Raw genomic sequence first — 72,089 nt, 5'->3', positions numbered from 1 at the left:
TTTTCTAAGGAAAGTGTCTAAATTTCCACTGTGTTGAGACTTTTTTCAGTGTCTAATATTCTTGACCTCACACCCCAAGCAGTCACTGGGAGTTTAAACAATTAAATAGAAACTTTCCCACAAAAACACTAACATGCAGATTTATTCCAATTTAGTTCTGCAAATGACTGGGAGAATATCTATGAGAAAGTGCTAAATAAGTTCATCTTGTGGGCTCCAAATTAAGTCAGTTTTCAGGTTCTGCAATTTACAAAATAAAAGTATGGATAGTCAACAACTGGACAATCAATGGTCAACAATGACCAGAGTCAGATAATTCTGTCTAATTGTGATTATTTAGCATCTACGTCACTCGTCTCCTGGAACAAAGAAAAAATAATGTCAGAGCTCTTTCATGTGATCAAAAGTCTGCACTAGCCAGCAAAGGCAGAATACTTGGATTGTATGAACTTCTGAATTGCCAAAGGGGCCCACATGGAAACAAAACCCCCAATATATATAGGAATTACTATGAGAAAATGGTCACTGGGAGAAAGGGGTGAATAGAGAGGGTAAGAAGGAGTAAAAGAGGAAGAGGAAGGGAGGAGGAAGAGAAGAATAATTATTATCTACATCTCAGAGTGTAGAATCGGAAATTTTCATTCAGGTAACAACAGGACAACGATTGAGAATGGGAGTGGGAGGGTGATATTGGACAGAGGGAAGATGCTACTGAGTTCAAGAGTCATGATTTATTCAAGCACCTCTCACTGAGTCAGATAATTTCACTATAGGGAGTTCTAGGAGCTGACTCTTAATATACCAATTTAACGATACTTAACAATACCATTTGCTGAAATAGGGCTCTTCAGTGGGAGGTGAAAATGGTAGAGGAAGGGACGTTTGACCGTAAGCAGATGAAGCTGTGACATAATCAACAATGGCAAATATCTCTGCATCTAGAGGGAAGCCCACAGCAAGAGCCACATTTAACACATCACATCCTTCTCTCTCAGTAAGAGGATACCAGGGGTTATTAGTTCAAGTGCTAGGAGTCTATGCCATGATGATAGTACATGGGTAATCTTACACCCACCTTTACACCTTCAGAAAGCTTCATACATTCACACACCCAGGCAGAAGAGAGCTCTCAAGTCAAGTGAAGGAATTCCAATAGTGTTCATAAGTATTTTGTATGATCCAGACTTTCAAACTCTGCTTTTTCCTTGATCATATAAATAAATTGAGGCAGGAATAGAGGGCTGTCTAAAACCTAAATTATCAGGATAATTGTCAGTTTGTTGACCTGGCAACTAGTGTTTGCACAGGAGCTTAGGTGAGTGCATGAATGTTTGCTCTGCTGCACTTGTGCATCAATTCTCCACACCCAGAAAGGTAAAGAGATAGACAATCTAACTTTGGCCATTTACTGCAGCTTGACCTTAGTATGCACTAAACCCTCTGAGCCTCGGTTTCCTAATTTGTAAAGGAAGAGGCTAGACTAATTGATCTCTAAAGTCTCTTCTAGCTCTAAATCTGTGATTCTCATGAACACTTGCTTCTCCCACCTACCTCATCACTCACGTTAATTAGGTCCAAATTCATCACGTGACTTTACTAGCGCAACAACTGTAAGTCCTATCAGATTGTGAATCTCTCCTTAAAGTCCAGTACCCAAAGGAGTTAGTAGAATGGGAAAGATGTCAGGATACTTCCTACTCTTCCTTAAAATGCCTTCTAATGAGTTAATGTATGTAAAGTGTTTTGCAAATCTCAGAGTAGTATCTGTTATTATGGTGATTTGCATACTCACCAAGAGCCAGTTATGATGAACAGAATAGAGCCTTAGACCTAATATCTTTGGTTCATTTGACACTCCTCGGTATTTAACTATCTCTCATCGTTTGGTGGGGAAGCCCTTTCCTAGGATAGGTTCTGTTGCAAAACTGGCCTTGCAAAATGATGTGTGCAGTGATCTATTTTGTTGCTTCGGATGATTTGGCCCCACTGTTGCAGCTAAACACCATAGGAGCAGGAGTCAGTAGTCACCTCTTTATTGTCTGCCTAATGGTGTGATTTTCAACCCTCTTTAACTGCTTAAGGATTATAGGATTGGACCCCATTTCAAAAGAGAGAAAGAGAAAACCTACCCGGTTGTTTTAATTCACCTAGAGCACTGGGGAAGAGAATAACATCATTTTAAAGTGAATGAAAAAAAGAATTCTGAGTCATTCCCTGGATAATTATTTAGGTGTTAGTTTCAGGAGCCATCCCAGAGTGCCTCAGCGTTCATACAACACGCCGCGAAAAGCAAATAAAAAAATTGAATCTTGTCACAAGAGATGTTAGAAGGAAAGTTAAAATATTTGGTTTCGAAGGCCGCGCAGGCAGCCAAAGCGATCTTTATTAAAATTAGCGTCGGGGCTGCTTTTAGTGTGGGTAATAAGCCCAGAGTGACTCATCGGGTTGGGGTGGCTTTCTCTCTGGTCATAGCAGAGCTGGCTATTGATTAGACTGTGAAGTAATACAGCAGCAGCTGAAGCCAGATAGCAAATATGTGTCGAATTGATCTCCACTCGCTCTCTCTCCCACCCTCTCTCCCTCCCCTACAAAACCCCGCCTCCAACCGGGGATTATTTATAGGAGAAGGGTTGCATTTGGAAAATAACTCCGAGGGCTTGTTTAAGCGATGGTTAGGGGACCTCTCCCTAGCTGGTTAACTTTAAGTATTGGAAATGGAATTGATGCTCACATAATAATATTATGATTCATACAAACCACTTTTCAGTCAACTCAATATATTTCATTACCTCCTTTCCAGCAGATGTATTGATTTTTGTTTTGTGGTTTTATAACACAATTTCAAGGCTGTTGTGGCTTAATGAGCCGTGTTCTTATGATGTTTAAAAAGATTTGAAGCAGTTGTTGAAATAAATATTATGGATCACCCATCTCTCGGGGCTGTGGCTGGCTCGCTCTCTCTCTCTCTCTCTCTCTCTCTCTCTCTCTCTCTCTCTCTCTCTCTCTCTCTCTCTCTCTCTCTCTCTCTCTCTCTCGCCCCCTTTCCCTCTCTCTACCCGCCCTCCTCCAGTCCTTTCGGATTCCCTTCCCCTCCCTCTTCCCCCCCGGCCCCCATCCCTTGCCTGCGTGAATTCAGAATAAAAATGAACCGGGGATCCAGCTAAGCGGCTTTTTGTGCCTGAGATCAAAGTGCCAGCGAAGAACAATAGAGGCCACACTTATGTGTTCAGGGCCACACACAGCAACACCTGCAGGGCCGTAAAATGTCATTGTTGCTTCTGCAGCGTGAGCACAGGGGAAGCACCTCTGAGGAGGCAGATGATTCTAATAATACTTGATGTGAATTGATGGGGAAGGAGGAACATAATTCACAGGGCTTTTTATTAGAAGCCTTGACTTTCCAAGCTGTGAACAACAGAACGCTGCACCTGTGGACTTTCTTCAAATCAGCCATTATGGAAGCTGACAGATTTTATTAACTTTAAGGAAGAACTTTTCAGCGTGGGGACATTCATAGTTTATTTTGTATTCATGTGAAACGGAAACAGAAGAGCCACGTTTACATATTTGTTGCCCCCCTTCCACCTTTTTCTCATCTGGGGCTCTATAAGTAATATTTACGATCCAGTCTATCATAAAAACGAATGACAATATTAAGAGAATTTTGATTTTTTTTTAAAGGAAGAAATGTTTTTAGTATGATGTTAGTGAGATGTGGATTTTGTCATCTGGAAGTTCTTCTGGTCCCCTGTTAATAAATGTCCCCTGTTATTTAGCTCAAGAGATCCAAAACACCAAGGCTACAGGACCAAAGACCAGTTAAATACATAGAAGTCTGCACACACACACCACTTCCATCCCCCCCACTCCCGCTCTGGAATATAGAATTCAATAGAACTTAAGCTCCTGGAAGGCAGGAACTGTTTGATCTTGGTTATCTCAAGCACCTTAGCACTGTATAGTGCCTTGCCCATTCATACAGATTTAGAGCAGGAAGGGTCATCTTCTATTCAAACTTTCTCATTTTACAAATGAAGAAACTAAAAGCCATAAAGATGAAGTGACTTGACTAAAGTCACAGACATCATTTGAACTCAGCTCCGACTCAAAACTGACTAGTAATCATGCTGCCTCTATTTGAAAGGAGAACATTCCATTCGTTGAAATAAGAATTTACCTTCTAAGCGTCAGGCACAGTGAGTGCTTCGTGCTGGGGCTACAGAAACAAAAAGGAAACAAGAATTTCCTCAATACCAACTAAGGTAGCCCGCCGTCCTAGCCAGATTTCAACAATCTTCTGGAGTGATGGAAGGAGTGATGGCCGAGGCTGAAAGCATGTTCAGGCTCTGATTCTGTGGCAAAGACAGGGAACTGGGAGATACCTTTGCAGAGTGTTTACATGTATATTGTAGACAGGCTTTGGAAGCTAATCCCCGGAGAGGAGGCATTTCAAAGAACAAAGCATAATTAAGGTTCATTTAGTAGAATGGCATGCTTGCTGGAGAAAATATTGTTACATAATCCACAGAACATCCCTGCCTGTCTTCTTAGAGACATCTGAAACAGAAATAGGAAAAGATACTAAGGTTTTGCTTGTATTCTTAGACATAAACATATCCCATATGGAATGTTTTTGGTTCTGCTTCTTCTGGCAAGAGGATGCCTATGACCACAATTCCTGTTACTTTAATCGGAAAATGATGAAAACCAAGACTGGAGTCCGTGGGACCCTGATTATGGACTCCAAAGCATAAAGGTTTCTAGATATTCCTTTTGTTCTTCTAAACAAACCTCCAATGAATTGGGGTTGATTTGCAGGAAACTCTTCAGAAAAGTGGTAATAGAAAGTAAAATATTGCTCTTTTCACTTGCACAAACAGATGGGATGCCTGGTTTTAGATTTAATCAGGAACTGAAGACAGGTAGGACTTCTGCATATTTCAGTCGGAGTCTCTTTCTTTTCAGGAAAGAATGAAGCTACTTAATATTCAGTATCCTCTCCCCCAGCAAGCATACACCACCCCCTGCCTCCCTTCTCCATTGCCTGGCTCTGCTTCACTACTAAGGACAAGACAAAGTGCAAAGGTTATTTAACTGCAGGTTAGTCTGTTAATTGCCAAACCTGCCTGGATTCCTACCCTGGAAAAAAATAAAATAAAAGAGAAGGCGTACAGGCATCATCCAGAGCACGCACAAATACCCTTCAGACAAATGCAGACATAAATGATTGAACAATTTGAGAGTCATGCGTCTCTGACCTCATGCTTTCTCAGCTAATCTTTTAAAAAGATTTTGATATCAATTGTTTCCCTCCTCCCCCCACCTCCCCAAAGCATAATACCTGGTAACCTAAGCGTGCACAATATGTTTGTACAGAGGAATACAGACAAGTGCAGCCAATGGCGCATTTTAATGTCACGGCAGAGATTATATTACCTTTCTAGAAACAAAATCTTTTTTTCCCCCTTCAAATGGAAGTCCCATGATACCCCCATTGGAGATCAGTTGTTATGCAGAGTTTTGTGAAGTAATCAAAATTAATTCACAGTGATCTTTTCACCCAGAGACTCCGGCTCCTAATAATGGTCTATCTCAACAGGTGCTCATTGTGGCAGTTTGACTTCAAATTGCCAGACTAAAGGTTTTATTCTTTAGTCATTTTTTTTTAATCCCGAACTTGTAATTTACTAATCTTCAGCAGCTGCCAAGAAAGGGCCAGCTGCTTTCCACAAGAACTTCACTTACCTCCTTCAAGGCTGAGAGCAGGGGAAGGGTCTCAGCTTCAGGGACGCAGACGAAAGAGCTAAGCTTGGGGTCCTCGAGCAGGCCACGGATTGGGAGGGGTTGGGGGTATTTGCAAATGTTTGAAGGAGACTCCCTCCCATTCATCTCCCCCAGGCAGCCATGTTAAATCCAGGCAAGTGTGAGACAGCACGTGAAACCTATTACATTAAGCCAAAGCTGAGAAGAGCTTTTTAACAAAGAAACTGCCAAACAGAAAGGAGGAACTTTAAAAAAGTAATTTCTCTAAACATTTGGCCAAGTTGGCTAGCCAGTGTTATCTTAAAGTATTTTTTCTGCACTGACAAAAAAAAAAAAAAGCTTTTAAAATTGGCCTAGAGAGGACTTCCCCCCAAGTGTAAATTTTTTGTGATTACAGTGAGAATTCCACCCATATCTATGTCAACGTTGAACGTGCATTTCCCCAGCCTCAGTGATAGCATTGCTAAAATGGATTCTCCAGGAGCTCCACCTCCTTCAGTTCCTAGCTCTCCTATTCCACCCTACCCCTCAAATCTGGCACTACTCTGAAGAAAAAAAAGGTTAGGTAGCAGGTTATTGTGATAGCCCCAGACTTGTTCTCAGGTGAGCAGGTGGGAAGCAGCATTCTCAGAGTTTAGACCTAGTACTGAGCCTAAATACTTCTGAGCTTAGCCTCTGCCTTTTGATATGCCATACTGCTTTTCATTCCTGCCCTTCCTACCCATAACCCTTCTCCTTTACCCTGTGGTACAAATACTATTTGCTTTGGCCTGCTTTTGTAGATGTATTTGCCATTCTAGGGGCCAGAAAGAGCTCACTTTTGCTTGTAGTTTGAAGCTAGACAAATGCATATAAAAGGCTTACTGAGGCCAGCTTTCTGTGTGAACACAGAGGAAACTTTAGGATAAAATCATGAATAGTCAAAAGAAAAGCCCCTGAAATATGCCCCAACCCAAATTCCTACTAGTGATCATGCAATTTTAATTTCTTCTTTTCCTGTTTGCAGACCAGGTTTCCAAGCAGGGTAAGATTAGAGGATACATGAGGCCTCAGCCCTTGTCTGTCCAGCTGCATGTTCCTGTCAGGAAAAGGAATTTGGTCTCTCTATATTTTGTGGAAAGAGAAAAGAGAGCATGCTGACAGAACCCTTTACCGAAACTGAGTAATAGAGGGAAATCAAGACCCAGGGACTTAAACCTGATAAGCAGTGGGGTTTTATTGGAATGTTAAAATTGGAGTACATCTCCATCACCCACTCACCTCATTCCCAGCTCTCCCAACCCAAATTGTAAGTGTATATGAGTGTATGTGTGTGTGTGCATGCATGCTCTCCTGTTTATATAAAGGGGAAGAAGGGAGGGAAAACTGAGTTTAGAAGATGTAGTGTGTTTTCCTCACCACTCTTGCCCTGGAAGCAATTCCTCTTTAGTCCCAAGGCTTTGTGATTTCCTTGTGATAGTTCTTTGGATCTTTTCAAGACTTAATTATGCCCATTGAAATCCTGTGAGGAACTAGCAGTGTTAATGTATGTGTTGAGCCGTGTCTTTTCCTGGCAAATATGTGTACACATGGGGAGGGATGCGGCATCCCTGAGAGTTTGCTTGTATTGATTTTTATACATGAGTGACTTCATTTGACATGCTTTAATGAGCCTCTTTCACATTTGGGGGTGGGGTGGGGTGGGAGAGAGGCTTGAGCTCCCAAACTCTACACAGCCCTTTTGCTTTTGTCAAATGGTTGGGATGGATTGAAACAGCCTTCTTTCCTCTGAATTATTTGAAGCAATCCCGTAAATTTTAGCCAAGTATTCTCCACCAGAAAAAAATGTCTACAGCTCTTTCCATAATAATGTATTGCTTTCCATAAAATAGTGGAAAGAATACTAGATTTGGAGTCAGAGAGCCTAGGCTCATATCCCAAGTATGCCAGTGACTAGCTGTATAACCTTAGTTGAGTTGCTCAATCACCAAGGGCCTCAGTTTCCTCATCTGTAACATGGGAGGAAGGGCAGTGGGGAATCTTCAGCCTCAAGGCTATGGTCCTCTAGGTGCTCAAGTTCAGCCTTTTTACTGAGTCCAGGTTTTACAGAACAAATTCTTTTATTAAGGGGATTTGTTCTTGAAGTTTGGATTCAGCCAAAGGACCACACTTTAGAACCTAGGACATGTGGCCTTGAGGCTGCAGGTTCCCTACCCCTGATAGATAATTTCTAAAATCCTTTCCAGCTCTAAAATCCTAGGCTTTTCTTGGAATATATTTGGTAAGGGGAGGAATTGTTGCTAATGGATTTCCTTATCTTTGGAGGCTTGCCTAATCTTTAAAATTTTACTTGTTACCAGCAGTGTCCTGTCCAAGGTAGTGTTTTGTGTGTACCATATCTATTCTCCTTCCTCTGTGCTGTGGGCATAAAGCCCTTACACACCAACTCTGCTATTCATGTGTCCTCTTCCCCTAGCTGGGCCAGAAGCAGTTTGAGTATAGGGGCTACATTCTCTTCTTATCCCTCCATCACACAATTCTGCCCACAGAATGGGTATTCAAACAGTATTTTATAGATTGCGCTTTTCTAGGATTTTATTGTTTTTCTAATTAATTTTTCCCCCTTTATTCAAAGCCTGATTTTAGATCTACCTCCCCCCCCCCCCATTTCCCCGCTTTTTTAATGATACTTGCATCTATGGTTCAAAGGTGGAGAGGCAGCCTGGTAGAGTAGACTTTATTTACCTGAATCACTCATTTAACCCCGTTAGTGGAGTGGTAGTATTCCTTTATAGGTCCAAGGGACGATGAGGAAATGATGATGATGATGATAATAAAACTGACATTTATATAGCACTTTGAAGTGCTTTACATATATTACCTACCACCTTTGATACAAAGGAAGTTGCCTTTAGGGGAAGGAAATGAAAGAAAGACATCTATTCAACAAATATTTTCTTGTGGCCTACTGTATGCACTGCCTTATGCTAGTTGATGGGGGGGAATAGAAAGTTAAATAGGACATGGTCTGGTCTTAATGTTATTTGCAATCTAGTAGGGAATATAAGAAGTGAATACAAATCACTGTGGTAGAGCCTAATTTGAATTTGTAGAGAAGAGAGAATGATCTCTCCTTGCCTGAACTGAGCTGTGGTGAGGGGTGAGCAGCAGAGTCAGGGAAGGCATGAGATTGGATTCTTAAAAGAAGGATGAGAATTAAACTGGGGGACCTGAGTAAGGAAGGACATTCTAGGCAGGAGGAACACTATTAGTGAAGGTTTAGAGGTAGGAAAGTTCTTCTGGGAAATACCCAATAAGCCAATTTTTTTCTACATCAAGAAACTAGTATTCTTTTTAGTTAGTAGAAACTAAACTATGAGTTTTAGTAGAAAACTAATTTTCTACTAAATTAATAGAAACTAAAATCAGAAAAAAAATAGTTGGGATTGAAGTAGATAGGGCCTTGGATCCAGGTAAAGGATTTTGGACTTTGTTGAATAGGCAACTGGGAGTCACTGGAGTAAAGGAACATGATAAAAATGAAAGATTAGGAAGATGATTCAAGTGTACTGTGGAAGATGGGTGGAGAGTAGATAGTGAAGACCAGTTCAGTATCTACTGCAACAGGCAGGGTTAGAGACCCAAGGACCTAAAGTGGGGAAGCTAACAGTTGAGGGGAAAAGACCATTTACAGTGCAATTTACACTTTACCCATCCTAAAGTAAGTCATTTTGGGTCTCCCCAATTAGTGGTATGGATTGTACCTTAAAGATCTTTGTATCACTCCCCTCTACCCCCAGCTAGTGTTCAAGTAGTATTTATACTTCTTTAAACTTTAAACTTTTAAAGAAGTACCATTGAATATTTTATAAGTGGAGGTTCTAAGTGCTGAGGTATCTGTCTTGCTTTTAATATATTAGTATTTTTCAAAAGACAGGGGCCTATCTTAAGCCTCATTGACCAAAGAAAATTTTGAGAAGGAGCTAATGAAGAACTTTAAAAAGCACTTTGGATTTCTCAGCCATCTTTTCTCAATTAACATACAAAAACATTTTTAAAGGAATAACCCTTAATAATAAAATGTGATAATCTCAATAAGACACTTCAGCGGGGGAATTATTAGATATTAATTCATGCCTAGTTGCACTGACAGCTCTCGGCCTAATAGCACGTTAGGTGAGAGCTAATATGCCACACGTTCTGTCATGCCTTATTGCTTAAATAAGATACATGAAGAATAACCTATTCTGGTGAAATAACTGGGATTCTCAGACTTCTCCTGGCCAAGTTATAAATAGTCATGTTAGGATCCAGAATTTTTTTGTATTACTAAATTTGAAATAAATTGCATACATGTACCCTCAGCTGTAATTACTGTGAACATTTTCTTAAGTACTAACATTAAGTTCAGTCATATTCCATGTTTTAAAATTGAACTTTAGTAAATTCACATAATTTTCTGGAGACCAAAATAGAAATTTTTTTTTCCATATATAATTGTACCTGGCACTATGGTATGATATAACTCATGTGGGTGAAGGGTTTGGAATAACGGTATGTTCATGCCTTAGAAGTTTGCAAAATATAGAATGAGTAAAACCTAGAGGTCATTCTCTCTCTGCTCATGGAACATAGAAAAATTTCGTTGTTTTTTATGTGGGTAAAATATCTGCATATATATTTTATGGATTTTTATGTATTTTTTTTTAGCCCAGGTCATGTGTCTAATATACCCTGGACATTCATTAGAAATATGAAATGTGGTCTGTGCTGTCACTGAGTTTACCTTCTAGATGGAGCAATCAGAAGTGGATGTAGTAGAACTTAAATCACAATATTAGAGGATTATCCTCCACTGGCACCTCTAAACACATAGAGGAGGATGCCCATCCATTACTGAAGGCTAAACCCAGACCTTTGACCAAGTTCCACCAAGCTGAGAAACCTTCAGCTGCAACCGAGTTATAGGCCTTATATTGAACAAGGAAAAGAGATCTCTAAGATCTCCTGTAGCTCTAAGGTCTATCATCCTATTTGAGACTTTATTATCAAAATCTGCACAACAATCCAGCTCTCTATACAAAGGCCTATGGGGAAATACTAAAGGAGCTCTCTTCACAAGAGGATCCCTGATTGGAAAGATACATTTCCAAGCTAGCCAAAGAAAGATGAGGCATATATATTTTTTTTCTATAGAAGCTCTTTAAAGTTCCCCCAGTAATAGTAATAATAATAGCTAACATTTATATAGTGCTTACTATATGCTAGGCACCATACTTAGCACTTTACAATTATTATGCCTTTTTATCCTCACAACAACCCTGGGAGGTTGGTGCTATTATTATCCCCATTTTACAGATGAGGAAACTGAGGAGACAGAAGTTGTGACTTGCACAAGTAGTTACAAGGTCACACAAGTAGTGTCAGTGGTGGGATTTGAACTCAGGACTTCCTGACTAAGCCCTATCCACTCTTAGCTCTGTATACTGGACCAGCTAGCTGCCTCCCAATAGAATATAAGTTCAGTATTGGCAGGGATCATTTCATTTTTGTCTTTGTATCCCTAGCGGGAATATAGTTACTGAGACATAGTATCCACTTAATAAATGCTGAATGATTAAAGACAGTCTATTCAGGGTTGCAATCTGACCTAGCTGAATTTAGAGTTAGAGGTCCTGACTTCAAAGTCTGAATCTGCCATTTTCTTTCTATGTGATTTTTTTGCAAGTCACTTGACCTTTAGAGAACCTTAATTTTGTTGTGTTTAGTCATTCTCAGTCATGCTCAACTCTTGGGAATTTTACTTGGGGTTTTCTTGACAAAGATCCTGGAATGGTTAGCCATTTCCAAATTCTCCAACCCATTGTAGATGAGGAAACTAAGACAAACAGAGTTAAGTGACTTGTCCAGGATCACACAGCTAGTAAGTATCAAAGACTGAATTTGAACTCATGAAGAGGAGTCTTCCTGATTCCAAGCCCAGTGCTTTATCCACTGCACCACCTGGGTGCTTCAAATTGCCTCTCAGATCCCTTTCAACTATTAATATATGATTCCATGAAGCAAATTCGAGCTATAAGCAAAATAAATGCTCATTCAAACATTGAAGTATAAATATTAGACAACTATACAAGAGATCCCCCTTCTGTCTGCTTACTGGAGTGTGACCTCAGACAAGTTGCTTAGATCTCTGAAATCTCTTGCAGGTCTCAGTCTAGGATCTCATGATCTGAAGTCACAAGGCAGCACATAATTAGATTCATAGGAACTACAGTGAGACAGAAACTTTGAGGCTAACTCATTTTCCCATTTTAGGTTGAGGAAAGGGGAAATTTGATGGGGAAGGGGAAAGAAGAGCCTGAGCAGGGTAGGAAGCTTGTGCAGGGTTACAAAGGCATAGCCTAAACTAGAAGAATATGGATGGATTGGTTAGCGTCAGGACCAGGAGGAGACAAGTTGGGCTTCCTGACATCTGGTCCAGTCCTCCTTCCACTACACCGTTGTACGTCCTAAAGGTTCTGAATACAGGGAAGGGAGGACAAGAGTGATCTGGGAAGACTTTGTGGAAGAAAGAGGACTGGACAAATGGGTAGTATTTAAAGAAATGGAGGGGAATGCAGAGGGCATCCCAGAAAGGCAGCAGGAAAGATGAGACTAAACGTATTGTTTAAAATATCCAAAGAACATGGTGCTCTTTTCACTGATCCAAAGAGTTCTCTTTAAAAAAAAAAAATGTCAGAGAAAGAGTTCTTGATTGATGTCAGAATGTCCCTGGTACATATTTGAAAAAAAAAAAAGCCAACAATTTCAGGCTGGAGTAACCTGACCTTGTTTAGGAAAGAAGTGTTTCATCTCTTTCTTCTGTTGGCTTTGCATATACTCTTCTCTCCCTTCTTTTTGACTTCATTCTTTGTGAACTGCTGTCCCTTGATGTCCAGAGATAAAATGAATTTTCCATAATTAAGTGTGCAGTGTGCAGGGGAGTGTGCTAATAAAGACCTGAGTTCAAGTTTGTGTTTGATGTATATTGACTCTGTGACCTTGGGCAAGTCACTCACTCTTAGTGCCCCAGGAAACTCTCTAAGAGTGTAGCTTGTAGAAATGGCTCTGCTCTAGGAGGAAGTAGAGAAAAAAAGAATGAGTGTTGATATACTATCTTCTGTGTGCCAGGTATTGGGCTAATACAATTTCATTTAATGACAACAACCTCACAACTACCCTTCAAGGTAGTTCCTTTTCTTATCTTCATTGTACAGTTGAGAAACTGAGGCAAACAGAAATTAAGTGACTTGACCAGGGTTACAAAGGTACTAAGTGAGTTTACATTTGAATCCAAGTCTTCTTGAGTCCAGGCCAAGTGCTTTATTCACTGTGTCTCATGTGCAGTTTTTTAAACCAATGAAATTCCAGGTCTGAATGCACAAACAAAACTGTTGAAATATAATCATGGATCTTAGAACCAGATAAAGAAGGAAGCATTGGGCTGTGTTTCCAATTCTCATTCACAGATCATTTGCTATTTACATCTCCATGGTAGTTTCCCCACAGCAACCCTGAGAGGCAAGTAGTACAATTCTGATGACCCCATTTTAAAGATGAGGAAAATAAGGTTAAGTACGATGGAATAAACTGCTTAGAGTCACATGCTAATAAATATCAGAGCTGAGATCCAAATTGGGTAGCTAGATGGTGCAATGGAGAAAGTGCCAGACCTCGGGTTGGGAAGATTAATTTTTCTGAGTTCCAATCCAGTCTCAGATACTTACTAGCTGTGTGACCCTGGGCAAGTCATTTCACCCTGTTGGCCTCAGTTTCCTCATCTGTCAAATGAGCTAGAGAAGGAAATGGCAAACTACTACAGTATCTCTACCAAGAAAACTCCAAATGGGGTCATGAAGAGCTGAACACAACTGAAAATGACCGAATAATGAAACTATATGAAGCACAGTGCTAGGCACTGAGGATATATATATAGATATATATATCTATATATATATAGATATAGATAGATATAGATAGATATAGATAGATAGATAGATATAGATATATATACACATATATATGTATATATACATACATACATATATGACACTGACCTTTTTCTTAAAGAGCTATAAATAATCTCATTTGATTCTCACCATAGCTGTGAGAGATGAGTCACAGTGATTAGGGTAAGAAAACTGAACTTGCCATGGGAGAAGTAGGATTTTCCTAAGGTGACAATTTATTTGTGGAGAAATCTGAACCTACAACTCATGTATCCTGATTCCCCTTAAAATGCTTTTTTTCCAATATATTTACAATTGCCTATCCTATGACACTCCCCCTCTCTGTTGTAGAATTCCTTTGGTTCTACAGGAGGACTCTACTTCAGATCATCTGTCAGGTAACTGGTACTTTCTTCATCCTTCCCAGGGTAGAATGGAGTTAGGAATAGTATAATCTCTGGAGGGTTGTCTAATGATGGATTTTCTAGGAAATGGTCTAGTGTGTTTTAGGGGAAGTGGTAACTATCTGCCTAGTCAATTATTCTGAAAAAATTCCAGTCTGGAGAAACTCTTTTGCCTCCAAAACTCCATCTGAAGTTTCAAGTTAATTTTGTTTAATTATTTAATTTTATTTAATGTTTATTCTTGGGTTTTTTTTTTTCTGAATAGCTGAGCAGTGTAGCCTATGGCTACACTAACTAACTAACTCTCAGGGATGGGTGAACTATTCCCATGTATGGTTTTTGAGCTGGATACTTTGGTCCCTGGGCCTTGAGATACATCATTTAGATATAAAGATAAGGGAAGAAAGAGAAACAGGAGAAGGTAAGAGAGAGGAGGGGAAGGGAGGAGAGCAGAGAAGAAGAGAACAGAGGAGAGGAGGGGGAGCAGTTTTGTTGAAGCAATCACTTCCTTTGTGTTATGGCTGTGACTTTGAACCTCACCTAGACTGTGAACATGTAAACTTCAATGGTCAGAGCCAGGTTCCCTTGAAAATCCAGAAAGAGTTCCACCTGGAAACTTCCCCCTTTTCTTAAATTCTTTTTCCTGACCCAGCCTGATGAGAGGAGGAAGCATACAGAAATGTCGATTGTCTCCCAGCTCTGTTACTTTGCTAAACCAATCAATCCATATAAAAAGAATAGATTAAATTGACTGACCCTCATATATTTAATGATCGCTGCTATTTGACCAAGGCACATTTCTCAGGAAGCAGCCTGTCACAACTATCAATATTCTTTTAATCCCACGTTAGTTATTGGTACGCTTTGTTTCTCTCCGAGATGGCCCATCTCAAATCATCTCTCAGCTCACACAGCAAGAAAAGGAGATGCTAAATGACTCTCCCAACTATCAGATGATAGCCTGTAATTCCTGTTCCATGGATTTTTCAACTGGTCCAGCTTCCTTGTTGTTCCGCTTAAGTGATTCCCAAATCTGGTTTTCTAACAGCCAAGAGTGCCTGCGCTTATCTTAAGGGTGATCATGAAATTAAGGAGAAAACTCTCTAAGCAAGATTCATTTAAGTCAGCTTTAATGAAGATTAATTAATTAATATGAACATTAACTAAAGATACCTAAGAGTTTAGAGTTGAAAGGAACCTTAATTGGCATCTATTCCAATACTCTCAATTTACAAATGGGAAAACTGAGGTCTAGAGGGAAGAAATGTTTCATCTAAGGTCACACAAGTAGTAAATGGCAGAGCAAGAACTAAAAGCCCCTAACCTAGACAATCTGGAACAAGTCCAGAAGAGGATTCCCAGGAGCATATATATAAATATATGTGCACAATATATGTATATATATATTATGCATATGTATATATATATGTAATATCAGGTTATAAAGCACCATGCAGCATCCTACTCTGGAAAATATAATGTACAGTGGGACCCCAAATTTTGCAAAGATAAGGCTAAATGTATTGATTGAACAATTCAACAGGGCATGGTAATACACACCTGTAAGGGAGGTTTAAGCTACTGGAGTACTTAAGCTCAGAAGTTCTGAGCTGAAAAGGGCCAGGTCAATTTGGTGTCAGTATTGAATTTGATACCAATATGGTGAAACCTCAGTGGAGTGGGGTGAGGAAAGGACTGGCCCAGATAAAAAATGGAGTAAATTAATGCCTCTTTGCTAATCAGTAGTAAGATCTAGCCATAGAGAGGCCACTGCTCTTCCATCCTGGGAGTGATAGGGAGACCTAGTCTTAAAAAAAAAAATCCAGTAAATGTACCTTTTACATTAATTCAAAGGAATAATCCAGCACTGGGGATTTAGATTAATTAGATGTCCTGGATAACTAAAGACTAGGAAGTGATTCTGTTTCCTCGTTCTTTTGAAATCTTTCTAAATGTCAGGACTTATTTTCTAGTTCTAATGTAAACTAACTATAGAGGTATATAATTAAATTCCATTATGTGCATACCATACTTTCTGGGCTGTCTGAGGCTCTTGTGAACCCTATGAAATGACTGACAAGGAAACAAGTAGAGGCAGAATATGTAAGAGATTTGTCCATTTGCCAACTCTAGGTGATAGCTTAGTAGTTGCTTTTTATTTTTGGAGGCAATCAGGGTTAAATGACTTGCCAAGGATCACCTGTCTAGTAAGAGTCCAGGGTTGGATTTGAACTTAGGTCCTCTTGATTCCAGGTTCAGTGCTCTATCTGTAGCACCACTTAGCTGCCCCAGCAGTTGTGTTTTAAAATAATCTCATACTAAAAACTTGATGTCACTGAGTACTTGACATGTTCTAAAGAGTATGGAGTATAAAGAAACTGTTTTAGGCAGGTGCCATTTCTAGCTACTTGAGGTCTTACTGGATGACCATGGGACAATTTTTCTACCCTCTTTAGACCTTGATTTCATAGCCTCATGGGATTTAGAGTTGGAAGGGATATTAGAAATCATTTCTTCTAGCACTCTCATTTAAAAATGAGGAAACTGAGGTCCAGAGCCAGGAAATATCTTTCCAAAGTCAGCCAGGTAGTAGATAGAACAGCTGGAATTTTTATCTCATACTCTCTGTCTCCAAATTCAATGCCCTTTTTACTATACCATGATGTTGTTATTCAGGAGTACAATGAAGGAGGTGGGACTAGATAATTACCAAGGTCCCTTCTGGCTCCAAATCCTGACCTTTGGCAGCTCTTGGTGCATCTTTTATGGTATTTGTCACATATAGTCTTGTGCTGTAACACTTGGGCATTTGTCTTATTTCTTATTTCTAGACTGTGATCACCCTGAAAGCAAGGGCCACAATTATTTATTTTTTACATCCCCTTACCCCACCCCAGCACTAATTAGTATAGTCCTATACACATAGTAAGTTCTTTATATGACTTTGTTCAAGAGGAATCAGGATTCTTCCTTGGAAAGGACCTGAGATGACTGAATATATCACTTTACAGTCCAGGGAGGAAGCAGGTGAGGTGGTGATTGGTGGTAGTGAGTTGATTGGGGAGAAGACGAAATCACATGTATAACAGTGCAGTATTAAAAGTTGTGAGAGGTTGAGAATCTGTTTTCCAAGGCAGGGTGGCTCACTGACTACTTCTTAAGACTTGAGGTATGGCTAGGAGCTTATTACAGTGCAGGGTACTTGAGTTATTAATTCATTAGTAAATACTGGTTGTCTGATGACTGTCATCTCAGAGACAACTTATCCCGTTTTTCTGGTGTGGGGGGTGGTATTTGGATTAGTCATTGTTATGAAACAGGCTACCACCAGCCACCCAACAGACACCCCATCAGGGTCCTGAGGGATTCAAGCACCTGTTTTGGCCTTTTCTACCATCCTGTGATTCTGGTTCTCAGAGCAAAATCTCCTAGAGAATAATGACTAAGTCTTGCAGTTTCATCCCTTTTTAGTCCCTAGCACAGCACTGAGTACATGATGAATTGACCTGCTAGCTGGACTGCTAGCTATGTCCCGAGTTGTACTTGGTCCCCGCCTGTTTCAAGGCTTGTGTTATAACTCCTCAAATTGGAATACATTCCTTTTTTGTCTTTTCCTGTCAAAATCCTCTTCCTTGATGGTTCAGCTGAGGAGTCACCTTCTCTCTGAAGCTTTCCCTAACCCTATCAGCCAAAAATGTTCTTTCCCTTTTCAAATATTTCAAGAACATTTTACCTAGATCTCTATTTTGGTCCCATTATACCCACCTTATATTATTTGTGTGTGTGTGTGTACAAGTCACATCAGTTTCTTCCTCTGCTCCAATAGAAAATAATGTCCTGGAGGACAAAGGCCACATGTGGCCTTGAGGCTGCAGGTTTCCCAACCCTGGACTACACAATTAATTTTTTTTGTATGTCTAGCACAGGCCTTTGTATGTAGCAGACACTTAATAAACATTGGTTGAGCTGTTTAGCAAACACTTTCCAGATGTGGTTAATGACTATATCCACATTTATTTTTTAAATAATATTTCCCCAATTACATGTTAAGATACTTTTAACATTTATTTTTTTTTAATTTGAGTTCCCAACTTTCTTCTTCCCTATCTCACATCCCCCCTCCCTGAGATGGTGAGCAATTTGATGTAGGTTATACATGTATAATCATGCAAAATATATTTCCATATTAGTCATGTTGTGAAAGAAGACACAGACCAACAGAAAAAAGAAGAAAAAAACTTGCATTCAGACTCCGTCAGTTTTTTCCCTGGAGGTGGATAGCACTTTTCATCAAGAATCCTTTGGAATTGTCTTGGATCATTGTACTGTTAAGAATAGCTAAGTCATTCACAGTCCATCATCGTGTAATAGTGCTGTTACTGTGTATAATATTCTCCTGGTTCTGCTCAGTTCACTTTGCATCAATTCATGTAAGTATTTCTAGTTTTTTTCTGAAGTCAACCTGCTTCTCATTTTCTATAGCACATTAGTATTCCATCACAATCATATACTGCAACTTGTTCAGTCATTCCCCAATTGATGAGCATCCCCTTACTTTCCAATTCTTTGCCACCACAAAAAGAGCTTCTGTACATATTTTTGTACAAATAGATCCTTTCCCCTTTTTTGATCTCTTTGATACCCACCATATATTAAAGAACAATTCCACTGAGCACAGTTTCCATATCATGTATACTTTATTTGTTTTCTCTACTTAGAACAATACTTGGCATACAGTAAGTGCTTAATAGATGTTCCTTTTATTTTTTTCTGTGTCTCTCCTTTTCTGAATCTCTATCTCTGACTCCCTCCCTTCCTCTCTCTTCCATATGTATAAATCTTGTTTCTCCAACTACACTGCATGATCCCTGAGGTAAGGGATCATGTCTTCTCTATAGCACCAAGTACAAGTATAGAGTAAGCTTTCACTTGTTCAATAGATGAATTCTAGTCATGAGGAAGCAACCTATGGCTTACTGTTTCACGCTACAGTATGGACCTGTGTGTTGACCTTGGCTGTTTTACTGAGGACTTTGCTTGTTGTCTGGCTGAGAAAGGACCTAGCAGGAAGATGAGTTGGTAATAGTCCCTGAAATTATCCCCTTGTAGCCAACGAAGCCTGACGTGGTTAGGGGATCCATTCACTGTGGAGCTGGCTTTCTGTACTTTGGCTCCCCCAAAGGGGCCCTGTAGACCAGACTTATTTTTAGCTCTGTTCAGGCTCCTGGTTTGTAAACACACAGCATCAGAGCCTCAGTCACTGAAAAGGTGGAGCCCATTTAAGATTTCACTATTTTTATTGCTTTATTTTTCCCTGGCCTTCCATACATCACTTCTGTCTCTCCCCCACCCCAGTGCATTCCTGTTCTGAGCACTTGATCTATGGTCTATAAGTAGACGTAATGAAATGCCAAGTTGCTTTAAAAAGAAAACCACACACAACCGAAGATTTGGCCCACGTATCGTCCAATAACAAACAATAATACTCTACTTGCTCTCTGCCGTGGCACAGAGACATAAAATTTCTTAAGTCTCCCTGGGGACTGAGCCTTTGAGATGGCTGATTCATAGCTTTGCCAATCAATTTTCTACCAACCCTGATTTATTTATTTTCTTTTTCCTCATATTTAACCACAAATAACTTTCAAACAGTAACATTAATGGCATGAGTTAATGGCTGTTCTTCTCTCCTTCTTTGACCCTCCCTTTCCCTGAACGAGGATAGTCTGAACCAAAGGGAGGAGGCAGGAGTACACTTGTGAGGTCTGTATGTGTATTCACCATCCTGGGAGTAGTCCATTTACATATGTTCTGTTTCTGCACATCTGGGATAAGAAAGAAAGAAGCAACAGGCCCTGAGTGAAATGGTAAAGTCAAATTTTGCTTTTTTGCCTTTCGTTTCTCTATGCCACTCATCACTAAAACTCATTTTGGATGAGGAAGAATCATCTACCCTGCCTGGGCCTTAGTTTCTCCACATATAAAGAAGTAGCCTAGATGATTCTTTCTAATTATGAGTCTGAATCTTTAAAAACATCTGAGATGTAATAATTGGATGCCACCTTTTCCATGAAGCCTTCCAAGATTCTTACCAACCCCCACCAAAAGAGGACCTCTTCTTACTTCTACCATAGTCTATTTTATATCTCATTTATTTACATTCATGTCATATTCCTCTTTCTCTGTTAGACTATAAGGTCCTCAAGGATAGGGACATATCATGTTTCATCTTTACATGATCTTGGGCAATTCACATTCTCCCTTGGTTAAGTCATGTAATATTATCTGTAAAATAAGGGGGCTGGACAGTATAATACCAGGGAAATAGCACTGGCTCTGGAGTCAAAGGAACTGAATTAAGATCCCATGTCTGAAGCTTTGTGACCCTGGACAAATCACTTCATTTCTCTGGACCTCAGTTTCCTTATCTGTAAAATGGGAAATTCTGTTGTTTCTATCTCCACAACAGCCTTCACAAACACCCCCTTATCTTCACTCATGTGGCCACCATGCTAGTTCAGATCCTTATCACCTCTTGCTTTGAATGGGATAGCCTCCTAGATAGTCTCCACCCCAACTCATCATCCATATATCCATCCAACTACTTTCACTGAATTGCAGGCCTGACCATGTCACCCTTCCCATTCGATGCTGTTGTTGTATGATTGTTTTTCAGTCATGTCTGACTCTTTATGACCTCATTTGGGGTTTTCTTGGCAAAGAGAGTAGAATGGCTTGCCATTTCCTTCTCCAGCTCATTTTACAGATGAGGAAACTGAGGCAAACAGAGTTAAGTGTCTTGCCCAAGTTCACACAGCTAGTAAGTATTTGAGACCAGACTCAGACATTCCTGACTCTAGATGCAGTGCACCCTGAGCCACCTAGCTGCCCATTCCTATTCAGTAAGCTCCAGTCATTTCCTGTAACCTCTAGAATCAAATATAAATCCTTTGTTTCATATTTAAAGCTCTTCACCACCTGGCCCAATACTACCTTTCAACATTATTAGTCTTTATGCACTCTTTCAACCAGGCATATTGACTTTCTTGCTGAAGATCCACCTTCCATTTCAGCCTTTCCCCTGGCTAGCCACTGTACTCTCATGTACACCCTCCCCACTTGGATCTCTTAAAAATCACTGCTTTCTTCAAGATGTAGCTCAAGTTCCATACCTTCTGCATGAAGCTTTTCCCAATCTTCCCACCCCCACACCCCAGTTTCTAGTGCCTTGTCCTTCAAAGTGACTTTGTATCTGATGTATCTATATCAATATAGACATCTATCAGGGGCCAGGAATTCCTCGCAGTGGACATGGGGACAGAGGTCATTTGTGAGGAGTAGCAGTGAGGTCAAATGTACACATATGTGTCTGCCTCTCTTAGAAGGTATGCTTCTTGTGGGCAGAGACTGTTTCAATTTAGTATTTGTTTCCCAATGCCCAATCCAGATTGAATGGGGAGAGGGGTTGAGAGGAAGAGGATAAGAGTCAGAGACAATATGGCTCTGAGCTCGCTTTCAGCTCTAGACCTGTGATTTTATGGTTCTATGCTTCCTGTAAAGATGGCCTCTAAGATTCTTTCTAGCTCACCCAGAGCTGAACAGTTTCTTATTCACAATAGGCATTTAATAAATGTTTGTTGAATCAAATAGTGTTTGTTGACTGGAAGAGGGCTAGAGGGCCCCTTCTACATAACTTGTGTGCTTTAACAGCAGCTTTGTGGAAACAATGGGCCAGTCTTTCTTGTATACTCTGTTACTAGCTCTAATGATTAAAATGTTTGAAAGTCAAATGTGAAGGAATGATGGTGTTAGGCAAATGAGTAAAGGATTTTTCTGGCAATGTATTATATTTTGACATTTCTTAGATCCTTATCTATAGCAAGGATTTTTAATGTGGGGTCCATGAACTTGGAAGGGAGAAAATTACATTTTCATTTTCTTTAACCTCTAACTGAAATTTAGTGTTTTCTAAAATTATGATTTAAAAAACCCTGACCCCTTCCCTCCCTATGAACTCCCCAAGGAGTTCATAGACTTTATCAGATTGTCAAAGGGTTGCATGACACCAAACAATTTAGGAACCCCTTCTCTCTAGGTATATATAAGGATTGTTTTGTGTGGCAAGAACATCTCTGATTTTACTTTTATGGACCTCCCCTCTCTATTCTCCACTTACTGTAGATCAGGTGTCCCTTTGTCCCTGATCTAGATTCCCTGTCAATATATTGGGCAAGTTGATGCAGAGATCAAGGAGAATGTAGGTGATGATACTTGAAGGCAATATGCTTCAGTCACTCTCTTTGGGACCATCTGCCACACCAGGGCTGCAGAGAACAACTAGGGTGTGGTGTGGACTGACAGTCTTTACTCCTGTCTATGCCTGTAGGTAGCTGGAGGTATTTAGGGCAGGGAAAGCACAGGAACAGGGCTGGTGTGTCTGAAATATTTAATTTCTTATGTCATAGCAAGAATCAGTATAGTGATGTATCTTTGGTTTGAGGTTTCCTAGGTTGTTTTTTGTCTTACTTATGTTTTCCAGGTGGTGTACATATGCAAACTGTTCTTGAAGGTGTGGGTCCAAAGCCATGTGGTTCTCCAGAGCCCAGACATAGAATACACCAAAAATCTGTGTTCCAGATTCAGCCCAGAGATGTCTACCTGATTGTATTTGCTGAGTTTCCTAACTCTTCCACTGCCTTCCCCCTCCCCTGTTCTCAGAGTGGCTGTCATGAAGATCATAAGAACCTAGATTTAGAATTGAAAGGGATTTCATAAGTTATCTAGTGCATTTTCCAGATGCAGAAAGTGAGGAACAGAGATGAGAAGAGGTTTGCCCAAGTTCACACTGATAATAAGTACATATCTTGGATTTGAAATTAGGTCCTTTGATTCCAAGGGGCAGTGAGGTGGCACAAGGGAGAGAGTGCTGGGCCTGGAGTTAGGAAGACTCATCCTCCTGAGTTCAAATCTAGCCTCCGATCCTTACTACTCATGTAACCCTGGGGAAGTCACTTAACCCTATTTTCCTCAGTTTCCTCATCTGTCAAATGAGCTGAAGGAGAAAATGGCAAACCATTCCAGTATCGTTGCCATCAAGAAGAGGTGGATGCTACTGAAATGACTGAGCAACAACCATCTCCGATTCCAAAGTATGTAGCACTCCTTCAGAAAGACAAGACCGTTCTGAAATAGAATCCTCCCTACATACTTAACAAAATGAAGAAAAGAAATTTCTTTGGATGAGTTTTGTTGCAAAATGAGTTCTGACTTTTAGTCACTGATCTGGGGTGGGAAAGGAAAAACAATACTTATGAAATAGTCTAGGTTCATAGCCTGTTAGGCCTGGAAGGGACCTTGAAGGGCATCTGTCTAGATCTCCCTACATGCGGTCATTTTGGACTTGAAAAAAAAAATCCTCTGCTATTTGTCAACTTTGAAAGTGCTAGCTACCAGATTATGACTGCGGAATATAACCGCAAGCCAGAATCAGGTCTGAAACTTCGTGCCTGTGATGTTCAACTAGGAGACATACACTTAGTTCTGTCCCTTTGAGGAGTATTTTTCCAAAACCAAAAAAAAAAAGTACTTTAAATTTCTCCTTCCCATGCAAATAATGGTGGTCATATAATCACTGAACAATGAAAGGCCTCCACTTCAGACTGAACAAGTGAACCCCATCTACTTCTAGGTGAAAATGCCAACCCCAATGAGGAAATATAGGAGTTTTTCACACAGTGATTTACCTTGCTGATCAAATGCATTCTGTGGATGGCATAGCATTACCATTGTGAGCCAGATAAGCAGACCTCTATTCCTAACCCCCTACCCCCCAGCAGGGGGAGAAAAAAAGCTTAATCATTAAGAACACTAACTTGCGTTTCTAGTGCCTTGAAAATGAGAATTTTGCCCTTTTTTCCCTGGGAGTAAATTGGGTCAGAGTGTTCTCAGAATTTACATTTCAATTAAAAAAACAATAATAACACATTGTGCTAATAGTGAATGATTCCTACTCAGGGAAAGATGATACCGCCGGCTACTTTGTTAATGAAAAGCCCCCTTCATTCAAACAGGCCACACATCAGTGGTAACAAATCTGTCTTGTTCTGTTGTCTTCGCCTGGTTGAAATGTGTAGGATGGGGGGTGAGCCCATGCACTGTGAACACTCGACAGGGCGTTGTGAGAAAAGTTTCCCAAAGTCCCTGGCCCGCGTTTGAGTCCTGTTTCCTTGATCAGTCCTGCTTTGCTGAATTAAGGCGTTTGACCTTTTGCAAGGTTGGTTTTTTTTTCATTCCCTTCAGGAACTTGCTGTTGGGCTCAGAGACTTGCCCAAGAGGGTACAGTTTTTTCCCCCTACTTGTGGATGAATTTAACATAAAATCCCCAATAGCAACAAACTGGGTAGTTGACAGAAGCTTCTGATCTAGGCATTCGTTACAATCTGGTGAAATGGTATTAGCTTTTTATTGAAAGGGGAAACGATCATTTGCATATGAACAGAGTTGGGACTATGAAGTTAGCTGTGATCTGTATGGAGGAGTATTTTTCCTTCTATTTGGAGAGTTACTCCAAAAATTTGCCTAGGCTACTTTATTTCACTGACTCTGTGTAGTATATGGAAAGTGATGTAGAGAGAGTTGAGACAATTACTGAGATCCTTCAAGGGGGAAGAAAAACTAAAAAGGGGGAGGGTTGGTGTTTGGGGTGGGCTTGGAGGTTCCAAGCTGACTGCAAAGAAGAAACTTCACTGGGACTGCTCAGTTGTCCCATTTCTAAATTTTGCCTGAAAAGTTTTACCCACAAATTCATATTATTCAAAAACAAAAGCAAAAACCCCATCCAATTTTCCGCCAACAAACTTTATATAGAGTGGGTTTGTTTTTAAGTGCGAACCAAATAGCCCTACGCTAGATGTGGCAAATGCAAAAACAGATGTGCCAAGAACTATAGAGCACCATTTGGAAGACTGGACAACCATGACTTCAGCTACGGACCTTAGGCTAAGGAGAGTTGCTGGAATCCTGATACACAATGGGTAGGGGGTCCCTGTTTCCATTCAGGTTGGACAGAGTGAAGGTCTATTATGTGTTGCCTCAGAAAGGCCTGGGGCACATTAATTGAGTGCAGTGAATGTCAGGGATTGCCTTCCATTGTTTATTATTGGAAATCTTTTGTCACAGGAGTATTTTTTAATGAAAAGGAAGATGGAATAGCTTGACCACTCAATAGTAAATCCATTCCCCCTACCATAACTACCACCTGTTGCAAAATTCCCCCAGTAAAAAGAAGATCCCTGGTTATTTTGTCTCGTGCCAGCAATAGCAAGAAAAATTTTTTTAAAAATTAAAATGAAATCAGCCAGAATCCTCTACAATAAAAGTGGGTACACTGCTGCCCAGTGGAACATCTTCTAGGGTCATTTGACTATTTGTCGGAATACCCTTCTGGTTGATTGGGCAGTCATGTAGTGACTTGTAATTTGTGGTGGTTTAACTCCTAAAGCACTTTCTATGCCCTCTTCTACCTCCCCATATGCACATATTTTACTTTATTTTTTTAAAACCTTTACACATGATAACAGAAACTAGTTACTCCATTATGCAGATGGAGAAATTGAGGCTTGGAGAACTGATCTAGTTTGGCTCATAAGATATCAAGTAGAAAAGCCAGAGTTAAGACTATCATCCAAGTCTTCAAGCTCTCCCTGCTAGGCCAGTCCAAAAGTGGGTTTCACTTTAGATTGAAACAGTCTCAGAGATTCCTCATTATGACAACTTTTCTCCTTTTTGTCCCCTTATGTGGGAGAGTTGCCCTGAAGTAGAAGTTTGACAAGGAGCCTAATCAGTTTTATTTGGGCAATGTTACTGCTGCTATTAAGGTGAATTGATTCATTTTCAAATATAATGAAGGGAAATAATTCTTGCAGCAGCATGAGGTTGTGGCCAGTGATTTCCTGGGGGTTATTTGCTTATTTAAGTGTACAAAGTAATGGACAGTGGAGTGTCTGGAAATCGCCTGGCTATGTTCTCTTTTTTGCTTACCTATCCCTCTTGGGTGTCATTACTCTCCTACACCTACTGCTTGGGCAGTTTGGGCGATCCATCTCTGTTAGGTTAAATCAATCAGCTCTTCAGCTGGATAATGGGACTGGGGGAAGAATGAGGAGTTTCTGATTCTCAGTGGCAGTAAAAGAAGCCATGCCCACAGCCCATGGCTTGGAGAGAGGAAGACATTTGGTTCCACGAGGGGGTCCAGAACCCTAGTTTCTAGTCTTGGCTCTGCCAAAACTTATTTCTGTGACCTTGAATGGATGACTTTCACTCTTGGGGCTTCAGTTTTCTTATGTATGAAATAAAGGGATTCGATTAGATGATTTCTAAAGTCTGTTCCAGCTGTAAATCCTATGATCTGATAATCTAGTCTACTGTCCTCTAATTTTACTGATGAGGAAACCAAGGCCCAGAGAAATTATATGAATTGTCTAATAGGTAATAAGTAACACAGACTGAATTAGAATTGAGGTATTATCCTGACTCTAAGGCCAGTATTCTATCATTCTAAATGAAAAATTTTAGATTCCACTCTTTTGAAATAATACCCTTCTGTCTCTTTGTTCCCCTTATCACCACTATCACCATCCTATCCCCAGGACATTTGTATGGTCTCTCAGGATAATTGGTGAAGCAGGGGGAAAAACCATAGTTACTAAAAGGAAAAATGGAAGCAAAGGAGATGACTTTTAAAAGCTCACACTAAAATTTGTTCTACTTTTCTATTTCTTCTTTTTAATGATAAGGCTGGAATTGCAAAGTGAATTGTGCAAAAAAAGTGCATACACTTATCTTTATGTAAATGCTTATCTGTTTACATGCCATCTCCCTTAGTGGACTGTGAGTTCCTTGAAGACAGGGGACTCTAGCATGTTTTGTCAGTGACTCCAGCACTTCATCTGTGGTGATAACAACAGTTAGCATTTAGATAGCATTTTAAATTTGCCAAAACACTTTACAAATACTGTCTCCTTTGATCTTTACAACAACTTTGCAAAGTAGGTATTATTGTTACCTGTAGTTAATGAATGAAGAAACTGAGACTGAAGGAGTTTAAGTGACTTGTCCAAGGTCATACACCAATAAACGTCTGAGGTCATATTTTAATTCGGGTCTTCCTGACTCTAGGTCCAGATCTCTATCAAATGGACTACCTAGCCAGCTGACACTTAATAAATGCATTGGAGTATGAAGCTAAATGATGCTGAATAGAATAGATAGAGTGAAAGAATCTGGAATGAAAGAGACAGGATATTGACTACTTCTTTTCCCCAACCAATGTATCATATTTAATGATGAAATCTCAAAATTTTGAACTAACAAGGAGAGAAATAAGTCTGAATTAGTGACAAGCTTAAAACATTTTGAAAGAGATGCCATTTTTATCACTTTCAAATATATCCATGAACTCATTTTATAGATGAAGGAACTGAGGTCCAGAGCATAGAAAAAGTAGGTAATTCAAACACACAGTAAACTGGGGTCATTTCTAAGACAGAGTTTTGAGCTGGAAGACACCTTAGGGATCGATCAATAAGTCTAAACATCTTATTTTATAGATGAGGAAATGGGAGCCCAAGGAGGGTCAGTGACTTTCCCAAGGTCACAGCAGGAGTAATTGTCAAGGCTATGATCTGAACTCAGGTCAGTGAATCCAAATTCATTTCTTGTGGTGTTACACCTTAGTCCAATAACTTGTTAAACCTAGTAACCTCTGAGAGCACTTAATTACAGAATAGGGAACTAATAAATGTTGACTACAGATAAGGATTGGGAGTTGTCTAGAAAGGCTCATATGATCACTATGTTTTGTTTTTAAAAAGTTAAGGCACTATATAATGCCTATAAGAATGTTTCTATCCAAAACGGCTAAAAAGTTTTGATGCTTAAGGGGAAAAGTATCAGTTATTTGGAAAATTCACTTATGTGCACTCATTCCCCAGTGACAGATGAAACATTTATTAAGATCTTACTATGTGATATATGGGCAGCTAGGTGGCGCAGTGGATAAAGTACTGGGCCTGGCATCAGGAAGACCCATCTTACTGAGTTCAAATCTGACCTCAGACACTTACTAGCTTTGTGACCCTGGGTAAGTTACTTAACCCTGTTTGCCTTGGTTGCCACATCTGTCAAATGAGCTGGAGAAGGAAGTGGCAAACCACTCCAGTCTCTTCACCAAGAAAACCCCAAATGGGGTTGGACATGACTTCAATGACTGAACAACTGAACATGATACATGATGTGTTAAGCACATGTTTTGCGTCCTGATAGGTATTACTATCCCTGCCCCCAAGATATTACCTTCTAACAGGAGAAGACAACACATTAAAATAGAACTAGAAAAAGGGAAAGGGGCAAGCAGCATGGCATGGACATGGAAAGTGGTACGAAGGCCTGTTTCCAAGCAAGATGAGATAAATGCTCACCTCTCAGAACCAGGTTCTCTAGGATAAGAATAAAAGGTTTTGCAGTGGAGGGTGGTGGTGAGGATTGAGGATGATGGTCAGAATGGAGACAGAATGATGTGGACATGGCTGGGAAGTACTTACTAAGTAAATGAGATGGGACTTTAAGGGAGATAAAGCCCATGACTTCATTGACATGGGGAACTCGAAGACATGGAAACTCTCTCTACCAATGCAAAATGGCACCTTCTATGTAATTTCTAGATTTAGAGAACTGCCTATGACACTGACTTGTCTGACAAATAGATGTCAGAGGAGGGATATTTCTGTAACAGTAAGTAAATTATTTCTATAATAGTAAATAAAAGGTACGTTCAGAGTTTGAAAACACTGATTTCTGAACTAGGCTGTATAATATCCTCCATCCCATCACTTATTAATTTGTTTGAAATCATTAATTAATAGATGGAAGGGGCCTTATTGACCATCTACTCAAGCCCCTTATTTTACAGATGAAGAAACTGAAGCCTAGATGAGTGAAATGACTTGCTCAGGGTAGAGCACATAGTAAGGTAACAGGCCATGTTATAAACCCATGACTGCTGACTCCAGGTAGCCCTCTTGCCACTACAGCAGGATGACATTTTGTTCATCATTTTTGAATATATTCTTCCACCCTCCTCTACCTGGAGTCATTCTTTATGGCAAAAAATAAAGAAATAAAATAGCAGCTAAGGAAAAAAAAAAGCAGTTAATCCAAAGTAACTCTGAGGTTTCATCTTGTAATTTGGCAAAGATTAAAGAAGATGAGAAAAATAAGTGTCAAAGGGGTTGGGGAAGTGTCAGTAGAGTGAATTGGCCTGACTGTTCTGGAAAACCATTGGGCCTTATGCTAAGAAAGTGACTAAAGTGTCAATACATTTTAATTCAGAGATTCCACAGCTAGGAATATACCCCAAGGAGGTCAGTGGTAAAAAGAAAGGTCTCACGAACATCAAAGCACTTTAAGTCACACTTTTTGTAGTAGCAAAGAATTGACAAATAATTGTCCTCCTTTAGATTAGGAGCTCCTTGAGTGGAGGGACAGTGCTGATTTAGCCCAGTACCTGGAACATAGTAGGTGCTTAATAAATATTGCTTGATTGAGTCTTGTTAATTTTTTTGGCCAAGCAAATTATATGAATTTAACGAAATATCACTATACTATAAGAAATGATGAATATGATGAATACAAAGAATCATGGGAAGACTTGGGAATGGATGCAAAATAATGGTTGTGGAACCGGGCAAACAACCACATGACCAAAATACAACTAAAATAATGTAAATGGAAGGAAAAATAGTAAAGTAAATAAAATCGAATATTGTGAAATTATATTGACCACATTGGGCCACCATGAAAATACCTGAGAATGTACCTCCCTTCATTTTTTGCATAGGCTGGGGAATGAAACACTGCATATAATGTCTGACTTAGTTGATTCATCAGTTTTGCTGAACCATTTTTTTTCTTATTTTAAACTTTTATTATAAGGAATGACCTTCAGGGAAGTAGAGGATGAGGGATAAATTGGGAAATTTAGGTGAATTATAAACAAGAATTTCAACTATTTTTTAAAATCTGTTCAGTAAAAACAAGACACATTAGCAGAGCCTTTTCTTACTGGAGGATCATCATCCTAGAGATGGAAGGGATCTTTGAGTTTATCTTGTCCAGTTCTTCATTTGACAGATGAGTAAACTGAGACTTTACACAGTACATGGCAAAGTCTGCATTTGAACTCAGGTCCCGTGACTCTAAAGTTAGGACTCTTTTCACTGTACTAATCACTATTGTGATTGTTCATCATCTAAAATGAAAACAAAGGTTCATTTCTTCAGTTGGCATTCTCTCCAACCAGTACCTCTGAACATTTGTAGGATTACAATACCTCCCAACAACATAGAACAACAAACATTTATTATAACAGATTCCATGATGATAACCCTGAGACAATACTCCATCCTGAAAGCCAGGGAGCCTACATCTCATGAAGTTGTCCTAGGAAGTATGTTTATTGTACCTTGTTCAACAATAGGTAATCCACACGTGGCTTATGTTGGGACTTAAATAGAGTTTTAACCATGTTGCCCAAGGACAGAGTATTCTTTACTCCAATGACTTCTGGATGGGGGGGGACAGAGAGTCTGAAACAATGAGATTTTACCCTATATCTCTTGTTGGATTTCACTTTTCTAAAATATTGACTATAAGCAAAAAATTAGGGAAGAAAATTCACTAGTGAATTCAATATCTTCTCTAGTTTATTTATGAATATTTGTACATTTTGTAAAACCTAAAATCACAGTTTGGGGGGATTTTGTTGTTGTTAAAAATCATTTAGTCATAGACTCATAGGTTCTGTGCTAGAAAGGTTCTTAGAAATCTTCTAGTCCAAACCCTTGTTTTACAGGTGGGAAAACTGAGGTCTCCAGAGAGATGGGAAGTGACCTGCTCAAGGTCACATAACTAGTGATAGAGTGACAGACAGGAAAAGAACACAGGAGTTGCAATTTGCAGTCTTTCTTTCCCCAGCACATTGTTGTGATGTAATCTATCCCTGAACACAGACCTGTCCTGAGACTCCAAAGGAACAGATCCAGAAAATTCAAAAGCAAATTCAGAGCTGAAATTTCTGGATACTAATAAATCAATTTATTATAATATAATAATAAAATAAATAAGATAATATTTTATATGATATAAAATGATACATTTTTTTAAAAGACTATAGTTTTCTCATGTCATACTTAGACCCAGATTATGCCTAGGGATTTTCTTGCTTCACTGAGGACAGAACTTGATTTGGTTTCTGGGTTATATCTAAGGGTAGGGATAGAGAGAGGAGCCAGAGAAGAAACAAAGAAGACACCACAGCATATATTTTCAGTAATACTCTGAGGTCTTTGCTTCCTAGTAATGTCTCAGCAAGTATTCCCAGCTTAGAGAGCTAAAGGGAAATGTAAGCAAAAAGAAAGAAAGGTACAATCCATTTTGACAAAGTATTTGTCAACTTTAAAGCACTGTATAAACGCAAGCTATTAATGTGTGTATTTGTGTGTATTAGTCTGAGTATACACAGTCTTGCTACTGGCCCAAGACAACAGAGTAATCATAAACGGAGGTATACAGGATATAGAATTAATTTTCAAATTCTATATGGTGTTTGTGTAAGGGGTATGGGGTGGAGGGGCAGAATGTGAAATATATACAAATTAGAATATTACTAGTAAGGAGTGATGGGGTCAAGAAGAGACTAAGACAAATGTACATTAAGAAAATGTAACAAAGAGAAGTCTTATAACTGAGAGGATCAGGGAAGGCTTCGTAGAGGAGGTGACACCTTAGCTTGGCCTTGAGGAAGATGCATATTCTGAAAAGTAGAGGTGAGAAAAGAGTATATTCTAGGCAAAGACAAATGCTTGGACACAGGAGACTGTGTGACAAGTTCAAGGAACATCTAGCTGGGGCAGAATCATCTTCCAGAGTTCAAGTCTGGCCTCAGACACTTTTTAACTATGTGATCCTGGGCAAGTCATTTACCCTTGTTTGCCTCAGTTTCCTCATCTGTCAAATGAACTGGAGAAGGAAATGGTAAACTACTGCAGTATCTTTGCTAAGAAAACCCCAAGTGGGGTCACAAAGAGTCAGACATGCCTGAAAACCACAACCTAACATTTGCTGATTAACACCTACTTTGTTTCAGGGAAAACAAAATGGATATCTCCTGTTAGTTCTCCTTCCTCCCCCTGTCCTCCCTTCTCCTCCTTTCCCTAGCTGGGGCTCCCTATCTTGACCAGGCTGGAAGTCCAAGGGCCACTCACAAACTCAATCCCACTGCAGGCTGGCATGAAAGTTTTAACTTGCCCTGTTTCCAGACTAACCTCTCCATTCTTCAGCAGCCTGGTGACTCTCTTGCTCCCACCATTTTTAGTGCAGAAACTTGACTGACTTTAACCCTACTGCAGTTCACCATTCCCCAGCTTTAGAGATCCATCAGCCTCAGTCTTCTGGGTAACAGAGATCATAGGTATGTGCCAACATATCCAACCTGGCATTCTTTTACAGAAAAAGATTTGTGAATTATGACAGTAGGGAGAATGATAAGATTGAAAAATTTTTATAATGCATATTTCCTAAGCTGGAAGTTTTTTATTTAAGGTTTAGAGCTAAAGAGAACCCTGGAGATCATTAGATCATAGATAGAATCATCAACTTTTAGATGAAAAGGGTCTTAGAAGTGATTTAATCCAACTACCTCATTTTACCAATGAAGAAACTAAAACCCAGGAAAATTAAGTGACCTGCCCAAAGTTACTCCCTTAGTAAAGCAGTAAGAAGTCCCAGCCTAGGTCCTCAGACTGCATAGAACAGTTAGAGTCCGATTGTACTATCTGTACAATTGTAGAATACCTATATAATGATTTATTATATTGTACAAAATATCTGCCTCTGACATTTTACTGCCTATGGATTTGTACATAGCCTCTTATTCCCCTGGGGCCTCAATTTCCTCATTTATGAAGTGAGGGAATTATTTACTAAATGGTCTCTGAAGCCTCTTCTAACTCTAGATCCATGATCTTATACCTCTAAATCCAATGCCTTTTCCATCATACCAGGCTGACTCTTAAGCAATTCCATCTGGATAATGCTAAAAATATTGAGGATAAGGAATTAGGTCTCAGTTTATCTGAGAAATTCCATAACTATACACAAGCTTGGCTAGACCATGGAACCATACATCTAAAGAGAAAAGGGACCCACATTTTACTGATGGATCTCCCCCTCCCCACTTCACAGATGAGAAAACTAAGGGTCTGATAAGTTAAGAGACTAGAAGCAACTAGAAGGTGCAATGGATAGAGTCCTGGGTCTGGAGTTAGGAAGAAATGAATTCAAATCCAGTCTTAGACATTCACTAGCTATGTGGCCTTGGGCAAGTCATTTTACCTTTGTCTTCCTGAACTGTAAAATACAGATAATAATAGCACTTAGCTTACAGGGTAGTTGTGAGGATGGAATGAGAGAATATTTGTAAAGCTCTTAGCACTGTGCTTTGCACATAGTAGGTACTATATAAATACTTATTCCCTTTCTTCACTTCCCAATTTGTAAAGTATTTATTTAGCACAGTGCTTCAGTAGGAGCCTAATAAATGCTTATTCCCTCCTCCTTCCTATAGCTCAAGTTCACATAGGTAATCTATGTCAAAGGTGAGATTTGAACCCAGAACTTGTGATTCCAGAGCCAGTGCTTTATTTCTTCTTCATCTTTATAAATTCTCAGATATGCCTTTCCTTTCAGCATGGTTTTATCATCCTGGAAATATTCCCAGCTTCCCCTGACTTGAGATGGAGAAAGGAGGGAGGGAGCACTGTTCATTGAATCCCCATGGCTTGGTTGAGTGAGTGAGTTTTCCTGCTGTGAGTTATTGGGTTTGTTTGTAGACCTACCACCTAAGTAGGCTAAGAATAGCTCTGGTTGGGCAAACAAATGCCTGATGGGCCCAATAGTAGGAGATCTATTTCTCTGAGATTTACGAGGAGGCAGAGAGAAGGGACTCAGAGCTCACTGATGTCCCCAGTGTCCATAAATCCTTGTGGTGGCCCCAGCTCGTGTGAACCGAAACCAAACAGGCAAGTTTGTACACCATGGAAATGGACCTGTCGTCTTCTTTTATTTATTTACTTGGGTTTTTTTTAAAGTAATAAAAACCTTTCTCTGAAAATATTGGTCCCTTGTTGTGTATGTAATTCAGCCTGGCTCCAGGTCTCAGACGCTAACCATGCAGGGGACAAGAGGGAGCGATGGAGAAGCAGGGATTGCCTGGTTGCAGTAAGAGAGGAGAGGGAGGAGAGGGACAGGGAGAGGAAGTGTGACTCTGGGGACTTACCATGGCCTACACGTGCTAGGTGCTGCTATTCAAAGAAGGGGTATTGGCTTTGATTTGGATTACGTTATAGAAAAGGCATCTCTTTTTTGCTACAAAATGAGTTGCCCAGGAGTCCTGAGGAACTTCAATGTGAACCAGAGCCCAGGGTGTGGAATAGGGCAGAAGTCAATCAACAAAGTAATCATGAAGGTGGAGATTGGAGCATGAACTTAAAGAAAGGGTGGCACTTTGATAGGGGGATGGGGTAGGAGAAGGAATTCCCAGCAGAGAAAATGGTAGGAGTCAAGGACAAGGAGGTTTGTTGTGAATTGACCTCTTCAGCCCTCTAAAGCTAAGGGAATCTGAAGACAGGAAGATATACAATAGATCCCAGGAGACCTGGATGAATAAAGACTCACCACCACTCTGTCCCATAGCATGGGACTATGCTTCTTTCTTCCTGTGTTTCTTACTGACTTTCTGCACCAGACACACTCTCCCACTTGACCCTCGACTCCATCAGTTGGTCAGCTTCATCTTCCACAAGTCCAGCAAATGCCACCAACTCACCTTAGCCCCTCCAAACTCCCCAATATTCCCTGATAGACATTTCTGTTGTCTTAGGTACAACAGAATTGTAATCACCTGTATTTAAAACTAATGGATTTAAAATAACCTACAGGCTTCCACTTTAATGAGAGTTAGATTAATGAAAAAGGACCTTTTGCCTCAGATTGCATGACAACATTTTCAAATTACATTCCTGGAACAGAGAATTCACTGATTCAGAGTAATTGGATGCTGACTTGGGTTAATACGCACAATGTCCTTAAATGAAAATGTTCTATTGTAAGTGGAACTGTATGATACCTGAGGTATTCTCAATAGATTTGCCTGGACTCCGAGTTAATTATACCGCTTGCTATTTTTTGAATGAATTCAAGCATGAATTCTACACAGTAGAGATTGGGATAATTATATTCAATTCTGCTTGGTGCCCTGCTGAAAGAATTGACCTTTTAGATAAAACTAGTCTCTTGAGCAGGAAACCTGAAGAAAGTCTGCACAAAGCAAGCAGATGTAGGGGCATAGAAATCCTTAAGTAAGAGGGAAGAAATGAAGGTGCGGGCCATAGGAGGAGAGAAAAGAAGGGGACATTTTAAGGAATGGTGGCATCGGTAAAATTCATTTTTTTTATTATGGAAAAAATATTTCTGTTTTGTTCCTCATTTGAGGTCCTCAGAACAGAGAAGGATAATTTAAAGCCATTGGTCTGGCTAAATGTTTTCTCATCAGTAACACAGTTCAGGGAGGCAGCACCATGAATGGATAAAAAGCAGACCAAGTTTAGGGGCCTGGTTAGGAACACCTAGTTTCAAGTCCCAACTCTGACGTATAGTGTCTGTGTTACCCTTGGCAAGTTATGTAACCCTTTAGTGCCCCTAGGCAACTCTCTGAGATTATTAATTGCAGGACAGTTGTTGATGAGCATTGTTTGAGAGTTTTCTCACCTGAAGATTTTCTTTTCCTACTACCCCAGCCCCCTCCCCCCCAACAAACTAAAGAGTACCATGCTAAAGAATTAGGAGACAAAATGGTAACTATGACTACTCCTACACCAAAAGCCCAGGTGTCAACTTCTGTTGGAACATTACGTTCTTTGTACAGGCATTGTACCTACACAGATGTCTTGCCTCACGAGAGATGGGTCAATAAGGAAGAGTTCACCAAAGGAAAATTATACCCAACCTCTAAAGAGAGAAGAGGGAGGAAGAGGGGAAAGATAAGAGGAGAGAGAGAAGGAAGAAGAAGAGGAGGAAGAGAAGGAGGAAAACAAACCTGAGGAATAGGAGATTTCTCTCTTGGCTCTTACAGATGAAAAGTCCTTTGAAACATGAAAAGTTTCAGGATTAAACCAATCACTTGTTAACTGACCCACCTCTGCCCATACTGGACATATAGAGGCATCAGATATTCTTAGAGGAATCTGCTCTTACCTTCTAATTCCCCTTTAAAAATTATGTGGAGATAATTTTTAAAAGATATCAAATGGCTTTTTTTAAAGGATAAAACAAGCATTTTAACAATATTTTCATCGGACAAAAGCATTGAGCATTTGGAAGGGCCAATTTTTAAGCACTGGACTTTAATCCTTATTTATTTATGTCCAACTCAGTCATGTTTAAAGACCGTTAGAGGGTTAAGATATCAAAATTACCTTCCGTCACATTTACGTTGCCCCTACTGGGTCTCGGAACTAGAATGGACTTCAGCAGTCATATAGGCTAACTCATAGATAAAACGGAATCTATTCTACAATCAATGTCCCTAACAAGTGATCACATGGCATCCCTCTTGAAGACTTCTCAGCTGCTACTTCCCAAGGAAACCCATTCTCCTTACTTTCGCCAGATCTTTTAGAATACTGAGGCCAAACAATATACTGATCACAATCGTAGAAGTTCTGGTCTGGGGTGGGGGTGGGAGTGCCAAATAATAGAACTGGCATTTTAATGGAATTGACCTGATTCTTGGCATTTTAGTGACCTTTATCTTTAGATATGGGAAATTGTAACTTAATCAAGAGTGGTAAGGCTATTTTTCCTGAAGCCTGATGGTGAACTCTAACAAAACAATTTGGGAGTGAAGATGTCATTTTCCAGTCTTAGTCTGTATCAATCTCTTAATCCCATCCCCGATCCCCCTACCCCGCAATGGTCATAACAGCATCTTCTGAACTCCTCTAAGTAGAAGAGGGACCTAAGCAAAAAGAAAGCTAGAGGTGAAGGCTTAATAGGTTATCTCTCACAGCAAGCCCGAGCCAGGCCACAATACATGCAAGTTTATGAGATTGTTGTTTTCTTAATAGATGGGAGAAGTGATTCCCATAATCCTTTGGGGAATGGAAGGAGGGTAAAATCTAGTGATTAATTCCATTTCACAGTTAATATAATTAGTTGGATTTATGTTCAGGGCCAACATTTGTGACTCAACTTTTTTCAAAAGGTTCCAGTCCCTTAAATTTGTACATTATCTGCCACTGATATATCATTTATCTAGAGAATACAGTTGTCATTCACTTCATTTTAATTAGCTTATGGATGCTAAATTATCTGCTAACATAAAATGTGGTTTTATACTGCAGATTACAAAAGGTTTTTCAGAAATTTAATATACCACTTTTAATTGGTGAAAAGTACCCTAAAGGATTCATAATTTTTTTTACTACCCTTGCATGCAGGCTTACCAGAGAGCTGCCGAGGATGGTTAGTCACAAATAGGATTTGGGTCAGTGAAATAGGCGATGATTTATTTGGTCTCAGCCAGATCTAGGAGGTATAGAGTAGTAAATAGAGTCATCAAAGGCTTGTGTGTGAGCAGCGAGGCCAGTGAGTTGAAAATTGAATATCTTCTGGTTTTCATATCCCAGTTAGTCATTTTGATAGGCTAACTATGTATTTATTGCATATGGTTCAGAGTTTGCAGTGGGGACTAAGAATAGCCTGTTTTCTGCTTTGTTTTTCAATCCATTAAATCCATCATCTTCTGGGTATATGGCCCTACCACACCTTCCTGCATACATTCTTGGCCTTATTTATGTCTGCGTTCAGCTGTACAGCTGTTGGGGCATTTGTTCAGCAACGGTAAATGGTTCCTTTTGATCCTTAGACTATGGAAGTGCAATTCACTGAGAGGTTATGTTCATAATAAATTGGCTGAATTATTGGGAACAACTTCAAGGATTTCTGCAGGCAGAGGGGCTCACGCGGTATTTGGCTCGGCTGTTTTAACATTCTGCAGGCAAAAGTTCATAAAAAAAGGGCCAAATGCATTAAAAAGTCAGGAGTCTTAAAAAGTGAAGGGGTGGGGGTGAAGAGAAAGAGTTAGGATTAGTAAAGTGTAGGAAATATTGTCTAGGCTGCTTGCTCGCCTTTTCCTACCCCTCTTCTCTCTTGAGTAGAGGCACAGAAAATGTCCTTAGGAAGAGGAATCTGGTTTTTTGACCACCGGGAGACTCACTGAATGAATCTCATATAACTGCAGGGCTAATTGTATCTGTAAGTGCAGTGGAGGATTGCATAAATGTTTTTGCTCTGAACATGGATATTGACAGATTCCCCCAACCCCAATTCTTTCCTCCAACCACCCATTAGAGTGCCTGAAACTGCATCATTAGCCCTTCCTTTATGTTAAGGGATTTAACGTCCCTGTTAAAAGTACCACGGTTACCTGTATATGTGTGTGATGTGGTATGGGACATGAACACCACTGCCTCTACCACTCCCACCTCCACCACCAGCTAGTTTTTTTTCTCTCAGAGGATTCATGTATCCTAAACTGTACCCATGCTAGAATGTCTGCAGAGCCACATAACTACACCTTATTCTCAGAATTGCAAGGGAAATGCTGGTGCTGCCATGCATAGCTATAGTTCCTGAGCCCTCACTGGTGTGTTTCATCAAGGTTTCCTTTGGTCTGCTCCTGGAATGCAATGCAATCGGGTGGCAACGCAAGCCTTTGGAGTGTGGAATACCCACCCCAGGTTTGGATTCCTTCTGAATTTAGGTGTGGTTATTCTCCCTTTGTCTACCCTTAGAATCTACCCCCATTCTCTGTGGACTCTATTTCTATGTAAAGATGTCTTAGTAAACTCCTCATCCTTTTTTTTTTTAAAGGCTTACAGAAAATTAGGTCATCCTGGGATTGAACACTGGAGCTCTTTTAATTGTGAAACAGTTATCTGTCCATGAGGGCTGACATAGCACAGTGAAAAGAGCTCTTAAATTAGAAAACCTGGATTCAAATCCTGATTCCATCTATGACCAGCTATACAATCTTGGATATGTCACTTAAATTTTATGGATCTGTTTGTAAAAATAAAAGGACTTCAAACAGGTGACTTCTAAGCTTCCTTTCAGGTCCAAATTTTTGATGCTATGATACCTTATGCCAGACTGTAGGCTCAATAGTAGTTTCACAGGGATTTGGAGGCATCTCAGAAATGCCATTTATATGGGAAATTATTATTTTTATGGTTGTTCATGAAGCTTCAAATCTAGATCATCCACTCCAATCCCCTCATTTTACAGGTAAGGAAACTGAGGCTCTGAGAGGTACATGATTTGGCTGGGGTCACACAGATAGGAATGAGCAAAGCCAGCATTACAAGTCGAATCTTTGGAACCCAGATCTAGGCTCTGGCTACTGTATCATTCTGCTTCTTGTGTTGCAGATGGGTGGATACTTTTTATATGGGTTATTTCAATTTGCCTCATAAGGGAGTTCCAGGTAGCAAAGTTAATGTAGTTTTGAGATTCTTAGAATCTCTTAGAGATTCTAATTCCTTGAATATAAGAAGTATCCTTAGAAGGCTGCTAAAATAAACCTGACTTTGGCTTGATACTAAAGACTGAAAAGGGTAGTTTGTGGGTTTGGTTTATAATGATGAGTAGATAAGTAGCTTTGTCATCAGTGTTGTAGTTGAAAGACTGTTAGACTTAGAATCAGGATATATCTGGGTTGGAAACCTGCCTCTGACACTCATTGGCTGTGTGACCATAGGCAAGTCACTTAACTTCTCTGGGCCTAAACTTCCTCATCTCTGAAATGGAGATAGTGACAATTGCCTATCTCAAAGAGTTACTGAGTAGATCAACTGAGAGGACATAGGTATAATTCTTTGAAAACATTAATATGCTATATAAAAATGAGCTATAATTGTCATCAACAACAATACGTACTTTTTATTACTACTACAACTACCACTATAACTATGACTGCTGCTGCTGTTCCTATTACTACTACTAACCTCAGGGCAGCTAGATAGTGCAGTGACTAGAGCACCAGATCTGAACTCAGGAAAACCCATCTTCCCTCCTTCAAATCTGGCCTCAGATACTTCTTAGCTCTGTGACCCTGAGCAAGTCACTGAACCCTGTTTGCTTCAATATGTCTTCTGTAAAATGAGCTAGAGAAGGAAATGGCCAACCATTCCAGCATCTTTGCCAAGAAAACCCCAAGTGGGGTCATGAAGAGTTGCGTGTGTGTGTGTGTGTTTGTCCTTCGTTGCCGAAGAAGACCATGCCATCAGAGAAACGACGGCATGATTTGCACTTGACTTTGTTTTGAGTGAGGGAGGGCTGTGCAGGTCACCAGCCTCACTTGTCCTCCAGAGCCATCTGAATCCAGTGACCAGATATTCATCATGATGACTGGAGATGACCCAGGATGAGGTAATTGGGGTTAAGTGACTTGCCCAAGGTCACACAGCTAGTGAATGACAAGTGTCTGAGGTGAAATTTGAACTGAGGTCTTGCCGACTCCTGCACTGCTGCTCTATCCACTACACCACCTAGCTGCCCCTCATGAAGAGTTAGACATGACTGAAATGACTGACCAATAACAACAAAAAATATTCCAGTAACTGTGCTAAGCACTGGGGTTACTAAAAAAGGGGAAAAGATAAAGAGAACCCCTGCTCTCAAAGAGTTCATTATCTGATGGAGGAAATAACGTACTCTGATTCCTTTATGTTCAATGGTCTGTGGACTATGGTACAAGTCAGTAAAAAAATTGCTTTCTCTAGACGAACAAAAGTATTAGAATTTTAGTTCATCCTCTTTAGGCTCACCTAAAATATAGTCAATACAAGTCCAGGATTAGACAGGATTATTATAATTATCACTGATAATAATAGTGCCCCCTCAAGTTCTACTCTGATTTATTTATTCCAGACAAGAGCATGGTTCTGGGTTTCTTGAGTCTATACAAGCAGAGTGCAGGCTCTCTCTGACACATCCTGCCACCCTACGGAGGTTTCAAACATGGCTTCCACCAGTAGGTAGTCTACCATTTGAGGACGGATCTAGGTAAGCGTGGGGACACTCATCACCAGGGGGTCAGCTCCTAGATTCTGGGTGTTTTTGAAGAGAGCACCTCATAAAGCCATCTACTGAGGAGGTGTGGACAGTTTGTGAGGTGCGTTGATGTTGGGGTGCTTACAGTGATGGAGTCACAGATTCATTGAAGTATAAAAATGATAAAAACAATACTGCTTTACATCCATATAATCATTCATATTTTCTCCACCTTATTTTCTTTTGGAATGGGTTTCCCTATCTCATCTGGGCTGAAAGTGCAGGAGGCACTTTTAAAAAAAAATAATGTCTCTTATTTGATCTTTACAGTAACCCTATAAAGAAGAGGTGGGAAATATTACCCCATTTAATGGAGGTGGAAATGGCAGTAAAGAAGGTGAAATAACTTGCCTGAGGTCACATGGCTGGTTAGAGACAGAGTCACAACTACAAGCCAGCTTTATTGATTTGGGGCATTTTCTTTTTCTTTTCAATTGTTTGTTTTTTATTATCTATTTAATCATCAACAAACATGTCAATGTACAGAGAGGAATGAAAAAGGGAAGTATGTAAAAAACTGCAAACTTTCATTATGCAGTTTTTAAAAGATATATACATATAGAATATATATAGTTTAACAAGGCAGTAACAAAGTTGTTTATTTGTTTGCTTTTTCTAATAAATCAATCAATGCACATACACACATATTTGCTGATCATCTTCTTTATGTAAGTATTACAAAACATCATATACTCTCATTGGGCAAAGGTATCCATAAAGAAACTTGCTAAATTTTTCTTTAGTAGCCAAAACAAAGAGCTCAACTCAGTATCTCCCTACTATCTTTACTCTCTTGCTACATACTAAGCGATAGCTACTCTCTGCTATTATAAGATTAAACAAAGGACCTTTTGAAAACATGATTTTTTTCATATTTTAATTCCAGGAATTTCCTCTCTTCATGGCACATGGGTGTTTGTTTTGTGATAAGTCAAGTCACATGTGTTAGAATTCTCTAAGTAGATGAGCAACCCCCTGCCATATTTCTAAAACATAACAATTGGAAGGAAGGGACTTTATTTGGTGGCAAGCACCACGTCAAAGATCAAATGAAGGTCAGTACTTTGCCTTTGTCATCCACTGGACTAACCCACAAGTCAAAGCCACCTTACAAGTTGTAGCTGTTAACACAATGATCTAATGTTTTTGGGAAAACACTTTGACATTTTCCCTACTCAGCCTTCCAAAAGTAAACACACACACGCGCGCACACACACACACACACACACACACACACACACACACAAAATTGACAATCCTAAATGAGAAAGCACAGTGCATAGAGCACCAGTCAGAAGTCAGGAAGACTGGAATTTAAATCCAGTCTCCAACACTTGATAGTTATGTGACCCTGGAAAAGTCACTTACCTTGGAAAACTTCCAAAAAAAAAAGAATCTTATAATATACACAAAGGAAGAGTGTCGTCCTTGTGCTTGACTGAAGAACAAGAAATGGCTTGATACAGTCAAGAAGGACCTGAATGGCAGAGCTAGAGAAATATGTAAGGTAGGCAGCCACTTAGGTGCAACAAACAAAGTGGGAAAATGAGGAGTGCTTTTTAATATTCCTTTTTTAAAATAAATACATATAAATTAAAGGTCAAGAAATCTGCCTGTCCATGGCACATATTTATTCTGTTGCAAGTTAAGGTGTATATGTCATAGCAAAGGCTCAAAGCCATCAGTGGAAACACAGAAAAGCAGTTTTCAAATATGGTGTCCATAGAGGATAGTGAGGAAATTGACTTGATTTGTGCTCAGCATATTTGTAAGGGAGTCAGTCATAAAAGATAAGATTACATAGGAAAGCTAGATGTTAACCTCCGGGAAATGGAGAGGCAGTCAAGGAGAAGTGTAGGGAATGAAGAAGGTGCCAGTACTCAGGGATGTGCTGGTAAAAGTTTAACAACTGACTCTCCAGGAAAAGATGTACCCAGGACACAACTTTAGTCTGAATTATTAATATGGTCTCCATTATTTTCTTAAATTTGAAATCTCCAGACAATTAAAAAAACAATAAATCAAACTCTAATTTGGAGCATTTACTGATTTCTTAGGTGTAAATACACTGAAAATTTAACAATCAGCTCTTGCAATCTGGTTCCAGCTTGTTCCTACACACCCCTGCCAGTAGTAAAGTTACCTAATTCCTTAATAAAGCATTTCTCAAGACATTTTCTATGGAGCCTAGATTTTCTGTGCAATATGTATTCCATGAGAGAATTTTGGTGAGAGTGATATTTTCTCATCACGTTTTAAATATGAAATTGCCACAAGACAAGTATTCTTACGTAATTTGTTGATATGGCTAGATACTTTCTTTCCTCTATTTTCCTACAAATTATTGCAACTTTTCTTTATCTGATAGTTACCCATTCTGTAACCTAAGGTATGTGCATTTTTTACAGGCTCTCCCGAAGAACTGCCATCCCAGAATGTTCTGTAGCTAAACTAATTTGGAAAATTCTGCCTTTGCTTATTTTCCATTTTGGTTCATGTTCTAGAAAGAGAATCAGGAGACCTGTTTTATATTCTTGACTCTACTACCAAGTAATGATGTGACCCGAGGCAAATCATTTCCCTTTTGTAAACCTTCATACCTCCTCTATAGGTGAAGAAGGGGCAGAGTATGGTTGGGAAAATGATGTTGAATCTGGAGTCAAAGGACCTGGATTGGAAGCCTGGCTGCCTATGTGACCTTGGATAAGCCAATTTTCCTCTCTGGGTTTTAGCTTTGTCATTTGTGAAATGAGGGGGCTGAATTCAGTGTTCTTTAAGGTCCCGCCCAGGAGCTTAATCCATGATCCCATGAGAGATGTTCCTGAGATCCCTTCTTTCTCAGAGGTTCTATGATTTCAGAAAGCAGAGCAAAACCCAAGTGTGATACCCTGGTAAAGGTGGTACCAGGGAGTCCTGGTCATTCTTTACCTTACAATATCATTCCAAATGCAAAGCTGATTTAATAATGGTGTAGGGGAAAAGGAAACTCCCAGGTCCCTAATGGAATCATAAATTCACATGGGGATTTCAATCTGAGCATTAGAGCATTACAAAAGAAAAGGGAGATTAGTAGGGTGAGGTTAATCAGGGGAGATTCTAATACGGGTTTCTCACCTAAAGAAGGCAGGTGGACCCTGGATGGAATTGCTTTACAACTCTATTGCCTTCTGAGTGTCTCACCTTTGACTAAAAAATGACCTCATGGGAGATTCCAATCTGGGTTTTCTTCTTCCCTGTCCTAAAAAGGAATGAAAAAAAACATATAAACGAAGGGAAGATGTGTTCTTATATAAAAACATATCTCTCTTTTGTTGAAATGGAAATGTTTGAGACTAAGGATTATTTCATTTTTTTGTATTTGGGTCCCTAGGACTTCTCACATGTGGTGCCTGGCATATATTTGGTATTTGTTGATTGATTGATTGAAAAGAGATTCCCTTATAATGGGGACAGGAAGAAGGATATGAAACCACAGAAAGGTCTTGTTTTGGGTAAGGAGTAGGATGTTCAGCCTGCTTTGTAAGCACATGTGAAAGTAAAGGGGACACCCATCTATTAATGGCAAACATCATTTTATGTTATTCCTAAACCTTCTGAAAAAAATTGCTTTGATTTTCCCATTGGTAAGATGAGGATTTGGGCCAAGATTATCTTTAAATTCTCTTCCAGACTGAATATTTTGCATTATAAGCAGATCTGATACTTTATGTCCACTGCTACCTCTTGTCATCCTTAACTTACTTCAGGGCTCAGGTACCACATCCTACATGAAGTCTTTCCCGGTCCTGCTCACTTTTTTTTTCAAATTACTTTATCCATCCATCCACCCATCCGTCCTTCCATCCGTCCGTCTGTCTGTCTTTGTCTATCGGTCTGTGTCTCTGTCTCTTTCTCCCTCTCCAAGTATATGCTGTAGCAAAAAAAAAGCTTGCTGAGGTCAGGTTCTTGTTCATTTTTTACCTTGTATCCCTGTCACTTAGGATAGTACCTTGCACAAAGTAGGTAACTTGCTTAAAAATGCTTTTTGAATGCAATTCTTTTTTAGTACAATTTTTTTTGAATTGCAGAGTTCCAAGGTCTTTCCCAGCTTCTGACACTGTATGTTGCTTCCGCTTTTAACATTCTTTATTCCAAGGTCACTTCCACCTCTGACTTTCTGTGTTCTAAGATCCCTTCCAGCCCTGACATTCTAAAGTCCCTCTTAGCTCTGACATTCTGTTATTCTGTAAATGTAGCCATTATAACCATTTGCTTGAGAGGACTAAACAAGCCCCTGGGAATTACTTTCATAACTACATTTTTGAAAAGGTGGACAAATCTTAAGCTATATTCTTGCTTTTCTGTTTGTTTGTCCGTATCTTCTTCTCTCCTCCCATCCCCCTTTCCCTGTTATGTGCAAATGGATCATTTTGTATGTGAGCTAATAGTCTTCCATTTGAACAGTTCCATAAAAATTTTCTGAAACCAAATCAAATGAAACCCAACCCATAAAATACAGGGGGAAAGTGCTCTTTGGACTTGAAAAGGTTATAGACTACTGCAGGGGTTGCTAGCGACATTCAATAGCATTCGAAGCTGGGTTTTTAATTTAGTTTTTCTATTTACCCCTTAGAAGCTACTCACTGCTCAACGGCTAATGCATTTCCAACTGAAATTTTGTAAATTATATTGGGCAACATTCTCAGCGAGAATAGATTGTGCAAGCACTAGTAATGGCTTCCTGCTGCTGCCTCTGGCAATCTGGGGCTCTTTTCAAAGTTGTGTGTGTGTGTGTCTGTGTGTTGTGTGTGTCTGTGTCTCTGTGAATGTGTGTGTGAGTGAATGTATGTGTATATGTATGTGTGTGAATGTGTGTGTGTGTGCTTGAACACCAGGCACTCACATATTAAAGAAATCTTGTTATCTCTTTGACGATAGGAACTGATCAGAGTCTAGCTACTAATTCATGTCAGCTGTCCCAATTTCCCTAGAAGCTTGGGAGCCTTCATTGCTCCATCACTGTTTCCTCAAGGTATCACCTGTTGTGTGTCCCTTATCCTTTTCCCTCTTGAAAGAGGGAAGGATTCTTGAGACCATTCCCTTTCCTCCTCTCATTGACGGTGCTGCTTTTTTTTCTGAATCATAAATCACAGAGTGGCAGAATCAGAGGAAATCTTAGAGATTATCTAATGTCTTCATTTTCCTGATAAGGCCACTGAGACTGAGGTTATAATGAAATGAATTTCTTAAGGTTACACAGGTGTGAAGTAAATAAAAGAAGCTGAGTTTTGAGCCCAGGGCCTCTGATTCCAAATCTAGTTCTCTTTCCACACATTCCTTTTTTTAAATTACATTTTATTTTTTTTCAGTGAACAGAGATCTATTTTCTTCCCATCCTGCCTCCTCCAATTGGGGAAAAGAAAAAGAAAAACATAACCTTTGCAAGAAATATGCGTAGTTAAGCAAAACAGATTCTTATGTCGGCCATGTCTAAACTATCTATGTCTCAATCCATACACTATGTTCATCATGTCTCTATCAGGGAGATAGGTCACATTAGAATTTTCTCTCCCATTATGGAATAGGGTATGTAGAAGAGCTTGAAGAAAAGGAATGACCTGTTTGTTCATGGTGGGTGATGGGTGGAGATGGAGAATAAAGTGGAGCTATCATTCCTTGTGTTAAGGTTTTGTTCCCATCCTTCTTTCTAACTCTTCCAAACTTCCTCTGGAGATGGGGAGCAGGGAGCAGGGAGGAAGGGTCAGGGCAGCTTTGAGCCCTGTGGGTGTGTGACCACAAAGAAAACATTGCCTCCTCCTTGGTATCTTTGAGCCCAGAGGAATATAACAGAGTGTGGTTTGGGGGCTGACCACAAAAGAAACAGCCTCTCAAGCTGCACTTGGTCTGAACTTGAGGGGATGTGGTGGTATAAACCTCTGTGTGGCCTCTTTCACTTTTCATCTCAGCTGTTTCCTGTAATTCCTCTACGGAGTCCCTTCCAGGGAAAAAGGGAAGGGAAGAAAATTGCTTGATTGTGGAAGTGTGGATTCCTTCCTTCCTTCCTTCCTTCCTTCCTTCCTTCCTTCCTTCCTTCCTTCCTTCCTTCCTTCCTTCCTTCCTTCCTTCCTTCCTTCCCTTCCTTTCCCTTCTCTTCTCTTTTTCCTTTCCTTTCCTTTTCTTTCCCTTTTCTCTTTCCCTCCCTTCCCTTCCTTTGTCTTTTTCCTTCCCTTTTTCCTTCCATTCTCTTCCCTTCTCTTTCCTTCCCTTCCCTTCCTATCATCCTTGGTACCCTCCTCACCAAGATTAGTATTGATGATTATCTTTTGCTAGCAGCTATGCAAGCAGTTGCAGGGGCAAAAGACCAGAATTATTGTTTGAGCAAACTTTTCACTGCCTTAGAGAGTCAGGAGGAATTACTCATAAACACTGGAACTTTTTCAGCTAGGAGAGAAACTTTGGCAGTGTCTTTTGAGACTTTCAAGATGATGTAGAAGGTTAGCCCTACTTGGTCCTGGCTGGCTTCTCCCCAGTTCAGTTGGAATTGAGACAAAGCAGTGTGGTGTCCCAAACATTAGCTTTGACATAAAGGGACCTGGATTCAAATTCCACCTTTGGCATTTTACTACCAGAGTGACTTTGCATACTACTTACCCAGATTAATTTTTTTATTAGATAAAAAGGGCCATTCCTTGGATCATTACTTACCCTGAATCACTTGCCTCAGTCAAAGTGAGAACTCAGAAAGACCTCTGCTTAAAAAGGCCAAGGTCTCCCACTGCATCCAGAGACATCTATAGTCTCCTGATCTATATTTTGCCACTGGACCTAGATGACTTTGGAGGAGAAATGAGGCTGGTAACCTTGCACAGCCCTCCCTCCATTAAATCCAATTCTCTTGCAAGTCATGGCATTGTCTTCCATGTAATGGTCCTCTTCAAGAGTGAAAGACAAACAAGAAAGACAGCAATAACTGCATAAGTCACTTTCTCTCTTTGGACCTCAGTTTCTTCATCTCTTAAATGAAGAAGGCAGGTGCTGGCCTATATGATTTCTAAAGTCTCTCCCAGCTCTAAATCCTGTGAATCCAAGTAGCTACATTTATTGGGTTGGAAAAAAACTAATATTATATGGTTAAAAGACAAAAGGAAGACTTGGGGCTAAAATAAAATATGTCCTAAAACATGGATTGGCATCTACATAGGCATTCCCAGTGAAGGCTTTATTAACCTCCCTGGATAGTAATACAAAGTAAGTGCCAGTCAATCTAGACATATCTTCTCTCATGTGAATAGATGAAACTGCCAGGATATTCCTCTTCATAACAGAATTCTTCCTCTGCTTACTAGGACTTCCTATGTTAGCCAGCTCAGGATTTGGAATTTCTTTTTGAGAAAATACCAGCTCAAAGAACAGATTCAGGTCATTTCTTAGACAAAGAACTGAAACATCATTTGCTAGAGGGACCCACAAGTGAAATCCTCCTTAATAATATCATTATTAGGTTTAAGCCTCATCAAAAGTAATTGGCTTTCCCCCCCTTCTCTTACATTTCTTCTGTATCCCACTGCTGCTTTCTTCCAGAGGCTGAAGTTGGGTTGCTAAGCAATCATTGTATGTAAGTTCAATTCATCCAGTGCTTACTATATATCCCACTGTATTTCCAGTCCTGTAGTAGGCATTCAAGCTGTACAGAAAGATATGCTATCATCCTTGTTCTCAGAAAGCTTATGGTCCATCTGGAAAGCATTAAGACCCTTTACCTTAGTGGTAATATTTTCCCTTAATTTTGTAAAACCTAGAATTCTATGTGCCTATGCCATGGTAGCTAATGTAGTTTCCTACATCTCCCTGGTGAGAATCTTTCTAGCTAATCCTCATTCTGAAGATAAAGTCTCAATTCATGTATTAATGATAGTTTTGTTAGGAAGGGAACAATTTAACCAAACTTTACAAGGAATCATGTGTAGTAATGTGGGGTTGTGGGTTTGGGGTTTTATTGTTGTTGTTTTGTTTGGTTTTGGGAAGGGGAACAGGTTTACCAAGATGATAATTCTTAAATAAACTTGTGTTGGAGACTAAGAGAAGAAGGTCATTGAATTACATATAACCAGGATGATTTTCTGATGACTGATGGCTGTGAGCAGTAGAATGGAGGGGTAATATTCTTGGCAGAAATCCCAGGCTGTCAGATTAAGGGAATTAGAGAATATTGTGGTCTGGTCATGAAGTGGCACTTCAAAGACATCCTTTATCTTCAATATATGTTTCATGATATCTATCTATCTATTATATATCCTTCTACCTACTGTCTATCTTTCTATCTACTACCTACCTATTTGTCTTTCTATTGTCTATCTACTAGTTGTCTCTATTTTTCTAACCACTTGTCTAACATCTCTCTTTCTATATATCTATATTCTACCGGTCCGTCTATGTCATACATTTTCAACAGATACTGGCCTACTTGCTGGTCAGTCCACTTGGCCCTTACACAACATTCCATTCCCTTTCCTCTGTACCTTTGTATTGTCCCTTTTATTTTTCCTCCCTGAATCTCATTAAAGTTCAGTTCAAGTCCCACTCAATTCAAGAGGTCTTTCCTAATTCTCCCAGTTGCTAGTATTTCCTCACTCTAAATCTCTGTGTATTGGTTTTGTGTATATACTGTATTTACTTATCTGTGAACATGGTGTACCCTCTCCCATGGTAAAATATAAACTCCTTGAGGGTAGGGATGATTTCATTTTTGTTTTTATATCCCCAGCACTGATCATAATGCCTTACACTTAGTAAGTGTTTAATAAATGTTTATTGATTGACTAATATAAGGACTAGGAAAGAGGTCAGCAGAGAGTTTGGGCAAGAGAGGTAGATTTGAGAACTGTCAGCAGAGAGATAGTAATTAAACCTATGGGAGCTCATGAGATCACCAAATGAAATAGTATAGAGGGAGAAGAGAAGAGGGACAAAAAAGTTCCAGGCACTAAAACCAGGGAGTGAGAAGTCAAAGAAAAAAAACTGAAGAACAACATTTCTAATTAATATCAATGCAAAAATATTAAATAAATATAAGTAAAAGGTCTATAGAAGCATGTACATTATACAAACGTTTGATCAGGGAGAATTTATACCAGAAATGCAGAGCTGGTTCAATATTAGAAAAACCATAAACACAAAAGACCATCTTAACCACAAATACAATAGAAATAATATCATTCTATCAAAAGATACACAAAAAGTTCTTGACAAAATAGGAGACTTTTTAAAGTAAAAAGTTCTAGAAAACATAGGAATAAATGGATGTTTTCTTAATATTGTAAACTGTATTTATATAAAATTAAGAGCTAGAATTATCTTTAATGGAGAATCAGTAGAGGCCTTTCTAAAAAATAATAAAAGTAGCTAAAACCTATATAGCACTTAATATATTCCAGGCACTGTACTAATCTCTTTACAATTACTATCTCATTTGATCCTCACTCTGTGACAAGTCTGCTGTAACAAAGTAAAACAATTAACTTTGTTAATGAATAATTTAATTTAAATTTACAGTGACCTCATCTGAACATGCCTATTCAAGGGTGGGGAACCTGCAAACTCAAGTCTGTATGTGGTCTCTAGGCCAAAGGCTCCCCACCCATGGTGCATTATTCCACATCTGTAACACTCTTCCCAATATCTCTACTTTTTTTTTTTTAATGAAGAGAAATATATTGTCTCTCCTCATCTCTCATCTCATTGGGGGAAAAGTGAGAAAAACAAATTACTTGTAACAAATACATGTAGTCAAGCAAAGCAGATTTTTGCATTGGCTATGCACAATATGTGTATATATATATGTGGGTGTATAAAGTACATATATACACCCACATATGTATATATGTGAATATATATATGTATAAATACCATTCTGAACCCTAAATCTGTCTCCTTTCTTTCAGGAGGTGGATAATATGTTATATTATTCATCCTTCCAATCATAGTCATCTTATTGGTCATAGTTTTTACAATTTTCAAAGTCATTTGTCTTTACAATAGTGTTACAATCATCCACTTCTGCTGTTAATCCACTTTAGTGTCCACCTGGCACTCCACTCTCACCAGGGGCTTCAAGAAGCAAATAGCATTCACATCAGCCACACCTGGGTAGAACCATCTTGACAGATGACCTAGAACAGGTTAAGGGTAACCAACAGGGCTCAAACCCATCTGTCAGTTAAGTGGATGTCTACCACAAGCATGTGAAGACTTAGGGCAGATGAGAACAATTTGTTCCAATGGCTATGAAAATAGCTGAAACAGGTACTGTGGAGAGCTGAGAGGTTGGTCTGATATTGAAGCCATCAAGGTCATCTCCTGCATCACCAGTCATTTTGACTTTTGCCGGAGGCTGGATTTTGATGACACTGAAAGAAAGAGTGAAACTGACAACTTTGTCCAACTCTGCCTCACTTCAATTCACACACAACTCAAAACATCACCCCATGATGTCATCGGTCCTCTTCAAAAACAAAGGACGAACAACAACAACATTGTTGTTATTGTATAAAAAGTTCTTGGTTCAGCTCAATTCATTCTTTTTACATTTACAAAAGCTTTCAAAACTGTTTGTTTTTATATTGATGTTACAGTACAAATTATTCTTCTGGTTCTGCTTACTTCACTCTGCATCAATTCATGTTTTTTTCTATTTTTTAAAAATAAACTATCTTCTCATTTCTTACAGCATAATAATAATTCATCACATTTACATGCTGCAATTTATTCAACTATTTCTCAGTTGAAAGCTTAGCATTGCCAGATCTCAAACTATACGTATTACAAAGCAGAAATTCTCAGAATAATTTGGAACTAGTTAGGAAAAAATAGAGACATTGATCAGTGGAACAGATTAGCTACAACATACAAATGTAAATATATTTAGTACCCTAGTAGGTCATAAACAGAGCTATTGGAAAATTGTAGATATTTGACAAAATTTTGGTATGAAACTTAGACCAAAATGACAAGAAATAATAATTTCAGTGTATGATAGCATGATATAAATAAATTCAGAATATAATCAGCTTTCTATACATTATCAATAAAATTCAGAAAAAGCTATTAGTAAGGGAGTTCTACTCAAACATCTTCCCAAGTATATAAAATATTTGAGAGTTCATATGCCAAAACATGTACATGAATTATGCGAATACAAAAACTAAATACTCTTCACAGAAATAAAGACAAGTAATTAGAGAGGAATTAATTGTTCATGTTTGGGCCATGTTAATGCAACAAAAATGATGATGCACCTAAATTAATATACTTATTCAGTACTATACCAAACTACTAAATTATTACCTTATGAAACTATATAAAATCATAATAAAATTCATCTGGAGAAATAAAAGCTTAATAATTTTCAGAGAAATAATGAGAAAAATTGGAAGGAAGAAGGCCTAACAGTACCAGATTTCTATTCTAATAATGTTGCTGTTGTTTAGTCATTTCAGGCATGTCTGACTCTTCATGATCCCATTTGGGATTTTCTTGGCAAAGATGCTTGAATGGCTTGCCATTTCCTTCTCCATAATTAATGGTTACATGGTGCTTACTATATGCCAGGCACTGCACTAAGTGCTTTACTATTATCTCATGTGATCCTTTCAACAATCCTAGGAGGTGGGTGCTATTATTATGCTCATTTTACAGATGAGGAAACCTGGGTAAACATAAGTTAAGTGACTTGCCCAGGGTCACACAAATCGTTGGAGTCTGAGGCCAGATGTGAACTCAGGGATTCCTGACTCCAGGCCTGGTTATTCTATAGACTGTGCTACTTAGCCAGCTTGTAGCTAATTCTACAAATCAGTAATCATCAAAACTATTTGATATTGTTCAAAAAAATTGGAAAAGATGATCAGTGGAACAAATTAAGAGTACAAGATCTAGAAGCAAGCACATAATATCTTAATGTTTGATAAAGGCAAGAATACAAGCTCCTAGGGTAAGGAATCACTATTCAACAAAAACTCTTGGGGAAACTGGACAACAATCACAGAGAAATTAGACTTAAATCAACATTTTATATTGTAAAACACAATAAATTTCAAATGAAAACATGATTAAAATATAAAAGGTCATATCACAAATAAGTTAGAGGAGAATTGGAGATACCTTTCATAACTGAAGACTGGAGAAGAGTTCTTACCAAGCAAGAGTTAGAGAAGATGACAGGAGATAAACTGGAATACTAAGTTGAAGGTCTACAGAGCTGTTGTGCTGACCTCATTGTTGTGTGCCTGTGAAACCTGGACAGTCTACCAGCACCATGCCAGGTAACTGCATAGCTTCCATTTTAACTGTCTTAGGAAGATTCTAAAGATCCCCTGGCAAGATAAGGTACCAGACATTGAGGTTCTTACTTGAACTAAACTGCCAAGCATTGAAACTCTGCTTCAGATAGCACAACTCAGATGGTCTGGTCATGTTGTTCGAATGCAAAATGTATGCCTCCCAAAAAGACTATTTTATGGAGAACTTGCATGGGGCAGGTGATCACATGGTGGTCAGAAGAAGTGATACAAGGATACTCTCAAGGTCTCTCTTAAGAACTTTGGGATTGATTATGTGATATGGGAGACACACTGGTACAAGACTGCTCAGCATGATGTGCCTACATCAGAGAAGGTGCTGTACTCTATGAGCAAAGCAGAATTGAAACAGCTCAAAGGAAATGCAGGACATGCAAATTTAGAGAATCCACCTGAAATGTTCACAAGAACTATTTGTGCCCCACCTGTGGTAGAGCCTTCCAAGCTCATATTGGTCTGATCAGCCACAGTTGGACACACTGAAATTGACTCTAGCATAGTGACATCATTTTGGTCCTTTTTGAGAGCAAAGGACAACAAACCAACCAACCAATAAGAGACACTAATTTTCAAAATTCTGTTTTCCCCTCAAACCCATTAGATTAGCAAGATTGACAAATAAGGAAAACTACAACTGTTGGAGAGGCTATTGGAGAAGAGACACACTCATAATAGTCCACAGCATTGTGAATGGGTCCAACCATTCTAGAAAGTAACTTGCAGCCTTTCCCTTCAAAAGTCACTCAACAGTACATACCCTTGAACCCATTGATACTACTATGTGATCTATACCCCAAAGAGTTATGAGAAAGAAAGGACCTATATCTACGCAAATATTCGACATATAGGTAGCACAGTAGATAGAGAAGTAGTCCTGGGGACAGGAAGACTTCAGTTCAAATGCAGCCCTAGACATTTACCAGTTGTGTGACCCTGGCAAATCATTTGATAGCTTTTTTTCTCAGTTTCTTCATCTATAAAATGGGGGTAAAATTGCACCTACCTCTCAGGGTTGTTGTAAGGATCAAATGGGATAATGTATGTAAAGCACCTTTGTAAAACAAAGTGCTATATAAATATTATTATCAAAGCAATATTTTTTGTTGCAGCAAAGAGCTGGAAACAAAGTAAGTGTTCATCAATTATGGAAAAAATGTTACAATTGTGAATTCCTTCTGGTTTTTTTTTTTCTGTCAAGGAGAATGATCTTTGGGTTGAAAATGGCAGAATAAAATGATTAGTAGAGACTTAAAACCTAAGATAAGTGGGGAGACAGCAAAAAAGTGCCAAGCTACAATTAATGATTTCAAAGTCACCACGACTACAAGAGCAAGATCCAAGGATGCTAAGGGAATGAATAAAATTACTTGTGACTTGCTATCAGTGCTCTTTGAATACTCTTAAAGAATAAGAGTAGAGCTGTAGGATCAGAGAAGCATAGAAAGAGACAGAGAGACAAAGACACAGAGAGATTCAGAGACAGAGGAGAGTGCAACCTTCAAGCTGTTATAGACTAATAAGCCTGAATTTGATTCCTGGACAAATTCTAGCATATTATTATAGAAATGGTTAGGGAATCTCTAGAAAATGAAGTGGTGATCACAAAGAACCAGAACAAATCATGCTAGACTAACTTCTTTCCTTTTTTTTGACAAAATGATTCGCCTAGCATATCAGGGAAATGATATGTATAGAAATTATCTAAATTTCAGCAACACTTTTGACAAAATTTCTCATGTTACTCTTATGGACAAGATGGAGAAATGTAGACTGGATAACACTACATTTAAGTGGATTTGGAACTGGTTAAATGGGTGAGCCTAAAGATTAGTCATTAATATATCCACATCAATTGTGTAAGAAGTTCTCTAGTGTAGTGACCCAAGGATTTGTCTTTGATCTTGTTCAGATTAACATTTTTATCAATAATTTGGACAAAGGCATAGGTCTGTCTATTAAACTTCCATATTGCACAAAGATGGGAGGTATAGCATCCATACTGGATGACAAGGTTGGTATCTAAAAAGAGTGCAGTAGGTGAACGCCTTGGGTAAAATATAATAGTATGAACTTTAATAGACATAAATGAAAAGTCTTATACTTGGGTTCAAAATCAATGCCTCAAGTATAAGAGTGAGGAATCCGTGAATCTATTTAGCAATTCACCTGAAAAAATCTGGATATTTTAGTGGACTGCAAGTTCAATGTATCAGCAATGTGATAAAGATGCCACAAAAGTGTGCTTGCTTTGGAAGCACATATAGTAAAACTGGAATGATACCAAGATTAGCATGACTCCTGGACGTGGATGATATACAAATTTGTGAAGTTTCCCATATTTTTTTAATGTGGCAAAGAATTGAAAATGGAGGGAATGCTCATCAGTTGAGGAATGAGTGAACAAGTTGTATATAATTGTAATGGAATTTCATTGTAGTATAAGAAATCACAAGCAGAATAATTTCAGAAAAACTTGAAAAAACTTACATGAACTGATGCAAAGTGAAATGAGCAGAACCAGGGGAACATTATACACAGTAACAGCAATATTGTATGATGATCAGCTGTAAAGAACTTAGCTATTTTCTGTAATACAATGATCCAAGACAAATCCAAAGGGCTCATGATGAAAAATGCTGTCCACCTCCAGAAAAAGAATTGATGGAGTCTGAATGCATACTATTTAACTTTATTTTTTCATGTCTTTTTTGTTCTGTGTTTTCTTTTACAACATGACTAATATAGAAATAATATGATTGCACATGTATAACCTATATCAAACTGCTTACCATATCAGGGAGAGGGCAGGTTAGAGAGGGAAGGAGAGAGAATTTAGAATTCAATTTAAAAAAATTAGTGTAAAAATGTTTTTACATAATGTATGCCAATCAATTTGACAATTTAAGTGAAATGCCTGAATATTTATAGAAAATATAAATTGTCCAGATTCACAGAAGAGGAAATAAAATGTTTCACCCTAATTTCAGAAAGAAAGAAATTGAATAAACTATCAATGAACTCCCAAAGAAAAAATCTCCGGCCAGATGGATTTAAAAATGAACTCTACCAAACATTTAAAGAACAATTAGTTCCAGAACCATGTAAACTATTCTGAAAAATAAACAAAGAAGAAGTCCTGCCAAATTCTTTTTATGATTCACATATGGTGCTGATGCCTAAACTGGGAAAAGCCAAAACAGAGAAAGAAAATTATAGACCAATTTCCTAATGAATATAGATGCAAAAATTTTAAATAAAATATTAGCAAAAAGATTATAGGAACTTATTACAAGGATAACACACTATGGTGGTATTTATACCAGGAATGTAGAGCTGGTTCAATATTAGAAAAACTATCAGCATGATTGACCATATGAATAACAAAATTAAAAGAAATCATATAGTTATCTTGATAGATGCAGAAAAAGCTTTTGACAAAATACAACACCCATTCCTATTAAAAACACTAGAGAGCATATGAATAAATGGAGCTTTCCTTAAAATGATAAGTAGCATCTATCTGAAATTATCCATAAACACTGTATGTAATGAGGATAAGCTAGAAGCATTTCCAATAAAATCAAGGTGAAGCAAGGATGTCCATTCTTACCACTATTATTCAATATTGTACTAAAAAATGTTAGCTTTAGCAACAAAAGAAGAAAAGGAAATTGAAGGAATTAGAAGAGACAAAGAAGAAACAAAGCTATCACTCTTAGCAGATGATATGTTGACATATTCTTAGAGAGTCCTGGAGAATCAACTAAAATTTTACTTGAAATAATTAACAAATTCAGCAAAGTTGCAGGATATAAAATAAATCATGGGTATTTCTATATACTACCAACAAAGCCCAGCAGCAAGAGATAGGAAGAGAAATTCCATTTAAAGGAATTATAGACAATTTGAAATATTTGGGAATTTACCTGCCAAGAGAAGTTCAGGAACTATATGAACACAATTACAAAACACATTTCATACAAATAAAATCATATCTAAATAACTGAAAAAATATCAGTTGCTCATGGATAGCCAAGCTAACATAATAAAAATGACAATTCTACCTAAATTAATTTACTTATTCAGTGCCATACCAATCAAACTACCAAAAATTATTTTATAGAGATAGAAAAAAAATAATGAAATACATCTGGAAGAACAAAAGGTCCAGAATATCAAGAGAATTAATGAAAAGAAATTCAGGGGAAGTTGGCCTAGCCATACCAGATAAGAAACTATATTATAAAGCAGCAATCATCAACACTACTTGATACTACTGGTTAAGAAATAAAATGGTGGATCACTGGAATAGGTTAGATTAGGTATACAACACATAGTTAGTCAATGACTATAATAAGCTACTGTTTGATCAACCCAGAGACTCCAGCTTCTGGGATAAGAGCTCACCATTCAAAAACTGCTGGGTAAACCGACTAGGGATAGACCAACATGTTACACCATACACCAGGATAAGGTCAAAATGGGTATACCCAATTTAGACATAAAAGGTGATACTTTAAGCACATTAGGAGAGCAAGGAATAAAGATATAAATACATACTTATATGTAATAAATATACATTTATATAATACATATATATATATATACATATATATAGTTTAACCTGTCAGATATATGGAGAGAGGAAGAATTTGTGACTAAATAAGAGATAGAAATCATTATGAAATGCAAAATGGATAGTTTTGATTTTATTAAATTAAAAAAGGTTTTGCACAAACAAAACCAATGCAACCAAGATTAGAAGGTAAACAGAGTCATATGAAAAAATGCCCTAAATCACTATTGATTAGAGAAATGCAAATCAAAACAACTCTGAGGTACCACATCATGTTTATCAAATTGGCTAACCTGACAAAACAGGAAGATGATAAATGTTGGAGGAGATGTGGGAAAACTGGAATGCTAATGCATTATTGGTAGAGTCATGAACTGATCCAACCATTCTGGAGAGCAATCTGGAACTACGTATGGACAAAGGACTATAGCATACCCTTTGATTCAACAATACCTCTTCTAGGTCTGTATCCCAAAGATGTCATAAAAATTGGAAAAACACCCACATGTACAAAAATATTTAAAGCAGTTCTTTTTGTGATGGCCAGGAATTGGGGGTATGCCCATTAATTCAGAAAAACCTGGACTTACATGAACTGATGCTGAGTGAAGTGAAAAGAACCAAGAGAACACTGTACACAGTAACAGCAACATTGTGCAATGACCAACTTTGATAGACAGCTTTTCTGAGCAATACAAAACAATTCCAAAAGACTCAAGATGGAAAATGCTATCCACATCCAGAGAAAGAACTGTGGAGTTTGAATACATATCAAAGCATACTATTTTGTCTTTTTTTAAATTTGTTTTTTTTTTCTTTCTTGTGGTTTTTCCTTTTTGTTCTGATTCTTCTTTCACACATAACTAATGTGGAAATATGTTTATCATACATGTATAGCTTATATCAGATTGGATGCCATCTTGGGGAAGAGGAAGGGAAAGGAGGGGAGAAATTTTAGAACTCAAAATCTTATAAAAGTGAATATTGCAAACTAAAAACAAATAAATAAATGTTTTAACGTAATTGGGGAAAACAAAAAAAAGAAATTTACAGTCCAGAAGGAGTGTAAAAAGTAGACAATAGTTTAATAAAAATTTGAATATGAAAAAAGAAACCACAAAAGCTAGTGAATTTCAATGCAATTTAATGTACTGATTGCACTTAATGTGATAAGAAAAGCAAAAGATCCAGGACTCTGGAGGCTATTTATTGTCTCACTGTACTTTGTTTTACTTCACTTACAAGTGAAGTATTGGGGGTTTTAGTTTCAGGTACTGAATTTTAGGAAGGACATGGAGGAGCTGAAGAGAATCCAGAGGAGGTCAACTCCTCTGGCAAAGAGTTTTTGAGATCACATCACATCAAGATTCATTGACAGAACTGGAAATGTTTAGCCTGGAAGAGAGAAGATCTAATGAGTTAATGATAACTGTCTTTGAGGATTTAAAGGACTGCCATTTTGGAAGATGGATTTAATTTGTTCTATTTATCCTACTGAGATAGATGTTGACTCCCTCTAAGGAAATATTTTATAACAATTAAGTTATCCAAATGTTTTAGACTGCCTCAGGAGTTTACTATGCTAAAGATTTTCAAGTGAAGACTGGATGACCACATGTTAGGGATGCTTTAGATGGAATTCTCGATACATATAAGTTGAATTTGATGGTTTCTTGAGGTCCTTCAAATTCTGAGATTCTGTGACTGCAAAATTATTCTGTTCTACTTTCCACATTCTTCTTTGTCTTCCTCTGAAGCTACATTTGGAAGCAAAATAAACCATGTGATCATATAACTTCCATGTATGCCTATTTGGTGCCCCCAAACTAGGGCTGCATCTCCTGGGACTCCAGTTTCATGCTGACATAGTCACTAGATACAATCACATGTGGCTTATTTGGATGTCTCACTGCCTCATCCACTGCATCTTGGGGTAGGATCATCGACTCATAGATTTAAAGGTAGGAGCTACCTGAGTATAGAGGTCACCTAGTCCAACATACTCATTTTACAGATGAGGTATCTGGGACTCTAAGAGGTCTTAGGTCACAGAGGTAACAAGTGGCAGAGCTATCACTGAATCCAAATGTGATCTTAGTAATTAACTCCAGACATGAAATAAAGTTGGGATTTTTCTAAATGATAGGTCAGCCTTTCAGAATAGAGCTATTTAAAAAAACTCAATCCTCCTAGAAATTAGAGGCCTTTAGTAAATGCTTACTGAATTGAATCCTTCCAGTAATTTGTTCTTGTAAGCTTCACTTTTCCATTTTCTTTCCCTTCCACATCCAACCAATTAATAATTCTCATTGTTTAGTTGCATCTGCCTGACTCTGTGACTCCTTTGGAGGTTTTCTTGGCAAAGATACAGGAGTGATTTGCCATTTCCATCTTCAGTTAATTTTATAGATGAGGAAACTGAGGCAAACAGGGTCAAGTGATTTGCCAAAGATCAGATAGATAGTAATTGTCTGAGTCTGTATTTGAAGCCTGGGAGATGAATCTTCCTGACTTTAGGCTGGGCACTCTATCCACTATACCATCTAGCTGCCCTAGCAAATCCAATTTATTCTACCTATACAACGTCTTTCATCTTTTATTTCCACTCCCAGGGCTGCCTCCTTAGAACTTCGTCACCCCTTGCCTAGATTGCCTAATTATTCCCTCTACTTTCCTTCTCTTTCCTTTCTCATCTGTCTGCACACAACTGTCCAAACAGGTTTTAACCACATCATTCTTCTCCTCAAGAAGCTTCAGTTGTCCTTTATTATACCTAGGATACAACACAAATTTAGCACCTTGTATCTCAAATTCTTCACAAGTGAGCTCCAGCCCACCTGTCCAGATTTAATGCACATCACTCTCCTTCAGGTGTAATATGTTCTAGCCACACTGACTTATTTGCTGTTCCCCAAACTCAGCATTCTTTTGTGAGAATGTGAGATTTTGTACATGCATGTGTGTGTATGTGTGTGTGTGTGCGTGTGTGTGTGTGTGAGAGAGAGATATTGCATGTGTGTGTGTGTGTGTGTGTGTGTGTGTGTTTTACAAACTGTCCCCTAAGTCTAGGATAAATTCCTCCACCTTTTAGAATCCTTGGCTTCCTTAAAGACTACTCAGCTGCCATCCCCCACAGAAGGCTTCTCTTGATCCCCTTTTTAGTGTTCTCTTCCTTCCCATGTCACATTATACTTACAAGTCCTATACTTCCAATAGAATCTAAATTGGTGGTGAGACCTATTTAATTTTTGTCTTTATATGCCAATACAATGCTTTGTACATAGTAGACGCTTAATAAATGATAAATTGAATTGAATTGTTAGACTAAAAGTCCTGGAGAAATGTCAGTATGCCTGGTATATTGAGGGGATACCCAGAGAGCTTTTGACTACATCTTTATTTGGGCAGGTGGATGGTGCAATGGATAGAATTCCTGGCTTGGAGTCAGGAGACATCTCCCTGAGTTCATATCTGACCTTAGACACTTACTAGCTGTGTGACCCTTGGAAAGTTACTTAACACTATTTGTCTCAGTTTCCTCATCTATCAAATGAGTTAGAGAAAGAAATGGAAAATCACTCCAGTATATTTGCTAACAACAACAAATATTTAAATGAAAGAAGAGTGCAGTGGAGGTTGACTTGGTCCATAGCAATCATCCCAAGGAGTATGTGTGCTCAAATGGGGTTGCAGAGAGTCAGATATTGCTGAAAATGGTGGAACAACAACGAACAACTTGCTGAATAATCCTATGTACAGAAGAGAATCATAGAGAAATTATTCTTCCAGAACCATATGGTTTCTCACCTATGAGGAGATAATTTCTAGTTGACTCCAGGTCCTTAGTACTTATTGGGATAGCTCCACATGTACTAGGAACTCATTTGGTACTAGTTTCTCTATGAGATGAGAAATTTGATTTTCCCTTTATTTTTATCTATTTTTTTCTTCACTAAGCTTTATCTCATTAGCTCTCCCCCCTTTTTTCCTTTTTGTTGGATTGGGATGGGTGCTTTGTAAGTACTATATAAGTATTTTATAGCTACTGTAAATACTTATTGATTAGCCTCTGATAAGTTTTATAAAATGTTTTTCATTTTGCATAATTTTATACTTGAGGATGACTGTGATCTCTTGGCCAGGAGGTGTGTGATAGTTTTGAGTGTTCTTTAAAGACAACTAACTGTGCCAGTGAGCATTCTGTAGACTCTTTAGTACAAGGAACTGTGGGAGGCACTTGTAGTGATAGTACATGAGCCTTCTCAGGATCTGAGGACTGGGAATATGGGCACATATTCAGAATGTTTCCTAATCAATTTGCTAAGGACAGCAAATATTTAACTGAAGGAAGAATGCAGTAGCGATCCATAGCAATCATCTCAAGGGATGTGAACCCAAAGCCCCCTGCAAACTACTCAGAACTCCAGGGATTTAGTGACTCAGCATTAGTGAGTGTTGGAGATGATGAACTTGTTGGCTTCTGTCCAGGTGGTAGCTCCTTGCTGAAGGACATGGGAGCTTTGAAATTATGAAGCAATCCTCTTATGCGCTGCCAAGGCAGAGGAACAGATGAGTCAGTGTATCTTTTGAAAGGAAAGAGAACTTCCACTTTGGTCTCTTTTATTAGGATTCCTCCATGTGGCAAGTAGCATGCTGTCTCTACACACTCCCTGTGGAAAGATGTTGGAATAGGCTGTGTTCTTTTTCTCCATGCATGATGGCAGATCCCACATGGAGCATGGTCTTACTTAAGAAAGTTTATAGGGGGCAGAGCCAAGATGGCAGAATAGAAAGACAGACCTGCTCTAGCTCTCCCCACATATCCCATAAAATACCTGTAAAAAATGACTCTAAACAAATTCTAGAGCAGCAGAAGCCACAACATGACAGAGTAAAGGAGATTTCCAGCCCAAGACAGCCTGGAAGGCCAACAGGAAAGGTCTATTGCACCAGGTTAGGAGTGGAGCCCAGCCCAGCCTTAGCTGTGCATCACATACAGGACTGGAGTAGGTTTCAGGGCACGGAATCGCAGGTAGCAACTGCAGTTCCCAGATTTCTGAACCAACAAATGTCACAGACAGTTTCAAAGGTCAGTAAGAAAGCTCTTTCACCTGGGAGAGAGGGGGGTGTGGTCAGGCCCCAGCCCCAGGGTGGCAGAAGCCACTGCAGCAGCAGCATCCACTTTTGGAGCCCTTAACCTAAAGACCCTGGGGGAATCCAGCAGTTGATCTGGGTCTCAGTTCTGAGTGGCGATCCTGGGGTGAGGAGGAGCACTGGCATGAGGCTCTGGAGAGGGAAACCTACTTGCAGATACTGGGCAGAAAATAGTGCTTGTGGTTGCTCCCAGACCAGAGCAGAGGCCAAGAGAGGAGTAAACTCCTCTCCCTTGATTGTGCCACCTTGGAGGAACTGAGAACTTAAGGTCCCTAGAGTATACCCTCCACCTGAAAAAGGTCTCAAAAGTCAAGTAACTGACTGGGAAAATGACCAAAAAAAGGGGGAAAAATAAGACTATAGAAGGTTACTTACTTGGTGAAAAGGTATTTTCTTCCATCCTTTTGGGGAGGAAGAACAAAGCATACATACTATCAGAGGGAAGACATCAAAGTCAAGGCTTCTACATCCAAAATCTCTCAAAAAGTATGCAATTGTCTCAGGTCACAGAAGAGCTCAAAAAGGATTTTGAAAATCAAGTAAGAGAGGTGGAGGGAAAAATGGGAAAAGAAATGAGAGTGATGCAAGAAAATCATGGAAAGCTAATCAACAGCTGGCTAAAGGAGACCCAAAAAAATGCTGAAGTAAAAAACACCTTTAAAAATAGACTAAAACAAATGGCAAAAGAGGTCCAAAAAGCCAATGAGGAGAAGATTGCTTTAAAAAGCAGAATTAGCCAAATGGAAAATGAGGTTCAAAAGCTCACTGAAGAAAATAGTTCTTTAAAAATTAGAATGGAGCAGATGGAAGCTAATGACTTGATGAGAAACCAAGAAATTATAAAACAAAACCAAAAGAATGAAAAAATAGAAGACAATGTGAAATATCTCCTTGGACAAACAACTGACCTGGAAAATAGATCCAGGACAGATAATCTAAAATGTATTGGTCTACCTGAAAACCATGATCAATAAAAGAGGCTAGACATCATCTTCCAAGAAATTATCAAGGAAAACTGCCCTATATTCTAGAATCAGTGGATAAAGTAGAAAAGGAAAGAATTCACCAATCACTTCCTGAAAGAGATCCCCAAAGGAAAACTCTTAGGAATATTTTATCCAAATTCCAGGATTCCCAGGTCAAGGAGAAAATATTATAAGTGGCCAGAAAGAAGCAATTCAAGTATTGTGAAAACACAGTCAGAATAGCAGAGGACTTAGCAGCTTCTACATTAAAGGATCAAAGGGCTTGGTACATGATATTCCAGAGGTCAACGGAGATAGGATTAAAACCAAGAATCACCTGTCCAGCAAAACTGAGTATAATACTTCAGGGGAAAATGGAATTTCAATGAAATGGAGGACTTCCAAGCATTCTTGTTGAAAGGACCAGAGCTGAATTGAAAATTTGACTTTAAAATACAAGAATCAAGAGAAACATGAAAAGGTAAACAGGAAAGAGAAGCCTTAAGGAACTCATTAAAATTGAACTGTTTATTTTCCAACATGGAAAGATGTTATTTGTAACTCATGAGACCTTTTTCAGTATTAGAGTAGTTAGAGGAAACATATATATGTAGGTGTATATGGGTATGTAAGTATGTGTATATTATATATGTGCAGGTATGTATGTGTGTATTGTATGTGTATATATATGTGTGTATATATGCATATATATACATACATTGACAGAGGGCACAGGGTGAGCTGAATATGAAGGAAGAATACCTAAAAAAGTAAAATTACTATTGAATGGAATGTACTAGGAGTAAGAGAAAGGGAGAGATAGAATGTAGCAAATCATCTCACGTACAAGAGGGAAGAAAGAGCTTTTACAATGAAGGGGAAAGGGAGGGGGTGATGAAACTAAATAATTGAGCCTTACTCTCATGAGATTTGGCCTAAGAAGGGAATAATACACACTCAGTTGGATATGGAAATCTATTTTACCCTGCAGGAAGACAAGGGGAAAGGGAATAGGAGAAGGAAGATAATAGAAGGGACAGCAAATTGGGGAAAGAGATAATCAGAAGCAAACACTATTGTGGGAGGACAGGTCAAGGGAAAGGATGGAATAAATGAAGGGCAGGATAGGACAGAGGGAAATGTGGTTAGTCTTTCACAACATAACTATTGTGGCAATGTTTTGCATTGTTACACATTTATGACCGATGCTGAATTGCTTGTTTTCTCAATGAGGGTGGGTGAGGAGGGAGGGAGAGAATATGGAACGCAAAGCTTTAAGAATGAATATTAAAAATTGTTTTAGCATGCAACTGGAAACTAAGATATACAGGCAATGGAGTATAGAAATCTATTTTGCCCTACGGAAAATAGAGGGGAAGGGGGATGGAAGAAGAATGGGTAATAGAAGGGAGGACAGACTGGAGGAAGGTGTGGATGAGGTGCATGCTGTCCTGGAGTGGGGGGTGGGGAGAGATGGGGAGAAAATTTTGAATTCAAATTCTTGTGGAAGTGAATGTTAAGAATGGAAAAATAAATAAATTATATATCATAAAAAAAGAAAGTTTATATCTGGTCCTTTAGCTGCATTTTCTACTCTATGTTTTCTTTCTTTTCTGGAATTGGTGAGCTAATATTAGCTTTAAGGTAGAAGAGTCTAGGCTCAGAGGTGACCTCATGAACTTGAGATGTTTGGAGGACCTGGATCCAAAGAGTGGAACAGACTAACAGTGGGGAAATTTTCTTCAACAAAGAGAGTGAAATTGGAAAGAATATTGGCCCAAACATGGCATTTTACTAGCAGACATGTATCAGGAGCTGTTTGGATACTACAGAGCCAAAGTGAAATGTAAAATGCTTAATCAGCAGCCCTGCAACCTGTTATATGTTCTTATGAGGTTTGAATGTTAGTTTCCAAACAGATTGCAACAATGGTTCTAAGTTGTCATTGAATAGTTTTGTTTTTTTTAAATTTTGCACTCTGAGTCTTTTAACATTTCTTTAATGTTTAATGACTTTTAATGTGTGTAAGAATAAAATACCTGTCCCATATCTGATTCATATTGTACAGTGAGTTCCTTTTTACTCCTCCCTTTGAGGATACTTAGGCATGAACCCAAAAAACTAAGCCTTAAGTAATTTTTTTGCCATGGAGGAAAGGTCAGCATTTAACAAGCCAAAGAGTATGAGAAAAGGGAGCCTATGCTCTCATTAGTGACTGTACTTTTCCAGGACTGAATCCAGTTGGACTGTATGCCTGGGTCCACAGGAGAGGGGTCCATTAGTGGAGAAGGAAGTGGCATAGAGCTCCAGCCCCCTGAAGTAGACACATATAAAAATAAGATCATTGTTTCAGAATTGAAGTGAACACTGTCAATCATCTAGTTCATTTTACAGATGAGGAAACTGAGGGGAAGTGTGATCCCACAGATAATAAGTAGTGGAGTCAACATTTGAGCTCAGGTCTTTTGATTTTTAATTGATTTTTTTTTTCCACAGATGCCATTCACACAATCACAATTAATTTACCTTACTGTAGATAGTGGTAGGGGCTGGATAGAACATCAGGTCTAGCGTCAGGAAAACCTAAGTTCAAATCTGGCCTCAGACACTTACAAGCTGTGTGATCCTGGGCAGATCACTTAACATTGTTTGCCTCAGTTTCCTCATCTGTAAAAATGAGTTGGAGAAGGAAATGGTAAAGCACTCCAATATCTTTGCAGAAGAAAACCTCAAATGGAATCACAACGAGTCAGATCCAACTGAACAACTACAGGTAGGGATAATACTCATTGAAGTTTGGAAAGACTAGGAATAGAGACTGGACTTTTGATTTTATTAATATTCAGAACTCTCAGTAAAGGCCACTCTCTCCACTAATGTGAGTTTTCACCCTCATCTGCCTCCTTCCTGAGGAACTTAATAGTCTGGAGCATGGAGAGTACAGCATCTGTGTGTCAGAATCAGGTCTTCAACTCAAATCATCCTAGTTTTGAGGCTGCCTCTCTGTTTTCTTTATTTGACTCAAAGGTTAAACACATAGCCCCCAGAGGCATGTAGTCTACAATACTTCAGAGTGCCTAATCAGATTAAAATGTACTTTGGAAATATTTAACAAAATAAAAAGAAATACAATAAAACATAGATAATATTATATTTTAAAACTAAATTAATATATGGACCATGGGAATCCTCATTTAAAATTTAGTGACTCTCATTTCTACCTTATTTTGCTCTCCCCCCACCGCCGTACATGATGCTGCCTTTATACATGAAATAAGTTTAAATTCTCTTAATGAGTTCAGAAGTGGTGGCAGTTTCCTCGTGAAGTTAACCTGCACCAAAACTCCTTTTTCCTTCATTTCAACTAGTCTGTTGAACTATTGATTTAGGACAATGAACACATCAGCCTGATGACTTCAACAGCAGAAGTTTTGCAGACAATCTGAGCTAAAAATTCAGCTTTATTTTCAAGCAAATCCCTTGTGAAGTCGAAATGAAGGGGAACTTTTCAAACTCCTTAATAGTTTCTCTGAGCCCTGCTCAGGGCCCTGGCTAAGGTGTTGGAAGCACACACGAGTATTTGGCAGGTAAAGTTACACCCAACAGGGAGGCTACATATAATCAAGTGCTAATTGTGTGGTGTAGACTATAAATATAAAAAAGGCGTCTGGAGAGGGAGAGGTTTCTGGGGGCTGTGATTAGGAAAGGATTCATGGAGAAGGCGGTTCTCCTGAGCTTTGGAAACTGAAAATCTGTGTAGATGGAGAAATTGTCTACTTTTTGGTGGTGAAGAAAAATGAGTTGCAGCAGTGGTCATCTCAATATCTTATAGCCATGGTTAGGGTTTGAAGAAGCAGAGGATAGTGTACTGTACTAAGATGCAAGAACATGAAAGTCATTTTCTAATAATAATAATAATAATAGCATTTGTATGGGAACAATTTTGTGCCGGACACTGTGCTAAGTGCTTTCTTTGCAAATATTATCTCATTTGGTCTTCACAGAAACCCTAGTCTACACCCCACCTAGAAAGGTAGGAGATATTATTATCCTTATTGTACAGTTGCAAAAATGGACTTGCCCAAGATGGCACAGCAACTGTCCAGCATCACAACTTAAGTGCTTGAGATCCCACAGTAAGCCCGTAAGTATCTGAGGTCAAATCTGATCTCAGATCTTCCTGATCTATCCACTGTACCACCTAGCTGTGTCATTGAGGATGCAAATATTTTCGTGTATCATAATCTGGACAGGCATCTTATTCATCTACTAGTCTGTAAACTCTGAGAGCAGCAGACACGTCTTCCCTTAACTGTACACCTTTCTAGGGCTTAGCACAATGCTCAACAGATAGTATAGATTTAATAAATGTTTGATGAGTGAATGGATGGATGGATGGATAGATATTGAAATTGGAGGAAAATCTATGCCTAAGATATTTGTGCCCAAAGTCTTTGCCCAACAAGGGTATACTGTTCTTAGGATTTCTTTTTGGCTTGAGGCAAACTACAACTAAAAACAGATTCTTCATAGAGAGATGCAGAATCATTGAGAGGAGGGCCAGCCTTAGAGTTAGGAGGACCTGGGATCAAATCTTGCCACTGATGCACATTAGTTATGTGATCACATTGGGCAAGTCCCTTGAGCTGTCATTGTACAAGATGATTATCTGAAACTCTAAGTTACTGACAGGAACAGCTGGGTGTCAGAAGTGGATAGAGTGCTGGGTCTGGAGTCAGGAAGACTCATCCTCCTGAGTTCAGATCTGACTTTAGATACTTACTAGCTATGTGACCCTGGGCAAGTCACGTAATTCTATTTGCCTCAATTTCCTCATCTGTCAAATGAACTGGAGAAGGAAATGGGAAACTACTTCAGTATCTTTGCCAAGAAAACCCACGTAGAGTCAGAAACAACTGAACAAAAAGCAATGAAATACTGGATCTACATTGACAGAGGAAGTACACACACTAAAGATTCTTCTTACAGATGAAATCACAACTCTGGAAAACCCCACTCCTTGACTCCCCCATATCAAAACCCAGAATATTTCATTGAGAAGAGGGCTAAGGTGGAACTCTCTTGTGGAAGTAAGAAATTTTCTACCAACAGTATCAAGGCTCTCTTTTCTAATGTTTGCTGGGTGGTACACTATCCTGGTAAGCTCATTCATTTAAGAAATCTGATTGAGGGAGAAAGGGAAGAATGGGAGGAACTTTTGAAAAGCTTACATAGTCATATGCAAAGGGTAAGGAATTGTATACAGAAAGGTCAAAAAGAAAACCTTCAACTCCAGGAACAAAGCTGGTGTGTAAGAAAATACAGTGACCGACCAAATGGACCTGGGATCCAGAGGAAATTGGCCAAGTAGAAATGCTGACAGAAATGGAAAAAATGGGAAGAATCAAGGAAAAGAGAGCTGGAAGCTAGAGAGAAGGGGTGTCGAGTACAGACTAGAGACACATTAGCTGAATTTTTTATGGAAAGGAAAGAAAACACAACAGACTTGTGAATGAGCCCACAGTTTTGCATAAAAACAAAACTGAAATTAAAAACCTGCTTTTGGATTGGTAGGAAATATAAAATGTGAGACTGTATATCGTGGCACACTGCTCTGAAAACAGCCCCAAATACCTGCAGCGTCAGTGTGATAAATCACTCGGCTGAATGCGTCAGAGAAGACATTACTTTCTAAGGATAATATTTTCCTGACCCGTTGGTTCATCTATTTAGGGGTGTTATTTTTGGAATAATTGCAGAAATTAGAATCACAAGAGCATCATTTGAATACTTTGCTTCAAACTTTTGGTGAAAAACTCCCATGTTCCCCATCCTCCAGTGGACAGTGCAGACATTTTAAGGCAAGAGAGAACTGTTTCAGATTTCCTTTTCATGGCTCAGTAGTCAGTTATGAATACAGGGTAATATTTTTTCTTTGTAGGTAGGCATTAATTTGGGGGGTTGTTTCTAAGTCATACAAAAGTCTCAGGAAGTAGCCTATTGTTCATAGTTAGAAGGTAGAGGTGATTAAGTAATGACATTCTTATTAAAGGGTTGATGAATGAAATGTAATAACGAAGTTTCTTTTGTTCTTGCCTTTGGGGCCCACAATTGTTAATCTATAACTTGCCGTATAGATTCAAACTTATTAATCATTTCAAAGAAAAATTCTATTTAATGATTGAAACTGAAAATGAGGCCTTGATGAAATAGAGTGTCAATCTAGCCACATTTTTCTCCACCTGATACAAACAGGTTTATTCTTTCTTCAGTTTCCTTCCTGGAGAGAGTGGATGAGGATGTTGAGGTGAGGGGGAAGGGTGGGTTCAGAATGGTTGGAACGCCTAACTTCATTGGAGGGTGTTCATTGGTTGGTACCTTTGACTCTTCCATAGAACTAAGGTTATACGAAGAGAACACTGAGAAGAACGTTGAGACCCAGAAGTGTCTTTGTAGTTTGAGTGGTCATTTTCTTCTGTCTTCTTGCTTTTTCAGTGGAGTGAGTATCTCAGAGCTCCAGCCCTACTTTCTGCAGATTCAGGAAAAAAGATGCTGGATGCAGACATCCTTTGAGACGCTAGAAGTCAGGCTGAAAAGTACAGACACCATGGCAGGCATGAGGGTAGAGCTTTGAGGGTTAAGTTTGCTTCTAGCAAACCGGGAGGAGTAGCAAAACCAGGTAGGATCTCCTTCAAACTATAACTGTCTTCTAGGGGGTGTTCTAATCATATTTATCTTATGAATATCTTATGAGTCACCATGTTACATCGGAAAGAATTGTGGAGTCAGAGGACCTAGGTCTGGGTCCTGGTTCTAAGGCTGTTCTTTTTCTGACCTTGGCCAGGTCAATAAGACTTCTCTAGACTTCAGTTGTCTCACTTTTAAAATAAAGAGGCTGGACTAGGTGGCTTACAAAAGTCCTTTAGGTGGAGATGTCTCTCAGGTTAATCTCTCTTTTTCTTTCAGGGTAACCACATTCTGCTTTCTAAAAACTTTGCCTTTTCTGACAATCTTGGGCTATTCAGAACTTTACATTTTCCCCAATTACCCAAGGTACTTAGTAGAGCCAGACATGCATCTGTCTTAGGACTTGCTGCTTTAGCTATATAGTCTTGTCTGGGCTTCAGGTTTCTCACTTCTATTCCAGAGAGAGAGACAGAGACAGAGAGAAATTGAGAGAGAAAGAGAATCTTTTGTAATAATCCTTGGAATCAAATAGAATAATGGGTGGTGACCTTTGGAATTTGGTGATCTTCCTAAACACAGAGGCCTGGAGAAAAAGTCCATCCAGTCTCTGATGTTGACCTTCTGACTCCAGGTCCTTCTTCAGATAGAAGTAGAACAGAGTTTTACTTCCTCAGACCTCTTTAATTCCTGATCTTTAGGGATGGACCGTTGGAGGTCTATCAATGCCTCTGTTGTTCTGAAAGAGAATTTTAGCTCCCCCACCCCCAACTCTAGCATGGGCAACAGGTGGGGATTGCTAAGGAGCCACATACCTCCAATCACAGTCAATGACTACAAGTTGTGTTCCCCAACTCTTCTGCTTGACCTTCTCTCTTTCCCTTTCTCCTTCCCCCAGGCACCTCCTGGGGTGAGCCAAACCCTGGTAAAGGGTAAGACCTCCCCACACAGCC

General features: G+C 39.0%; 1 long non-coding RNA gene and 1 other non-coding gene across 2 annotated transcripts; one reads left to right on the top strand and one right to left on the bottom strand.

Annotated features, from left to right (window-relative positions):
* Positions 1–18,812: 18,812 nt before the first annotated feature.
* On the bottom strand, positions 18,813–35,328 carry LOC140519313 (uncharacterized). The gene is made up of 2 exons (XR_011972172.1): positions 34,925–35,328; positions 18,813–19,959 (listed from the first exon to the last, which is right to left on the bottom strand). It is a non-coding gene; the product is annotated as an uncharacterized lncRNA (long non-coding RNA).
* A 20,668-nt stretch (positions 35,329–55,996) lies between these two features.
* LOC140521778 (U6 spliceosomal RNA) lies at positions 55,997–56,100 on the top strand. The gene has a single exon (XR_011973078.1). It is a non-coding gene; the product is annotated as a U6 spliceosomal RNA (small nuclear RNA).
* Positions 56,101–72,089: the final 15,989 nt, after the last annotated feature.

Source organism: Notamacropus eugenii, chromosome 1 (assembly GCF_028372415.1).
Source record: "Notamacropus eugenii isolate mMacEug1 chromosome 1, mMacEug1.pri_v2, whole genome shotgun sequence".
Lineage (NCBI taxonomy): Eukaryota > Metazoa > Chordata > Mammalia > Diprotodontia > Macropodidae > Notamacropus > Notamacropus eugenii.
This window is presented reverse-complemented; position numbering and strand designations above follow the sequence as displayed.